This window comes from Nicotiana tabacum, chromosome 21 (genome assembly GCF_000715075.1).
Source record: "Nicotiana tabacum cultivar K326 chromosome 21, ASM71507v2, whole genome shotgun sequence".
Classification (NCBI taxonomy): Eukaryota; Viridiplantae; Streptophyta; class Magnoliopsida; order Solanales; family Solanaceae; genus Nicotiana; species Nicotiana tabacum.
In genome coordinates, this window is record NC_134100.1 from 79,359,186 (window position 1) to 79,431,274 (window position 72,089).

Genomic DNA, 72,089 nt, shown 5'->3' on the forward strand with positions numbered 1-72,089 from the left:
GAAAACACAAATTTTCTGCAAGAATCTTACAGTTAAAAATTTAATCCAAATCAAGGAAAACAGGTAATTCAACTAAGCATGTTGCACAAATTGCAAGTAAGAGTTAAGGCACGTAGACATGCGATACTAGGCAAAACATGATCACCACATATGCTAAGACAACTCAGTAAATGAATTTTAAAAGGAGACAACTCAGTTAAGGAATTCAAATGATGGCAAATCAACAAGAACAGAATTTTTCATAATCAACCCGTGTACGCACTCGTCACCTCGCATACATGGCGCTTGCATATGACAAATTATTACAAAAGTACCAATCCTAAGGGGATTCCCCCTCCCCCCCCCCCCATAAAGTTAGACAAGTCACTTACCTCAAATCTCGCTCAATCAGTCAAGTAGTATGCCTTTCCCTCGACTTTCCAACTCCGATAGGCTCGAATCTAGCCAAAACAATTTCATACTATAAATATAACTACAAGAAACTAATTTAAATAATGAAACTACGACTTTAGCAAGGAATCGAAAATTCTGCCCAAAAAGTCGACCCGGACCCACATCTCGGAATCGGGTAAAAGTCATAAAATACGAACACCCACTCGACCACGAGTTCACCTATACCAAAATTATCAAAATCCGACACCAAATCGCCACTCAATTCCTCAAATCAACTCACCAAATCCCTAACCTCCAACTCTCAATTTCCACCTTAAATACACACTAAGTAGGTGGAAAAATAAATGGGGAAACAAGATTATTGATCAAAAATAAGCACAAGGGACTTACCTCAAGAAAATCCCTCGAAAATGCTCTCAAAAATTGCCCTCGACCGAGTTTGCAAAGTCCAAAATGACAAAGCTACGAAGCCCTTCGGTTTTAAACATTACCCAGGCTTTTCGCACCTGCGGAACCGCTTCTGCGACCCATGATCCACTTTTGCAGAATCAGCTCTTGGCATCCATTCCACTTCTGCGATCCAAATCCCGCTTCTGCGAGTACGCATTTGAACAAACACGTCTGCTTTCGCGGACATGCTTTCCCACACTCGCCGCTTCTGCGGCCTTCACACCGCATCTGCGACCACTGGCCAATTCACCTAACCCCGCACCTGCGTCCCATTGCTCGCTTTTGTGGGCTCACACCTGCGGTCAGCCTTGCACATGTGCGATTACACTAGAACCAGCCCAGCACCAAAAAATCTTCTAGGTTCAAAAATGATCCGTTAACCATCTATAACTCACCCGAGGCCCCCGGGACCTCAACCAAATATACCAACCAGTCCTAAAATATCACACGAACTTAGTCGGTCCTTTAAATTATATCAAACAACGCTAAAATCATGAATTACATATCGATTCAAGCCTAATGAACTTCAAAGTTTCAAACTTCTACATCTGACTCCGAAACCTATCAAATCAAGTCTGATTGACCTCAAATTTTGCACATAAGTCATAATTGACATTACGGATCTATTCCAACTTCTAAAATCAGAATCCAACCCCGATATCAAAAAGTCCACTCCCGGTCAAACATCCCAAAATTCATCAAATTTTCAACTTTAACCAATTCACGCTAAAATGACCTACAGACCTTCAATTCAACATCCGAACACGCTCCTAAGACCAAAATCACCCTACGGAGCTATAGGAACCGTCAAAATTCCATTCTAGAGTCATGTTCACATAGTTCAAACTACGGTCAATTCCTATGACTTAAACCTCCATTTTAGGGACTATGTGTCCCATTTCACTCCGAAACCAAAGACAAATCCTTCCGTCAAGTCACAAAACCCAAAAATAAAATAGAGGAAGCAATAAATAGGGGTTTGGGACTAATACTCTTAAAACGAATGGCTAGGTCGTTATAAGGTTAGACTGGAAACTTACTAGATACATGTTGTTTATGTACTCATGCTACACTTCTGTACTAATCGTGCAGGATCTGAGGTAGGTGCATCTGACAGTCATTCCGGCGCGCACCCCCATTACCCCGAGGCCTAGTGGTGAGTTACTTTCTGGGTCCATTTTGTAGCACCTGGAGTCACTCTCTTGCATTTATTTTTTGTCTACTCTAATTCAGACAATAGTTTAGAGTTTGTATATTCTACTAGTTGCTCATACACTTGTGACACCAGGTCTTGGAACACATACTAGTAGACTTTATGGTTTTGGAACATTTATTTCACTGCATTTGCTCACTTATTAGCTTTTGCTTTACTTTATTAAATTTTATACTCCTTATTTTCATAATAAATGAAATTCAACTACTTGGAAATTTATTAAAAAGAACAATTACACGGTTAGTGCACCGTTGGCTTTCCTAACGGCGACGTTAGGCGCCACCATGACTTATAGGAGAAATTGGGTCGTGATAACATAGTATTAGAGCGTTAGGTTCACGTAGGTCTCACAAGTTATGAGCAGGCCTAATAGTATCTTGCGGATCAGTGCGGAGACGTCCGTACTTATCTTCAAGAGGCTATAGGGTGTTAGGAAACTACTCTTTCTTTATCTCATATCGTGCAGTTGATGTTATGCTAAGTATCTTTCTCTTATTCTCTCACAGATGGTGAGAACGCGCGCGGAAGATGTACTCGACCGTGGAGGAGATGATCCCCATGTTGTTAGAGGATGAAGGAGGGCTCCAGCTCGTGATAGAGGGCGCGAGCGTCCTAGCGTTGCTCCAGTTATGCCACCAGTAGATCTAGTGGAGGATCCTATTATTGAGAAGCAGGGTGAAGTGCTTGCAACGAATCCAATCGTAGTGGATTTCATGTCCGCACCAGGATTCCAGGAGGTCATGGGCCGTATGCTGTGGTTCATGGATTCTATGACTCAGGATGGTTTATTTCTAGCGGGCCCATCTATATATCAGGTAGGAGGGGGAGCACAGACCCCTACCGCTTAGGCTCCAGAGTATGCAACTGCCGTATATCAGACCCCAGGTGCACTACTCGTGGGCGGAGCTCAGCCAGTTGCAGCAGCTATACCTGAGCCCATACCAGCTGCGGTCGGCGAGTCGCAGAAGCTATTGGACAAATGGACCAGGCTTCATCCTCATGTCTTTGGAGATGAGCGACATGAGGACCCCCGATACTTTATTGAGCGGTGTAGGGACACACTGCATAACATGAGGATATTGAAGTCCTACGGGGTGGACTTTACCACCTTTCAGCTGGAGGGCATGGCCCGTAGATGATGGCAGTCCTATTGTAACGACCTAACTTGTTGTTTTAAGAATTTATACCTCATTCAGCGATTTAATATCCCGAGCAACTTCGTAATACGTATTATGACTTGTATATGCAATCGAGTTTGGTTTTTGGAAGGTTCAGAATTAAATTGGAAGAACAATGCTTATTTCTGAGGCTTAAATGAAAAGAGTTGATCGGAGTTGGACTTTTGAGTACATGACCCCAAAATAGAGTTTTGATGATTCCAATAGCTTCGTATGGTGATTTTGAACTTAGGAGTGTGTCCGAAAAATTATTTGGAAGCCCGTAGTTAAATTAGGCTTGAAATGGCGAAAATAGGAAGTTTAAGTTGGAAGTTTGACCGAGGAGTTGAATTTTTGATATCGGGGTCGGAATTCAGTTCTGAAAATTTTCATAGGTTCGTTATTTCATTTATGACTTGTGTGCAAAATTTGAGGTCAATCGGACTTGATTTGATAGGTTTCGGCATCGAATGTAGAAGTTAAAATTTTCTAGTTTCATTAAGCTTAAATTGGGGTATGATTTGTGGTTTTAGCATTATTTGATGTGATTTGAGGTTTCGACTAAGTCCGTAATATGTTTTGAGACTTGTTGGTATGTTCGGACGGGGTTCCGAGTGTGGCTCGGGTGAGTTTCGGGGTAGTTTCGGACCATTTATAGGCCATCTATAGCTGCAGGTTTTTGGCTACAGCAGTGTACTATGCGATCGCGTGGAATTGGCCGCGATCGCGAAGCACAAAATGGGAAAAAAATGGCCAGTGAATCGCGATCGCGGAAGGCCTTTCGCGATCGCGTAAAGGAAATTTTCTGTTGCATTGACCCGAATTTAGAAGCTTATATCTCTCAATCTATAAGGAATTTGGAGATGATCCAAAAATAAAAGTTGTATTCTTTTGTGTCTAGTTTTTATAAAATCTAACCAATTGTTATTTGGAGTTGTGTACCAAAAGTTATAGTTGATACACTACTAGCTGTCCGGGAAGAGTTTGGAAATCGGGAAGAAGAAATTTGTGCTGCATACGGCTAACTTTGGAAGCTTATATCTCGAAATCTATAAGGAATTGGGAGATGACCAAAACATAAAAGTTGTAGCCCTTGGTGTCTAGTTTTCAAAAATTTAAACCATTCATTATTTGGAGTTCTGTACAAAATGTTATGACCATTATACTAGAGACTGTCCAGAAGAAGTTGGACAAGGTTGTTGGGGAATTTGTTCTTCGCGATTGCGGGAGAATGGCCGCGATCGCATAGAGTAAAAAAGGGCTGAAAAATTTTTGTGTTTCGCAATCACGGATGTTTGGCCACGATCGCATAGAGGAAATGACTGGGCAACAGATTTAAGTTCTGAAAATGGGACTTCGTCCCATTTTCCATCTTTGACTATTTGGAGCTCGGGGAGAGGCGATGCTCAGGAGATTTTTAAGGAAAACATCAGGGTAAGTATTCTTAACTCAATTTTGGTTAAATTAACCGAATATATTGTTGTTTTTATCATTAAATTAGTATTTTGGGTTGAAAATTGTAGAAATTTTATAGACTTTAAATTGAGGATTTGGAGGTCGATTCATTATCGGAATTTTATAAAATTGGTATGGTTGAACTCGTATCGGAATGGGTGTTCGGATTTTGTAAAAGTTCCATCGAATTTCGAAAGGCGGGCCCCGCATTGACTTTTAAATGACTTTTAATGTAAAAATTTTAAGTTGACGTTATATTATCCTAAATTGTTTCCGATGAATTTTAATGAAGTTATACAATTAATTTGAATAGATTTGAGATGTCCGGAGGATTTATTCAAGCAAGACGACTATTTTGGAATATCGGCATAACTTCAAAAAGATAAGTATCTTGCCTAACCTTGAGTGGGGGAATTACCCCTTAGGCATTGAGTCTTATGTGGAAATTGTGTAGTTGAAAACCATGTACGCAAGGTGACGAGTACGTACTTAGTTTATATTTGCAAATTATATCGGTTAAAATTGTATACGTACTTATGTATTAAATTAGAAATTGTTGGCACTTATTAAATCCTTTATGTGTCATGCCTCGTTCCTTGTTTGTCGAAATTGTATCTTATTTGATAATTTGAAGTTATTGTCACTTGGATTTTTATGTGAATTCCGTGTGATTGTTGATTTGATATTTTCTTGGAATTAAATTCATTATGGAAATCTTTATCTGCAAATAATTATTAAATAAGTTTAAAATGAGGCATTAATTTATATTTATTAAAATCTGGATTAAATAAGGTGTTGTCCTATGCTGAGTTACTTTTCCATCTCTGTTGATTGTTTTGAGATTTTATATACGTTGTGTGGAGCCTTGGCCTATTTTTGAGAAATTTATTGATTTTACTATATCATTAGAATTGGTTGTGGTCATTGGGCAAATTGTAATAGAAATTGATTGTGTTGTGTTGTCGTGATAATATTCCGTGCAAATTGTTATGTAATTTGAGTTATTATTATAAGGATATAAGGGTGACATCTCACTGTTGATATTATGTAGGCATAAGTGCGGCATTTCAATGTGGTTATGTGTGTTGGGATATTGTCTGGGCGGAGTGATAAGGGTGACTATTATACAGAGCGATAAGGGTGGCTATTAATATTGTCAGGGTAGAGGGATATGGAGGCTATTATAGGAATGATAAGGGTGGCTATAAGAGAGATAAGGGTGGCTATTATCAGGGATGATACGTGATAATGTGGAGTTATTGTGTTGATAATTTTTATGTGATGATGTGGGGTTATTGCGTTGGTAATTTTCATGTGATATTGTGATTTTTCTTGTGTTTATTTTTATATCTTGTGCAATTTGTCTTGTTGTTGGTAAATTGATAATAGTCTGATTTATGTTGAAATTGGAAGCCCGTGGCTATTGCCCGGCGGATTATGAAATGAAATGTGGGCACGAGGTGCCATGAATAAATAATGATGATATTGGCACGTGAATTGTCCGAGCGGTTGTAATATGAAATGTGGGCACAAGGTGTCGTGAGTAAATGATGATGATATTGGCACGTGAGTTGTCCGTGCAGTTGTGATAGAGAAATTGGCACGAGGTGCCGTAGAAATATGAAAGTGGGCTGATACCCGTATTTTATGATTTTAAAATGAGGTGTCACAAGGTGACTTTTATTTGAAAGAATTATATTTGAAAGAGGTTTATTTGAAAGAATTATATTTGAAAGATATTTATTTGAAAGAATTATATTTGAAATAGATTTATTTGAAAGAATTATATTTGAAACATATTTATTTGAAACATATTTATTTGAAGGGAGTATATTCGAAATATATTTATTGGAAAGTATTATATCCTGAAGATTATTATTTGAAAAAAATAGGCGAAAGATGTATATTTGAAGGACTTGATTAATTGGTTGTCCTTGTATTCATTATTTGTTGAGCAATATTTATGGTGTTCTTGTTTCCCTCATGTGTATATCATTGGTTGATTATTATTGACATCATTGTTATTTGTTTCCTATTATTTTTGTATACTATATTGCACAGGTTATTAGACTAGTGAGTGTCTTGACTATACCTCGTCACTACTCCACTGAGGTTAGTCTTGATACTTACTGGGTACCTACTGTAGTATACTCATACTACACTTCTGCACATTTTTGTGCAGAGTCAGGTGTTGGAGATATCGGACTCGAATAGAGTTAGAGTGTGATCGCAAGGATTCAAGGTAGAGCTTCTTGGTCGTCGCAGTCCCTTAGAGTCTTTCCATTTTATTGTACTGTTAATTATTAATCAAACAATATTGTGTATTCGATCCTTGAGATCATTTCATGTATTTAGTTAGAGTTCGTGACTCAGTATTACCAGTCTTGGGAGGTTGTTTGTAATTTTTTTCGTTGTTGGTTTCGATTATCTATTTTAAAAAATATTTTGGCTTGAATTGTAATTATAATCGGCTTACTTAGTCTTAGAGACTAAGTGCCATCACGACGCCTGTGGTGGGATTTTGGGTCATGACAAGTTGGTATCAGAGCTCTAGGTTCATAGGTTCTACGATTCATGAACAAGTCTAGTAGAGTCTTGAGGATCGGTACGGAGACGTCTGTACTTATCTTCGAGAGGCTACAGAACTGTTAGGAAATTTCCACTTCTTTCATTCCTGTCGTGCGGATTTATTGATTGTGGAATTTGAGCCTTTGTATCTCTATTCTCTCACAGATTGTGAGGACATGTGCTACTGGGTTATCTGAGCAGGCATCCGCACATACTGCTAGGGCTGCAAGGGTCCGGGGCCGAGGTAGAGGCCGAGGTAGAGGTTGAGGTAGAAGCCGAGGTAGAGACCAAGAAAGGGCACGTGACGCGACTAGAGCACCTGTCAGAGCAGCAGTTGAGGAGCCGCCAGTAGCACCAGTTGGAGGACAGGTACAAGAAGCACTTGTTGTTACCCCTAGACTTCAGGAGACTTTAGCACAGTTCTTGAATATGTTTGGTAGATTAACTGAGGCGGGATTGATCTCTGTTGCACCAAATATTTCACAGATTGGGGAGTAACTCAGACTCCTACTGCCCGTTCTCTGGAGCAATGAGTTCACATTGGTCAGGTTCCAAGTGTAGTACCGGTACAACCTGTTATTCCGGTTCAGCCTGAGGTCAGGCCAGAGGCATCAGAAAAAGAACAAAAGAGACTTGAGAGGTTTAAGAGGTATAGTCCACCTACTTTCAGTGGCACAACTATAGAGGATGCCCAAGGATTTCTAGAAAAGTGTCACCGTATTCTCCGCACCATGGGTATTGTGGAAGTGAGCGGAGTTGCCTTTACTACATTTCAGTTGTCAGGTGCAGCGTATCAGTGGTGGCAAATCTATGAAAAAGGTAGACCAGCCGATGCAACACCACCTACTTGGGTCAATTTTAGGAAATGTTTTTGAAAGAGTTTGTTCCCCAGACTCTATAAGATGCGTGGCGTATAGAGTTTGAATGGTTGCATCAAGGCACTATGACAGTGTCAGAATATGCTATCAGGTTCAGTGAGTTAGCCCGTCATCCACCTATCTTGGTTCCTACAGTTAGAGAGCGGGTCCGCAGATTCATTGAGGGGATCGATTATGAACTTAAAATATGCATGGCTTGAGAGTTGCAAACTGATACTCCATTTCAGCAAGTAGTGGAGATTGCGAGGAGGATTAAGGGTGTTCTAGGTGAGGAAAGGGGGTCTAAGTAGGCCAAAAAGTCTCGAAGCTCTAGAGGGTTCAGTGAATTTTACTCTTCAGCTATGACCCACTATGACGGAGGCTCGAGCAGTCGGCCAGCTCAGTCCGCACATCAGATTACTCGGGGTGCTCCAGTAAGTTCTTATAGTATACCACCAACACGAAATTCTTACAATTGTTATTCCAGTTACCTGACACAGACTTAGTACGAGCAACCGCGACCTTAGAGGGGCTGTTATGAGTGTGGTGATACTAGGCACATCATGAGAGATTGTCCCAGACTTGGGAGGGGTAGATTTTATCAGAACACTCAGGCTATGGGCCCCAGTGCAGCTACTACTCCACGTGCAAAGCCAGTTAGGGGTGGAGGACAGGCGGGTAGAGGGCGCCCTAGAGGGGGAGGCCCAGCCCGTTGATATATTTGCTATGGTGTGGATGGGGCCACTACACCAGATGGTGTCGTTACAGCTACGATCCCGATTTGTTATAAAAGGATATTTTTTCCTTAATTTGATTCGGTCCTGAATATTGAGGCGAGTCCTCCTATTATGCTCCGCTTATGGGTGAGCTTCATAATTTTGTGACCCACTTATATGTTTATCCCTGTTGGGAGATTTGATGATGTTAACCCGTGTCTATCATTTTTATTTTGTACACTATTGAGGACTATAAGTCCAAAAGTGACTTTTTATTACTCTCTGCAGTGGGTTTTGATGTGATTTCAGAATAATTGATTTCAATTTTATGAATTATATGCCCTATTGGTATGGGGGTTTATTATGTGTTGTGAAAATTATTTACAAAATTTATTGAAAAGAAGAAAGAAAGGAAATTTAAAATTTCAGTTGACACAATGTGCAAAATACTTGTGATTCGGAGTTGAGAACGAGATCCTTACATTTTTATATGATGTGAAATATTTAAACTAGGCTGCAAGCCGCGATGGAAGTTATATAAGGACGAGGTCCTTGTGGTAAAAAATTTATGAGTTTAAATTCTCCCTCTGTGAAATTAAATTTGTACTATAGTATTAATAGGGAGTCATGCCTGTTAGACTTATTTGATAATTCTTTTATATGTTTCTGTGCATATTTAAGCATATTCGTGCTGTAAATATTAAGTTTTAGCCTATAAGGTGAGTGGTCATGTGGCGTTAAATATGACTCGTTAATTCGGATAAATAATTATGAGGTCTTCATGCCTCACGTGTTGCTGTCAGTGTTGCGAAAAAACATTTGATGTGAGATTTTGGTTAATATGAGATTAATTGAGGATGTTGAAATTAATTATAAATAACTATTATGACCAGAGAAATGGTTATGGACATACGCATGATGCGTCTGTAGGCACGAGTTGCTACAACCGTTTGAGACTAATACCGTGTGTTGATGTGAAAAATCAAGCATTTGAAATTGATTGGAGTGTAAAGAATTGGCTTTAAAGCTAATAAGTGAGGATAAAAGAAATAACCTCCACTGAGATGGTATTGTCGGACCCCTGTTAAATTTACGGTGACTAGAATCACCCGCGAGTATGTGTGTAAGAATACACTCAGTAATTTAATATCCTCAGAATAATTCTTGGCACGTTCGAGGACGAACGTATGTTTAAGAGGGGAAGAATGTAATGATCCGACTTGCCATTTTAAGAATTTACGCCCCGTTCAACGACTTAATATCCCAAGCAAATTCGTAATACGTATTATGAATTACATGTGCGATCGAGTTTGGTTTTTGGAAGGTTAGGAATTAAATTGGAAGAATAATCCTTATTTCTGAAGCTTAAATGAAAAGAGTTGATCAGAGTTGAACTTTTGAGTAAACGACCCCGGAATAGAGTTTTGATGATTTCAATAGCTTCGTATGATAATTTTGGACTTAGAAGTATTCCAGAAAGGTATTTGTAAGCCCGTAGTTAAATTAGGCTTGAAATGGCAAAAATAGGAAGTTTAAGTTGGAAGTTTGACCGGGGAGTTGACTTTTTGATATCGGGGTCGGAATCCAGTTATAAAAATTTTCATAGGTCTGTTATATCATTTATGACTTGTGTGCAAACTTTGAGGTCAATCGAACTTGATTTGATAGGTTTCGGTGTCGAATGTAGAAGTTAAAATTTCTTAGTTTCATTAGTCTTGAATTGGGGTATGATTCGTGGTTTTAGGGTTGTTTGATGTGGTTTGAGGTTTCGACTAAGTTTGTAATATGTTTTGAGACTTGTTGGTATGTTCGGACGGGTCCCGAGTGGCTCGGGTGAGTTTCGGGGTGGTTTCGGACCATTTCTAGGCTATTAATAGCTGCTGGTTTTTGGCTACAACAGTGTGCTATGCGATCGCGTGCAATTGGCCGTGATCACGAAGAACAAAATGGGGGGAAAAATTGCCAGTGAATCGCGATCGCGTAGAGGAACGTTTCTGCTGCATTAACCCGACTTTGGAAGCTTATATCTCGCAATCTATAAGGAATTTGGAGATGATCCAAAAATAAAAGTTGTAGCTCTTTATGTCTAGTTTGCGGAAAATTAAACCAATTGTTATTTGGAGTTGTGTACCAAAAGTTATGATTGATATACTACAGGTTTTTCGGGAAGAGTTTGGAAATCGCGAAGAAAATATTTGTGCTGCACAGGGCTGACTTTGGAAGCTCATATCTCGAAATCTACAAGGAATTGGGAGATGACCAAAACATGAAAGTTATAGCTCTTGGTGTCTAGTTTTCATAAAGTTAAACTATTTATTATTTGGAGTTCTGTACAAAACGTTATGACCATTAAACTAGAGGTTGTTCGGAAGAATTTGGACAAGGTTGTTGGGGAATTTGTTCTTCGCGATTGCGGGAGAATGGCCACGATCGCATAGAGTAAAAAAGGGATGGAAAAATTTTGTGCTTCGCGATAACGGGTGTTTGGCCGCGATCGCATAGAGGAAATGACTGGGCAGCATATTCAAGTTCTGAAATTCCATATTTGATGATTTGGAGCTCGGAGAGAGGCGATTTTCGGGAGGCTTTCAAGGGAAATATCGGGGTAAGAGTTCTTAACTCAATTTTGGTTAAATTACCCAAATCTATTATTTTTTTATCATTACATTAGTATTTTGGGTTTAAAAATAGAAATTTTAGACTTTAAATTGAGGATTTGAAAGTCGATTCGTTATCGGAATTTGATAAAATGGGTATGGTTGAACTCGTATCGGAATGGGTGTTCGGATTTCGTAAAAATTTCGTCGGGTTCCGAGAGGCCGGCGCCGCATTGACTTTTAGTTGACTTTTAATGTAAAAATTTTAAGTCAACGTTATATTATCAGGAATTATTTTCGATGAATTTTAATGAAGTTATACAATTAATTTGAAAAGATTTGAGATGTCCGGAGGATTTATTCAAGCAAGACGACTATTTTGGAATATCGGCATAACTTCAAAAAGGTAAGTATCTTGCCTAATCTTGAGTGGGGGAATTACCCCTTAGGCATTGAGTTTTATGTGGAAATTGTGTAGTTGAAAACCATGTACGCAAGGTGATGAGTACGTACTTGGTTTATATGTGCAAATTATATCGGTTAAAATTGTAGACGTACTTATGTATTAAATTAGAAATTGTTGGCACTTATTAAATCCTTTATGTGTCATGCCTCGTTCCTTGTTTGTCGAAATTGTATCTTATTTGATAATTTGATGTTATTGTCACTTGGATTTTTATGTGAATTCCGTGTGATTGTTGATTTGATATTTTCTTGGAATTAAATTCATTATGGAAATCTTTATCTGCAAATAATTATTAAATAAGTTTAAAATGAGGCATTAATTTATATTTATTAAAATCTGGATTAAAGAAGGCGTTGTCCTATGCGAAGTTACTTTTCCATCTCTGTTGATTGTTTTGAGATTTTATATACGTTGTGTGGAGCCTTGGCCTATTTTTGAGAAATTTATTGATTTTACTATATCATTAGAATTGGTTGTGGTCATTGGGCAAATTGTAATAGAAATTGATTGTGTTGTGTTGTCGTGATAATATTCCGTGCAAATTGTTATGTAATTTGAGTTATTATTATAAGGATATAAGGGTGGCATCTCACTGTTGATATTATGTAGGCATAAGGGCGGCATTTCAATGTGGTTATGTGTGTTGGGATATTGTCTGGGCGGAGTGATAAGGGTGACTATTATACAGAGTAATAAGGGTGGCTATTAATATTGTCAGGGTAGAGGGATATGGAGGCTATTATAGGAGTGATAAGGGTGGCTATAGGAGAGATAAGGGTGGCTATTATCAGGGATGATACGTGATGATGTGGAGTTATTATGTTGGTAATTTTTATGTGATGATGTGAGGTTGTTGCGTTGGTAATTTTCATGCGATATTGTGATTTTTCATGTGATATTGTGATTTTTCATGTGTTTATTTTTATATTTGTCTTGTTGTTGGTAAATTGATAATAGTCTGATCTATGTTGAAATTGGGAGCCTGTGGCTATTTTTTGACGGATTATGAAATGAAATATGGGCACGAGGTACCGTGAGTAAATAATGATGATATTGGCACGTGAATTGTCCGTGCAGTTGTGATATGAAATGTGGGCACAAGATGCCGTGAGTAAATGATGATGATATTGGCACGTGAGTTGTTTGTGCGGTTGTGATAGAGAAATTGGCACGAGGTGCCGTGGAAATATGAAAGTGGGTTGAGACCCGTATTTTATGATTTTAAAATGAGGTGTCACATGGTGACTTTTATTCGAAAGATATTTATTTGAAAGATATTTATTTGAAAGAATTATATTTGAAAGATATTTATTTGAAGGGAGTATATTCGAAATATATTTATTGAAAAGTATTATATCCTGAAGATTATTATTTGAAAAACATATAGGCGAAAGATTTATATCTGAAGGGCTTGATTAATTGGTTGTACTTGTATTTATTATTTGTTGAGCAATATTTATGGTGTTCTTGTTGCCCTACTGTGTATATCACTGGTTGATTATTGTTGACATCATTATTATTTGTTCCTTATTAGTTTTGTATACTATATTGCACAGGTTATTAGACTAGTGAGTGTCTTCACTGTACCTCGTCACTAATCCACTGAGGTTAGTCTTAATACTTACTGGGTACCGACTCTGGTGTACTCATACTACACTTCTACACATTTTTGTGCAGAGCTAGGTATTGGAGATATCAGATTCGGACAGAGATAGAGTGTGATCGCAAGGATTCAAGGTAGATCTGTTTGGTCGTCGCAGTCCCTTAGAGTCTTTCCATTTTATTATACTGTTAATTATTAATCAAATAGTATTGAGTATTCGATCCTTGAGATCATTTCATGTATTCAGTTAGAATTCGTGACTCAGTATTACCAGTCTTGGGAGGTTGTTTATAATTATTTTCGCTGTTGGTTTCGATTATCTATTTTTTTTAAAAAAAATTGGCTTGAATTGTAATTATAATCGGCTTACTTAGTCGTAGAGACTAAGTGCCATCACGACACCTGTGGTGGGATTTTGGGTCGTGACACATATCTTCTCGGCAGAACAGCAGGTTCTCCTCCCATGACTTGGGACCCGTTCACACGCCTCTTCCTGGACAGATATATTCCACCCTCTCAGAGGGAAGAGTTGCAGTTTCAGTTCGAGCAGCTCCAAATGTCGGTGACCGACTATGAGGCGAGATTCTCTGAGTTGTCTCACCATGCACTTATGATACTTCCTACCGATGCAGAGACGGTACAGAGGTTCGTTGCAAGTTTGTACTCTGGTATCCAGGCCACTATGGCCCGAGAGGTTGAGATGGGGACTTCGTACGAGCTGGTTTTGGAGATAGCTCGACGGATCGAAGGTGTTCATCAGCGGAGCTGAGGGCAGGTGACGAGGGATAAGGGGTTTCAATTTTCTGGATAGTTCAGTGGTGCTCCTGCTGGGGGCAGAGGTCAGTTTGTGAGGGGTCAGTCTAGCAGGCCCACATATCCAGCACCGCCGCCTCCTCGAGGTGCTCCAATGCGGCTTTACTTCAGCGCCATCCCAGAGAGCTCCTACCATCCACTAGCTATTCAGGGTTACTCCAGTGGGCCTTCTGGCCACCTGGGTCAGACTTCAGGTCAGTAGTGTACCGTACCGAGAGGTTGTTTCGAGTGCGGGGATCTTGGTCATGTGAGGAGGTTCTGCCCCAAGCTTCTGGGCAAGGCAGTGCAGCAGGGTTATCAACCTATGATTACAACACCAGCTGCCATACCAGTCATCCGGCCGCCCAGAGGCGGAGGGCAGGTGGGTAGGGATTGTCCTAGAGGTGAAGGCCAGTTAGGTGGCACTCCAGCCAGGTTCTATGCCTTTCCAGCCATACGAGATGTAGTAGCCTCAGATACTGTGATCACAGATATTATTTTTGTCTGAGGTAGGGATGTTTCGGTACTATTTGATCAAGGGTCTACATATTCATATGTTTCATCTCTGTTTGCTCATTTCCTAGATGTTCCTCGTGAGTCCTTGGGTACTCCTATCTATGTGTCCACACCAGTGGGTGATTCTGTTGTTGTGGATCGGATCTACCGGTCCTGTATTATGACTTTATCTGGTTAAGAGGCTTAGAGCAGATCTTCTATTGCTCGATAAGACCGATTTGGGATCATCCTAGGCATGGAATAGTTGTCTCCATATCACACCATCCTTGATTGCCATGCCAAGACTATTACCTTGGCGATGCCAGAGTTACCTAGGTTGGAGTGGAAGGGTTCGTCTGTCAATGCATCTAGTCGGGTTATCTCTTTTCTGAAGGATCGACACATGATCGAGAAATGTTGTTTGGTTTATCTAGCTTATGTTCCAGATACTACTACAGAGACTCCAGTGATTGATTCAGTGCCCGTGGTCCGGGAGTTCTCCGATGTGTTTCCTTCTAATTTTCCAGGCATACCGCCAAATTGTGATATCGATTTATATATTGATTTTGCTCTAGGAACCCAGCCTATCTCTATTCCACCATATTGCATGGCTCCGAAAGAGTTAAAGGAGTTGAAAGAATAGTTTGAGGAGTTGCTAGCAAAGGGGTTCGTCAGACCGAGTGTGTCGCCTTGGGGTGCACCAGTGTTATTCGTGAAGAAGAAGGATGGGACTATGCGGATGTGCATTGATTACCGCCAGTTGAACAAAGTTACCATTAAGAAAAAGTACCCGTTGCCGTGTATTGATGATTTTTTGACCAATTGCAGGGTGCCAGGGTGTTCTCTAAGATCAACTTGAGATCGGGGTACCATCAGTTGAAGATCCGTGATTCGGATGTTCAGAAGATGGCTTTTTGTACTAGATATGGCCACTATGAGTTTCTAGTGATGTCCTTCAGTTTGACTAATGCCCCGGCAGTGTTTATGGATTTGATGGACCAGGTATTCATGCCATATATTGATTCGTTTGTCATTGTCTTCATTAATGACATTTTGATCTACTCACGTAGCATGGAGGAGCACGAGCAGCATTTGAGAGTGGTGCTTCCGACCTTGCAGGAATAGAAGTTATATGCTAAGTTCTCCAACTATGAGTTTTGGTTAGATTCTGTGGCATTCTTGGGGCATGTTGTATCATGCGAGGGTATTAAAGTAGATCCCAAGAAGATCGAGGCAGTCCAGAGTTGGCCTCGTCCTACCACAGCGACCGAGATCAGGAATTTCTTGGGGTTAACAGGTTATTATTGTCGGTTCGTGGAGGGCTTCTCATCTATTGCATCACCTTTGACTAGATTGACCCATAAGGATGCTCCGTTCCGATGGTCCGATGATTGTGAGGTGAGCTTTCAGAAGCTCAAGACCGCATTGACTTCAGCACCGGATATATACTGTGTATTGTGACACTTCACGCGTTGGCCTGGGTTATGTATTGAGGCAGGAGGGGCGAGTTATTGCATATGCTTCACGTCAGCTAAATCCCCACGAGAAGAATTACCACGTGCACGATTTGGAGTTTACCGCAATAGTTCATGCTCTTACGATCTAGAAGCATTATCTCTATGGGGTGTCCTGTGAGGTTTACACCGATCATCGCAGCTTGCAGCACTTGTTCAAGCAGAGGGATCTCTATTTGAGGCAGCGCAGGTGGCTTGAGTTACTAAAAGATTATGATATTACCATCTTTTATCATCCGGGCAAGGAGAATGTGGTTGCGGATGCCTTGAGCAGAAAGGCGGAGAGTATGGGTAGTTTGGCATTCATTTCAGCATTGGAGAGGCCATTAGCTTTGGACATTTAGTCCTTGGCTAACAGACTTGTGAGGTTGGATATTTTCGAGCCCGGCCGAGTTCTTGCATGCGTCATCGCCTAATATTCACTATTTGAGCAGATCAAAGCTCGTCAGTACGACGACCCGCCCTTATTGGTTCTTAGAGAGATGGTACTACATGGTGGTGCCAAGGAGGTTACTATCGGTAAGGATGGTGTTCTGCGACTCCATGGTCGTCTATGTGTTCCTAATATGGATAGATTGAGGGAAAATATTCTAGAGAAAGCACACAGTTCTCGGTATTCTATTCATCCAGGTGCTATAAAGATGTATCGCGACCTGAGGCAGCATTATTGGTGGTGGTAGATGAAGAAGGACATAGTTGAGTATGTAGCGAGGTGCCTAAATTGCCAGCAGGTTAAGTATGAGCATCAGAGGTCGGGTGGCCTACTCCAGCAGATGGTTATACCTGAGTAGAAATGGGAGCGCATCACTATGGACTTCGAAGTTGGGTTGTCGTGGACCTTGAGGAAGTTTGATGTAGTTTGGGTTATTGTTGAAAGGTTGACCAAGTCGGCACACTTCATTCTGGTTGTGACAACATATTCTTCAGAGAGATTGGCCCAGATTTACATTCAGGAGATTGTTCGGTTGCATGGAGGCCCTCAGTTTACTTCGCATTTATGGAGGGCAGTACAGAGTGAGTTGGGGACCCGGGTAGAGCTCAGCACAACCTTTCATCCGCAGATCGCCAGGCAGTCGGAGTGGACGATTCAGATCTTGAAGGATATGCTCAGAGCATGTGTGATTGACTTGGAGGGCAGTGGGACCGATTCTTGCCTTTGGCCGAGTTTGCTTACAATAACAGTTATCAGTCCAGCATTGAAATGGCTCAATTTGAAGCTTTATATGGCCGTCGATGTCGTTCGCCCATCGGATGGTTTGAGCTCGACTAGGCTAAGTTATATGGTACCGATTTGGTTAAGGATGCCTTGGAAAAGGTAAAGTTGATTCAGGAGCGACTTCGCACAGTACAGTCTAGACAGAAGAGTTACGCGGATCAGAAGGTGCATGATTTATCATTTATGGTGGGCGAGAAGGTTCTTTTGAAAGTCTCGTCGATGAAGGGAATCATGAGGTTCGGCAAGAAAGGCAAGTTGAACCCAAGGTTTATAGGTCCTTTTGAGGTATTAAGACGAGTTGGGGAGGTTGCTTATGAGTTTGCCTTACCTCCCAATCTATCGGGAGTTCATCCGATTTTTCACGTGTCCATGCTCTGGAAGTATCATGCCAACAGGTCGCATGTGTTAGACTACAACACTGTTCAGCTAGATGAGAGCCTAGGTTATGAGGAGGAGCCAGTTGCCATTGTTGACAGGCAGGTTTGCCAGTTGAGGTCCAAGAAGATTTATGTGGTAAAAGTTAAGTGGAGGGGTCAACCACTCGAGGAGGAGACTTGGGAGACTGAGGAGGACATGCGAACCAGATATCCACACTTATTCAGCACTCCAGGTTCGATTCTAGACCCGGTCGAGGACGAACGTTTGTTTAAGAGGTAGAGAATATAACGACCCGATCGGTCACTTTGCTTTCTAGATATCCTTTTCCCTAAATAAGACTCCCCGTATGTGCTTTACTGTTTTATGACTTGCGGGGATGGTTAGTTCGGGTTGAAATCGGAACACTTAGTTCCTTAATATTGGCTTAAAAAGGGTTAAGTTTGTCTTGGGTCAACATTTTTAGTAAACGACCTCGGAACCGGGATTTGATGGTCCCAATAGGTTCGTATGATGATTTTGGACATGGGTGTATGTTCGGATCGGTTTATGGATGACCCGGGAGCGTTTCAGCGCATAAAGTTGAAAGTTGGCACATTGAAGGTTTTAAAGTTCTTTAAATTTGGTTTGAAGTTGGTTTTGGTGTTATCGAGATCCGTTTGGGATTTCGAGCCTGGAAATAGTTCCGTATAGTGATTTAAGATTTGCACGCAAAAATTTGGTGTCTTTTCGAGTAGTTTAAGTATGATTTGGTGCGTTCAGAGTAAGTTGGAAGAACTTGAAGTTCATAAGTTGATTCTATTTGGTTTTGGGTTGTGATTCTTAGTTTTGGTGTTGTTTTCCTTGTTTTAAGAGGTCGAGAAGGTCTATCTTATGTTTACGGACTTGTTGGTATGTTTGGGCGAGGCCCCGGGGCCTCGGGTGCCATTCGGACGATGCGCGAATCAAGTTTGGACTTGATGGAACTGCTGGTGCACCAGTTCCGGTGCGTCCGCACCTGCGAGATTTTTGGCCGAAGGTGCGAGATTTTGACCGCAAAAGCGGCCTGGCATGGACTGCCCAGTGATCGCAGAAGCGAGGCAGGGACCGCACCTGCGAAGTCACATGTGCTAGGCAGGCAATCGCAGGAGCGGAGAAGGTCACAGGTGCGATGCGTACGCTGTAGAAGCAAGCCGTTGTCCGCAAAAGCGAAGGAGGCAGACCTGGGCTTGGTACGCAGCTACGAGATTTTGTCCGCAGAAGCGGAGTTGCAGGTGCGACAGTGGTATCGCATGTGCGAAAACCGCTGGGCAGTGAGGTTCATTTAAGTCGGGACTTAGGCCATTTTTGACTCATTTCTTTCATCTCTTGGGCGATTTTTGAGCTTCTTGGAGAGGGGTTTTTCACCTAGCTATTGAAGGTAAGTAATTTCTATCCAATGTAAGTTAAATACATAGATTATGGGTAGAGTTTAACATGTAAAATTGTGAAAATTATGAGTTTAGTTGAAAAACTTAGGTTTTTGATAAAAATAGGATTTGACCACGAAAATGATTATGGAATTGAGTGAAAATTATATATTTGAGTTCGTGAGGTTATGGGTAACAATAATCTTCGAAAAATTTTGGAATCCGGGCACGTGGGCCCGGGGTGAATCTTAGGAATCTTCTAATTTGGGTTGGGTAATTACTCTAATAGTTGAATTATTAACTTTCGAGCACATATTGATTAATTTATATAACATTTGGCTAGCTTCGGATTGTTCAGCACCAAGTTGAGGCCTTAGAATGAATTTGTGGCCCGAAAAGTGAGCTTTGAGATGAGGTAAGTCTCTTGCCTAATCTTGCAAGAGGAAATTTACTCCATAGGTGATTTAAATTACTATTTGTTTCTAATTGTGGGGGATACGTACGCACAAGGTAATGAGAGTCCGTGCGTAGCTACTAATCATGCCTAAGTCCGGATAGTTTAGGTCCCAAATCATGAAATACTTGTAATGTTTGCACCCTATTTGTTAGTTAAAGTACATAAATTATATTGAAACTTGATAAAGGATTTGTAAAGACCGAATTTCACTTACTTGAGTTTTGGCGGGTTACTTGACCGTTAATAGAAATTGTGCTTCTTTTTGTATTAGCCTTATAATAGCTTTTAAAACGGATGTTCATAAAGTATCCTCTCTTTTTGTGGAGCGAGCCGAACGCCTCGGCAATATAATAGATGGATCTATAGTTCGTGCCGCTCGACACTCGGCAGTGTACATATTATTCTGGATCGGGCCATACAATCTCGACATAAATCATGCGTGTTAATGCTTGAAACCCGAATACACTTGATATTATTTTCATGAATTGAGAGGTCATAATTTATTTATTCGTTCGGAATTTATTTGAAATTAGTATGTGTTAGTGGAAGACTTTTAGAATTTACTATTAGTTAAATAATCGTTTAATCATTATTGTTATTGTGTTAATATTATTATTCACATATTCTATGCCTGTTTAGCATTCCTGTATTTTATTATTAGCCTATAGTAAGTGTCAATGTCGACCCCTCGTCACTACTTATTCGAGGTTAGAATGGATACTTACTGGGTACATGTTGTTTATGTACTCACGCTATACTTTTGTACTAATCGTGCAGGATCTGAGGCAGGTGCATCTGGCAGTCATTCTGGCGCGCACCCCCGTTACCCTCGAGGCCTAGTGGTGAGTTGCTTTCTGGGTCCGTTCTGCAGCACCCGGAGTCTCTCGTTTGCATTTATTTTCTATCAACTCTAATTCAGACAGTAGTTTAGAGTTTTGTATATTCTACTAGTTTATCATACACTTGTGACACTGGGTCTTGGAACACATGCTAGTAGACTTTATGGTTTTGGGGCATTTATTTCACTGCATTTGCTCACTCATTAGCTTTCGCTTTACTTTATTAAATTTTCAACTCCTTATTTTCTTAATAAATGAAATTCAACTACAGTCAAACCTCTCTATAACAGCCTCGTTTGTTCCGAATATTTTTGGATGTTATAGCGAAGTGTTATTATATAGAACATATATTATAACATAACATGAAAATTAGTTTCGAAAAGGCTTGGCTTTTATAGTGAAGTGTTGTTATATAGGGATGTTGTTATAGAGAGGTCTGACTGTACTTGAAAATTTATTAAAAAGAATAATTACACGGTTAGTTCACCGTTGGCTTGCCTAGCGGCGACGTTGGGCGCCATCACGACCTATATGAGAAATTGGGTCGTGACAGTGATATATAGGATTGTTCAACACTGTATCTAGAGCTTGTGACTTATATCTCACCAGGTTTTGGGGAGTTGTACGCATTGAGTTTATAGTTTCTATTTATGAAATTGTTGGAGTTTTGAAAATTTAAGCTTTATTTAATGTTTTCGTATGTTGTTAGGCTTACCTAGTCTTAGAGACTAAGTGCCGTCACCACATTCTACGGAGAAAATTTGGGATCGTTACAGCTTGAATTATAACTTTATCCAGGTATATTGTAATTTTATGATTTCATTTTTCATCTTAATATTTTCCTATATTCGCCTCTCTTTCTTCCTGTCAAAATATAATGTTACTACCTTGTAGGTCATATTTAATGAACTGAAAGGTCGAAGAATAAGGCAAATGGTATAAATGTTGTAATTATATGCCTCGGCGCTATTCCTTAAAAGGTTTTAGAATCTTCGAATTAACTACAAAACAAGGCGCTCATCAAATCATAAGCTTGGAGTGCCGATGGTAATTGTCTCATGACACACATCTGTTCTTTTTTTTAAAATTATTTAGCAATAATGCTGTTGAAATTAAAATTTACAATATACATGCAACAACATAGTGTAATCCCACAAGTGGGGTCTGGGAAGGTAGAGTGTACGCAGTCCTTAATCTTACCTTTAAAAAATCAGAGAGGCTGTTTCCGTTAGACCCTCGACAATTTATATTTTTAAAATGCCTGAAATGGTTGGGTGAGTTGGTTGGATGCTGATTTCCCACATGGGAGACCTGGGATCGATTCCCTCAACAACAACTTCCTTAATCAGAACTCCTCGCACCTTGAACTGTCAATACGGCTAGGCCCAGCCCATGCGGGCTTTGGCATTTGACAGGCCGGGCTGGCTGGGTCGTCCCATTATTTCGATGGGCCTTAAAATGGTCATTCCAACCCAGCCCTTCGTGGGTCACGGGCCCCATGGGCCAGGCCCACCATTTTAAAAATTATTTTTCATATTTTTTAAAATTTAAGTTTTAACCTAATATATATATATATATATATATATATATATATATATATATATATCTGCAAAACTTAACAATTTTGATATTGTTCCAATAGATTACAATAGAATACAAAAAAGGACAATATTTCATTCATTAAAAGTCTATACTCAAAATAAGCTACTCAAAACTATTTTCAAGCTGCTCATGGCATATCCAACACCAATAAATCATCTTCATCAAGCACATTTGAATCCTCTCGTGAAACAAAGGTGTCTTAAGATCTTTATTTTAATCTAAATATATAATTATATGCAATGTTAATTAGTAAGCATTAAGAAATAACTAAAATTTTAAGCACAAAAAATATTTATATTTGCATAAATAATATTACCAGTTTGAGATTAGACTATTGTTCTTATTATTTTTAGTTCCCTATATTTTTTTTATAATTTTAATTAAATGTGTTATTAAGCACACGTACCGACCCAGCCCAGCCTCATGGGCCACATGCTTACTTGGGCGGGGCTTAAAAGCCTCATTTTTAAATGGGCTCCAAAAATCTTAGCCAAACCCTATTAAATCACGAGTTGGATTGGGCCAGCCCAGCGGGGCAAGCCCATATTGATGGCTCTAGTCGCACCGGACTTGTCTAGGATGGGCTTTTCTGGGAATTTTCCAAAAAAAAATAAATTCAGAATAAAAGTTGTAAGTTAGGTCGTATTTTCTTAGTAACTTAAATGATCAAATAAATTGTAATTGTAATATAATGCAGGCCTGGATGAACGGGAATCGCAACTACATAGGCAGGAGTACTTTTATCTATCTACTCAAATACATATGGTAAAATCTGAAAATTAAAGTGATGCATTTTACTTTGGCTTTGAGCTAAAGAGAGCAGTGGATTCTTTCCTTTGGATGGTATTATATTGAAGATGTTTGGTGTTATTTATACTTGGTAATGCAAAGCCAAAGATTTCTTTGTGGTCTTTTTTACTATTCCTGTGTGATTCCTTTTCTTTTCTACTTCTAAATTTTTTGTGAAAGACAAATATCCCTCGTCGGTTGTGAAAAATTTCTTTCTTCTCCGTATACGTATTGAATTACTTTTTTTGGGTTTATGAAGAGCTAGTAAAAAGGAGTGACTTCGGGCGCATGAGAAATTGATCTTGATGCCACAAGTGCACGTGTGTGAAACCTTAGAAATGTTAGTTTCCCTTTTCTTTACTATTTATCAACTCAATTTTCTAAAATCTAGCTAATTAAACTGGCAAACATACCCCAATGGTTTTTTCCCCTTTACTTTGCTGCATTGACCTCAAAAAATGTATTTTATGGGGCCTTTCCTTTAGTTAAAGTGTATTCATTACCTACCTCCCTTTCTTAGAGATTTGCAAAGCAGGCTATTGAGGAGTTTAAATAGTTTATTAGTTGTCAAATTTGTTTGAGAGTACTTGCACTGGTTGGAATAGGATTATCAACTAATAAGAAATTAATTTGCTATTGTCAATAAGCTTGCTCTGGTTGTTGATGCAGCCAATAATTCACTTTTTTATACCCCTAGTTAATGTCTTTATATAGTAATTTGTTGCTTATGTCGTCACCAGATCTCCTTTTTTAGTGGTATTCCTTGTAAGTGGCTCGTTTATCACTTTTGTACATTTTTTAGCTTTGGGTTTGGTTTGATATTGCTAATTTTTTTTTATTTAGTGCTTGTTGACTAATTATCTATAAAAGTTTCCATAGCTGATTTGGCTGGAGGTGAGGGTAGGATTGGATTCTTTTCCTTGAATATTTTGATGTCGATTCGCAAAGAGAGCTGGTAGTGTTGGAAGTAATCATCAATCTGCATTTTGTATTCAAACAAAGTATGCTTTGTATATAGGGTGTCCACTACTAAATATATTACTGTTTTCTAACGACATATACATGTATACATGGAGTTTTTGTCGAACTTTTCGAGTGTCGATGACCCCTCTCGGTATAGCATAGGTCCGTCTCTGGAGGTAGTACATGATTTTTATCATCTCCATATTTATAGTTGGAGAATATGCTGGGTATGTTATTGTCGTTGTATTTACGGTTGCAACAAGCCCAATTAGGTCCACAAAATGTGAAGAAAATTAGAAACTAAAAAAATGGCACTAAATTCCTACTATGAGAAGGTGCAATGAAGAGTCTGCAGTTTTATCTTACATTTTCCTAACCACACGGCAGTAAGAAGAAAGAAGTGGAAAAGGAACAAATAGAGGAGAGAAAGTACAAATATTCTGTTTTATCTGAAAGTTGATGCAACAGTTTGAGCCCAAACTCTGAGATTGTCTTTCATATTGATCTCATTATGCAAAGCTGGAAATCTCCACTTCAACAGTTTCTTACTCATCTTTCCTTTTTCAAGAATCTCCCATGCTTCAGAAAGATAAGGCCTTGAATTCACATCCCTCTTTTTACTATTTTCTACAATTTCCTCTGCCCTCTTTCCCCATTTCTCTAATCCAGGAATAATTGTAACTAATCTTGAATTTTTATCCTCTTCACTAAACTCAAATCCCAAATCCATAAACCCTTTTAATTCCTCAAGTTCAAGATCCGATGAGCTTCTCCGAATTCGAATTCCCTTAACAACTCCTCTTTTAATCCTTCTCCTCTTCTGCTTGTCACTACCTTTTATTGGTTCTTGAATTCTATTATGTGTGATAATCACAGAAGTTGGAGAATTCCCAAGTGGACTAAAACTTGTATTATCCAAGCTTAAACAGTAATCACTTTGTGATCTTCCCATTAAGAGATTTGCTGATTCTTGAATTTCATGAGTATTTTCTTGAACTTCCTTGGTTGTTACATTAGCTGAAAATCTGAATATTTTTTGTTCAAACCAACAAGTATCAAAGAGCCTTAGGATTTCTTCTTCAGCCGCCATATAATTATATTGAGCACTAGAAAACAGACTTATATTTTTTCCAAGCAAATCTTGGAAGTTATGGTATGGTATATATACAAGTAAATTATTGAGCATGTTATTGGAATCTGATGAGTGATTATTCGAATCTTATAAGTTGTTTATTATAAAAATAGGCCCACGTTTCTCCTCTAGAAAAGTCGAAATAATTTTTATTTGCTAAGCACCATTAGTTCTTCCAATTATTGTTGTGTTAGTTGGAAAATCAAGTCAAACTCTCAATGACCTAACATTTATGAGTGCTTAAAAATATATGGGGTTAAATGATAGATCATGCAGTCTGATTGGTGCTTAATGTAGGATTTGCACGTTAACTTTTGTAAAAACGTTCGCCGAATGAAATATTAGATGAATAGTTCAAAGGGTAACAAGGCGTAAAATGTGTACATGACAGAAGATGAATAGAACAATTCAAAACATAAAGTGTGCACAGAACATAAGATAATAATATAATTTAAGGCTTAAAGTGTACAGAAGACCATCGTATCCCCTAATTTTCTAATCTAAGGAGTAGTACGTAATTCTAAGGTCATAAATATGAGTAAGAAATTGACAGTTTGTGAAATTTAGTTTCATTTACATATGTCGCTGTTAAGTTGTCAAAAGTAGCAAACAAAATGTTTAGGAATTGATAAGTACAATTTTTTGTTAGTTTGGTTGATGGTGATAAGAAAGTAATCAATTTTAAAGATGGTGGTGTACGTACAATGGATTTGACATGTTAGTTGAGACAGATATTTGGATATTTATGTGATAGTATCATCAGTTGATATGGATGAGATTAGGAAATTAACGCGTATTTTCTCAGCAAATTCATGTACTTTGCCAACATATTACATCCTATTGTCTATGTCCCACAACTATTTTTGTGAAAGCATTATACATATGCATTGACGGAGCTATAATTCTTCTTACAGATTCGGCTGTTTTGACGCAAATATTGTATTATTTGTATTCAAAAATTCACTTAATATATATAAATAATTTATTCAAAACCTTATAAGCTATGTTTTCTAAAATGCATTACCCAAAATCCTAGCTTCACATCTATTATGTGAATCAGTCTTCTCAAATCTCTCAAAAAAGAGAAAACAACGAAGAAGAAGATCTTTTCCAATATGGTTTAGGGCTTTAGGCCATATATACTCTAATAAAACCAACAAAAACTGAAAGCTCCCTTTTGTGCATGTTTCAAACTACTCCATTATTAAACGCATATCAAAACACTCTTAATTAGGGCGATGTATTATTTGGATCAACCCGAAAATCCGATCCGATCCGTGTTATTCGGATTGATTTGGATTAGATTTTAGTTCTTTGGATCAAATTTCGGATCTTTAATTTAATTATTTTGGATATCAGATCTGATACGATTTGACTCAATTTACATCCAAACCGATATGAAACCCGAAATTTATATTTTACATATAAAAATGAGGGGTGCTCTTTTAAAAACTCTAAGGTTTCTTTGTTATTTCTCTCACTGTTTTTGCCTTTTCTTTCCTTTTAATATTAAGTAACAAATATGAAATAAATGAGTTTTGCTACTGAAAATGGTAGGAGATAGTATATTCAAATTATTTATTTTAGCATCTTAATAAGGCGTAAAATTTGAATCGAAATCTGAAATATTTATCCGATCCAAATATCAAAATCCGATCCGGTCCGAGTTTAATTTGTTCGGATTCGGATTGTAATTTATAAAATTTGAAATCCGAAATTATAATCGAAATGTGCTAAATCGGATCTGATCCGATCCATGAACGAACCTAGCCTTAATTCGACAAATTTCTTTGTTTGTGCACAAAATATATGAATTCGGCTCCTTTTCATTTTCTATTCTTTCCATTTTCCAAAGTTCGTATAAAAATGTGTGAGATTTATCTCATTTAGATATTAATAGATTACTTTAGGCAAAATACATAAGTTAATCCTGAATTATGGACTAAATTTTCGTTACATATTTTTTGCGGACGAAAATTATCTTACACACTCAAATGACACACTGCTTTTTTATTGACTAGTTTTTCAAAATATGTGTGATATCACACACTAACAAGATTGTGACATGTGTCATAACTCAAGAAAAAGAAAAAACAATTAATTAAAAATGCAACGTGCTGCTAACATGGCAAAAACAATGAATTAAAAGGTGACATGTGGCTATTCTCATTTACTTTTTATTTTTAAATTGTTTTTCCCACCCATCTTTTCTCTTTCTTCTCCACGGCAGACCAAACTAAAATTTCTACCAAGTTAAAGTGTTAAACCCACATAGCTAACATTAAAATCCCATGATGTTCTTCCATAAATAAATATAAATTATGATAGATCGGCCAAAAACCCGATCACCTGAAAATGGAGAAGACAATCACCTGAAAATGTTTCGCCTAAACTAGAGAGAACACCGAAAAATTTTAATTGGAGATTTGCCGAACCTTCATTTCGCCTTATCATGGACCATTTTTCAGATTTTAATTGAGTTTTTATAATTACTCCAGCTTGAGATCTTGTGAATGTGTATTGTAGAGACAAAAGGTTTGTTCAGATTTGCTGAGCAAATATTGAGAATTGGCGATAGACTTTGGCCAAAAAATATTAAAATCGGAGTTTCAGAGCCCCAAATGAAAACCCTACCTCTACTAGACTCTCATTTTAGCATGTCACGACTGGGATTCGATTTGGGGATTGGGGGTAAAGGATTCTAGGGTGGGAGATGGCGTGATAGTGGTTTAGAGGTGAGAGAAAAATAGAGTTTGGACAATAAAAGAGCTAGAGTGCAGAGCTCTGTAGTGGTGCTTGTATGGTGGCGTTAACGAAGATCGGAAATTGTTTGTAGATGATTTATTTCCTATTTCCTCTTTTCGACGAAGAGAATAATATTTGGAAGGGGTGGGTAAAAAAGTGAGAAGAAAATAATGGAAAATAAAAAAATAAAAAAGGTTGGACATGTGGTAGTTAAGAGCTAAAAATTTATATTCACTTGCTTCTTTTAGGTTTAAAACATGCGCGCGCCAGCTGTAATAAATGGTGTGTCTTAGACACATTCTGAAAAGGTTGAGTGTGTAAGATGATTTTCGTCCAAAAAAAAGTGTGTAACAGAGATTTGATCCATAATTCAGGGTAACTTATGTATTTTACCATTACTTTTTCATGTTATTTTAATTTTTAGATTAGTGTCACGTGTTCACGTGTGTCTTCAATGGTTGAGATTTGTTCTTTAATTTCTCTTGATTAACGATAAAGAAGTTAAAGAACTATTAAAAATGGGCAATTTTTTGTTCTTGTATTTTTCTTTATATGTACTTAATTGATTGTGTAATTTGCTTATAAAGATGATGAAAGGGCCACATACATTGGGCATATGATTCACATGGCATGTTTTACGCAAATGATCTAATATCAGGATAAAGATAAGTGTTGTGAGATAATAATTGATTAAGTCAGTCTTAAGAAAAAAAAACAAAAAAAAAACGCAGTCACAGATAGCATATGCCAAGAATAATTGTCGGTAGAAACGTTTCTTTTTAATATTTATATTTGTTTTGTAGCTTCGCTTTCAGCCGCCGCCGAACAGAGAGGGATTTGAAGTTGGAGGAGAGAATACCAGGATAGTGGCCATTCACTAGTCAATATTAAATGCTGGGCGGGGCCGGCATATTAATAGCTTGTTTGGCCAAGCTTCTCAGGAGGTCAGAAGTATTTTTTTTAAAAAAAATATTTTTTTATCTTAACTTGAGATGTTTGACCAAGTTATTTTTGAAAAAAAAAGTAATTTTGAGAAGAAGCAGAAGCAGTTTCTGAGAAGCAGAAAAAATAGTTTATTCCCAAAAGGAGAAGTAGAAACAGTTTTGACTTTTCTTCTTAACAAGAATACCCTTAACAAAATATAGTATAGACCAAAATAATCGTTAAACCTAATACTTAGGATATTAATGTATACATAATTCTTATTATTTTTATGATAGCTTTCTAATATATAGTGACTTTAGGGGTGAATGTTTTTATATTTGTTGAATGATTTTTAATATATTTAACTTATATTAAAAGAATTAAGTACTTTTAAATTTTATTTTCATATTTTACTTAAATAAAATGAAAAGATTTAATTATTGCTTGTAATAACAAATTTTTGAGATTATTTATTTACTTATAATATTAACTATTAAGTAAATATATTCATGTCCGTATTCGTAATTTGATACTTAAAAACACTTTTTGAAAAGCTTGGCCAAATATAAATTATTGATCAAAAGTGTTTTTCACAGTGATTAGCCAAACACAAACTGCTTCTGTCCAAAAGTACTTTTGAAAAAAGCACTTCTCAAAATAACCTGATTTCTCCATCTTGGCCAAACAAGCTATAAGTCATTGCGGGTTTAAGGCCTAATAGGGTGGCAAGTGGGCCGGTCCGGAATTGGTCCGGGATCGGGATTGGTCCGGGACCGCGGGCCAAACGGGCCAGGATCGGTAGGACTGGTATTTGTAGACCTGGTCCGGGCTTTTGGGCCGGTTCTACAATTGGGACCGCTGGGACCGGGACCGTTTGGGACCGGGGACCGTTTGGGACCGGGACAGGACCGATCCCTGGCGGGCCAAACGGTCCCAACAGTCAAATTTCAAAAAAAAAAATCTGTAATTTAAAATCTAGCCGTTGGGGACTGTCACAAAATAGCCGTTGGCTATTTATAAAATAGTCATTTAACCCCCTCCAACTTTGTTTTAACCCCAAACTTTTTATAATTAAACTTTTCCCCTATTTTCAACTATAAATACCCCCTCATTCTTTCATTTTTCTTATAAAATTATCAATCTATCACAATCGCTCTATAATTTTCTTCTATAATTGCTACTACTGCTTACTTTATTGTTATAATTTGTGAAAAAATTATGAAGTTGGTGAATTGAAATCTTCAAGTCTTCAACGATTCCGGTCAAGCAAGACTTCAACTTGGTGATTATAGAGCGTCTATGAGGGAGAGCATGAAAAAATCAGTACTTTCCAGAGATTGGATCCGTTCGGAAAAAAGAAATTTTGGACTTGCTGAATCACAACCAGAGGAAGACGAAACTTACGAAGAAATGCTAGCTGAACTTGCGGAGGATGCTGCTTCGCCCGGAAGCGGCGATGACCAAGCTACTTTTTCGCCACCTCCAACGAAAATTCCTCCGGACCTTGATGAATTTATGAAGTTTGTAAGAGATACCATGTAACTTGTATGAACAAAAATTAGTATGTATTATGTAACTTGTATTTTGGCACATCTTGATAAGTTTCTTTTTCTTCTCAATGGTGGTATTAGCACCTTGTTGTGCTCATTCCATAGGGGGAAGGAAGACTAAGAAAGATATTTTCATATTTTTTTTAATGCTATAATAAAATTACAAGGCATTGCTTTGAATATCTCTTTACAATATTTTTGTCTTTAGACTTTAAATTTGAATTAAAAAATTTAGGTCACAATTCTATAATAAAATTTATAAGGCATTGCCTTAGATATTTTTTTAACATCTTTTTGTCTCTAGTTTCTATTTAATTTAAAAAAAAAAAAAAAATCTGCTAGGCCTACTTAGCCCACTTAGCTCGCGGGTCGGGACCGTTTAGCCCGGGACCATGAGTTCGTGGGCCCGGTCCCGGACCGATTCCTACAAAAAGGCCATTTGACCCGAGACCGGTTGGCCCGTTTAATTTGGGACCGATCCGGGACTATTTGGACCGGCCCACTTGGTCCGTTTAGGGCCCGGCCCAGTGCCGGAGCAAGTTTAGGCTGAATCCGTCCCACTCTGGCTCGCTGCATTTCTAGCATTCATGATATGATAAAAAGTTACATGGATACTATATTCAGTGGCTGCTGAGTTTATAAGTGACAATTCAACCATACAAAATATTTTCTATACGTAAAATAGTTATATATTTTTAAAAAAAATCACTAAAGTTTTAAAGAAATATATATTTAATTAAGAACTCATTGTAGACATATAAAATTTATTGGGTCTAATCCATACAAAATTTGAATTAAATTCAATAGGGTTAAATAATTAATTTGGACTTTACAAATTAAATTAGTCCATTTTATTATTTTTAAGCCCAAGGTCCATTTCATCTTAAGGCCCAGACTCATGCCATGTGTCAAGTGACATGGCATATCTAGTCAAACTACAAGCCAAAAAGATGACGCCACGTGTTAAATGATGTGGCAATACAAGTCAAAAGCCAAGAATCAACCACAGGTCGCCAAGTGGCTAAAATGATATGTCTTAACCAATCAGAATCAAGCAAGAGAGTTCTTATGTAACTGGACTGTCCATCCTCTATAACTATAAATAGAGGGGTTACATAACTCTCAAGAGATGCAGAGTTAGAGAAGAACATTCCGCAATTGGTGAAGGCATCCACAAACAGAGAGATCAATCATCAAGTGCATAGTTCTTCAATAAAGGAGTGATCAATGGAGTTCTTCCCGGAGATCAACCCGTAACAACAAAGTGCTGCTCGACGTTCTTGGCGATTAAATACATCACAAGTAGGTCTGCATCGTCCTACATTCGAGAAAGACGCTTCTCAAGCGCTCGAATCACGGAGAATTTTAGAGAGAAGAATCAAGGGATACATATAATTGTACTCACAAATATTTATCAATAAAATCTCTTTTTCTTTATATTATTTTTTGTTGCAGTTTATTTTTCGGATTACGAAAATTTATTGCGAACAAATTTTGGCACGCCCAGTGGGACTCATTCTGCCCTTCATCGCTCCTTCTTGCAAGTTGAAACCTACGAACTTCAGATCTAGTGCTACAATGGCCTTCCGCAAGTGTGATGTTTCATGCAAAGATACTATTGCTGCCGCATCCGCTGAGCTCAGTCATGTTGGACCAATCACTTGAAGCAAGTTCATAGCTAGTGGCTTGGATGGATCTGAATACTTCACCTCCTTGGAGATGGCAAAGAAGAGCATATCTTACATGACATCTGCAACCACAATCTTTGGGAGCAACACCCCATTCTCTCTATTTGATAAACTTTCTCAAACAACCTCTAACCTTTGTGAACTTGAGGATCTGATGGATTCTCCTGTTTCAACGAAAGTCAACGCCTTAATAACCGATACAACTAACGTGGATAAAAAGTTTTCCATGATGGAACATACTATAGAAGTCTTGAAAAAATCTGTTGAAGACAAAGACTTTCAAATCGCTCAACTCATGAACAAACTTGAGGCCTATGCACCTTCATAGCCAAACCCAGCTACCAAGCAGACCGGAACCCAGTCCACCTCGAGAAATTGCCCACCGAACGGAGCCAGCCGTAGTAAGGTCGAACGAGCAAGAATCGGGGACTACTCTCGAAATTGCTAAAATACTTAAGGAGCTCACAAAGCGAATCGAAGCCAACGATAAGAAAGTAGAAACATATAATTCCAGGGTCGATCAAATTCTAGGGGCTCCGTCCATTATAAAAGGGTTGGATTCCAAGAAATTCGTACAAAAGCATTTTCCCTCGAGTGCAGCCCCAAAACCAATCCCCAAAAAATTCTGTATGCTTGAATTCCCCAAATATAACGGTACGATTGATCCCAACGAACACGTCACCTCAAAGTTCAAGGAAGATAAGACCCCGAGTCAATATCCCAAAGAGGAGAAATATTGTCCAACCTTGAAGGAACTGGAGGCGAAGGTTTATCCGTTTCCAGATTCAGACGTACCCATGATCCTCGATGAATTGCTGACCAAGAAAGTCATCGATCTCCCTAAATCAAAAAGACCTGAGGAAATTGGTAAATTTGGCGATCCGAAATACTGAAAGTTTCATCGCGTCATTAGCCACCCTACAGAGAAATGCTTCGTACTAAAGGAGAAAATCACGGCTCTTATAAGTGAAGGAAAAATCATCATAGACATGGATGAAACAGCAGAAGCAAATCATGCAAGTTTCGCGCTCAAGGAAAAGAAGTGTTCAAGGTTGCAGAACGCGTCAAGCGTCGCCTTCTTACAATTTGGAAGTTTCAAGCCCGTTGAAGTTGATCTTCCAGGGAAAACTATTGAAGGTTCACTAGAGCTGGATACTCAGTCCAAAGACAAAGACGATGAGGGTTGGACTCTAGTCACTCATAAGAAATGAAGACATCAAGAAATTTTGAGGCTACCACTTCCTAAGCCAAGAGCAAAAATAAGCGATGTGGATAATCTACAACCACCAAGAATTATCAAATCTTCTATTAGCAAGAAGATTAACAGTGCATTATCGCCGAAGTTCCGAAAGCCCATCACATTGCATGAATTCTTTCCTGAAAAATTCCTTCATGGAGGTCATGCTGGTGCAACTCATGTAGTTTCTAGTACTGACGAAACAAATGAAAGCAATGATGAGCTCGCTCCAATAAAAACACAAGAACATCATGATAACGGAAAAATTGTCACATGTTGTGCAACAATTTCCTTCACAGATGATGACTTGCTGCTGGGGTCTAGGCCACATAACAGACCTTTGTTCGTTGTAGGGGCTATTCGGGAATAACATCTCAATCGCATACTTGTTGATGATGGTTTGACGGTCAACATAATGCCAAAGATAGTGCTAAAAAAGCTTGTGATCTCTATTGATGAGCTATCCAAAAGTAACCTAACAATTCAAGGTTTCAACCAAGACAACGAGCCATAGGTATGATCCGCGTGGGATTATCCATTGGTGAGATGAAGTCAAACACCCTGATTCATGTCATAGATGCTAAAACATCATACAACCTACTGCTTGGACATCCTTGGATTCATGAGAATGGAGTGGTATCATCTACTTTGAATCAATGTCTGATGTACATAAGGAATGGAGAGATAGTCAAAATTGATGCAGACATCAATCCTTTCACTAAGACGGAGTCATACTTTACAGATGCAAAATTCTACCTAGATTCTTGTGAACCAAGTGTGGAGAAACCATCATCAGTCGACGAAGATGATGTCAAGTCAGAAGAAGAAAATGAGGCTCAATGGACTACCACCAAGCTACCTAAGAAGAGAACTGAAGAAGTCTCCATTACGTTGTCATCATCTGAAGGTGACATACAGACAAAGACTGATAAGGAGCATCTAGTTTTTCGCTATGTTCCACGTGAACGTCGAAAGAAAGGACAACCTTTGCTACAGGAATGTACTCCAAAGAAGAAAATGAGTCACAAATATATCCAACATTTGAAGGAGCATATGACTGTTCCAGTTGCACAAATCCCATACGTGACTTGTGAGTCTACTAAAGGCAATATCCAAGCTAATAAAATAAAAGGGCACTATAATACTAAGGCCTTCATACTGCTTGAAAAGTCTGGTTATGACTTCTCCAATCCATCAAGACTAAGAGAACTCAAAGACGAAGTCACTGGTGAAAAGATACATGGGTTCAATAATCCCCAAATGAAGTTGAGAAAGCAAGGGCACTACGTCGCCACTCCAAAGTTTGGGTTGGGATTCAGTTTGACAGAGCCTATTCGAATTTCGTCTAAGATAAGCAAAGAGATAGCTTCATCACGACACACCTCAGTATATGAGATGAAGAAATATAAGGGCAAGAAAATAAAACAACGGCCTTCAGTGTTTGATCGCATTGGAGGCTCAACCCCTCCAGTCTCGGTGTTTGAAAGGCTAAGTCACAAAGGTGAACGTGTATCTTCCAAACATCTAAAAGGCTCAAATACCTCTATCTTTTGTCGCATGGGAACCACAAGGAAGTCACTATCTAGAAAAATACTGTCAAAACATAAGGAGCAAGTCGATGAGAAGCGGGATCATTTTGAAGTTGTTGCCGACAAAGAAATCCGTAGTTCTTTGATCGAGGCCAAACCTACACTACTATAGAGTAGCGAGGATGGTCGATGCAGTTTTACCCAACGAGGTCGGGATCGATTTCCACAGGGAGTTAATTTGGCTTGGAGTTAGGTATCTAACTAATCTAGATGTGCGTGTTGTTCCTAATTGCACTTTCAAACATTGTTGCGATTGATTCTATTCTAATTTTATACCATTGTATGCTAAGTGTAATCTAAGTACAATATGTTTTTGGTGAAAGCTTTCAAGTATTAAAAGGCACTAGTGAAGTGACTTCTGCCTAGGTGAGTATCTAATGGGTATCAAGAATCTAGGACAAGCTTAGCTTGTTATGGTTGGGGTCATGATATAACCAACACACATAAGTTCTCACTCTATACCTCTCGCTAGTTTGAGTGACTTTGCCCGATTTGGCTTTCTCAAGCCCAAATGGGTGTTCATATAATACAAGTAAAATTGGCTCAGGTCGGGTATTACTATCTCTAGGTTTAACCCTTTAATTGGGGCTATCAATCTCTTGAGTTCACCCCAATTCTTTGTTAGCCTAATTTTTCTAGACTTAGTCCCTCTTTCTCAAGAAGAGCCAAAGTCATAAAGGCATGAGTTAGTGTTTGCAACCACTAATTCTACAATTTTAGAATGAATTAGGCTAAATATCACTAACCCATAAACAATTAAGCCCTAAAATTCAAGATCCATTAAATACCCACACTAGGGTTGGGTCACAACCCTAGCTATGGGGTCTAGCTACTTATAATAATCGCAGAAATCAAAGATAAAGATGAAATATAAGCCATAATATTAAAGTACAAGATGAAAATCTAAAGTTTGAAGGTAAATCTACTCTAAAATTGCCCAAAAAGGGAAAAACAAGCCGTTCACATGCTCTGCTAAGCAAACAATTAACCAAAAATTGATAAAAGGATCTATTTATACTAGGCTAAAATTTTCGGACAAAAATGCCCCTGCAGAGGATTCGCGGACGCGTAATTCTGACCGCGTCCGCTCTTGAGCTTTCGCGACCACGTAATAATGTGCGCGGTCCGTGTTTCTTCAATACTGGGCTTGGATTGGGCTTAGTTTCGCAGACCGCGTAATTTCAACCGCGTCCGCGTGTGGTTCCATCGCAGCCGCGTAATTTGGATGCGGACCGCGTTCTTCAGTTAAGCCCGACTTGTAGGGTCTCTAAACCTCAAGATGCACTCTTAGTGGAATTCCCTTCGCGTCCGCGTAAGATAAATTCGCGATCGCGTAATTTGGACGCGGGTCGCATTCTCCATTTGAGCCCAAACTGTAGAGTCTCCGAACCTCGAACCACACTCTCAGCGAAAATCCCCTCGCGGCCGCGCCAAATATTTCGCTGCCGATCCTTTCCAACGCGGTCAACGGTGATTTTAGTACTCAAAGCAGCTTCTCTGAATCTACTTTCGCGAACTACGTAATAGTGGCCGCCTCAGCAGTGGTCCTTATGCGGCCGTGCTTTTCTGCCGCTCTTAGCGCTCCAGTCTCAGCCTTGGATTCGTGCAGGTTTGACTCGTTCATGAGTTGATTATGGCTTCTTTGCCTCATTTTGACCCAACCCTGCAAGCAAGCACATTAAGTTAATTTTTGGGAATACCTTTACGCATTTTTGACCCAAAACATAAGCAAAAGAGATCAAATAATAGGCTAAAACCCCTAGTTATCAACTCCCCCAAACTTAAGCTTTTGCTTGTCCTTAAAAAACAAGGTAATTTCCACCTCCACAAGAAAAAGAAAGGAAAATTTTAGCTTTCCTAAGGTGACTTCATCAAGCATCAATTGGGACTAACAATTACCCTCAACACAAATGCATTATCAACAACATCATGCTATGAATTCTTGAGTTCCATAGTTCTAATGTGACACAAAAGCATCAAGAGTTGACTCAATTCATCAAGGAAATTCGCTCTCTCATGTAGGTCATTGTGGATCCCTGACTCCTTCTCCTCTACTCTCCATGAGCTAATCTCACCTTATAGAATGTGACACTCAAAACAGGGATTGTAAAGAAGTGCGCTCATCACTCTCAAAAGAATGTCACAAGTCCGGCTCTAAGTACCATAAGCTTGCCCCTCATGTAAATCACCACTAATATAAGCTCACTCAACTTGAAATCCTATAGGGCTTTAGCGGGATGTAATAAAGGCTTTTTGGATCAAGGTGTCACACCTCCTTTTTCCCGAACGGGGATATTAGGGGAGTTTTTCCAATTTAAGTGACATTAATCGAAATGGGATTATTTATTTATTTCAGAGTCGCCACTTGGGATAATTTATGGTGTCCCAAGTCACAGGTTTATTTTAAATCCCAAATCGAGGAAATTTGACTCTATTTATGGTCCGCGAACACAGAAAATCGGATAAGGAATTGTGTTAACCCGGGAGAAGGTGTGAGGCGCTCCCGAGTTCCGTGGTTTTAACACGGTCGCTCAGCTATTAATAATTGGCCTAATTATCTGATTTAAAATCTATTGTGCTTTTTAGCTTTCTGACCGCTTTTAATATTTATGGAATTTATTTAAAACAAGTCACGATGTCGTACACTTGTCGTTTTGACACATATCGCAAATCGCGCCGCATGAAATGCACCCGCGATTTACAACATGCTTATTTTATTATTGTTTGAAGTTATGGTCGAGTCACGTGAAACGCACACTCGAATTGGGGTTGCGTATCATAACTATGCCACGGGAACCGTACCCATAGTCACGGCAATTTATTTAATCATGCCTAAAGCAAACTACGATGTTCTTCAATTGCTATTTCTTAGAATCTGGGATTATAAGGAATTTTTACTTTTGGTAGGCAAGAGCATGTAAAGTTCAAGTTAAAATTGCTGGCTCATACAGGCGAGTCCATAAAAGCCACAGACAGCGTCTCTTCATTTGTTTCACAATTTAGCATTAGCTACAATTTCCATTCGGAAAAGGATCAAATGCCTTTTTTACTAATTAAAGATGACTATTGCACATTTGTCGGAGTAATTTCTCAATCAACATCAGCTAACACAAGAGAAAACCTTTAAAAATAGAATATAAACATACACCATCTTAATTAATAACCAAAGTTTAACAACACGAAATCAAGCTACCGGAATCAAACTCATAAAAACACTTGAGTTACCGGTTCATAATATAAGAAATCAAGCCAATTGGTGTCCAGATCAATTCTCCACATGTTTTCACCCAATTCTCATCTTCTAAAACCACATTACTCAATGGAAAAACACACAGATTTTAAAATCATTTTTTCTGACATAACAAGTGCAGTAAACTTGAATTGCAATTCAACTACGTTTCAATACAGTAACCAAACAAGAGGTAGCATGGTGAATATCAACCAATTTGGCAGATTTGAAACAACACAAAGTATGAACAGATTTGCATTATTCTCATTCAAATAAATCAAAGGTTTATATCATTCGGTTAAAAATGATACCTGGCCACAACAAACTAATGGGAGAAATGAATCTCTAACTTTGAAGGAGAAGCAGTAACTAGAATTAGGAGTTCAGCTCTTAGCCAGACAAAGCAAAAGGAATAATTTCCAGTACAGAACCGCAACAAACAACCATAAATTCGAGGTTCAACAGCCTTTTATAGATTCAGGGAAGAGTTCAAAAATTCAGCAATCAATTACTCCCCAAACCCTCTTCGAAATCCCAGTTTTCTTTTGGTTTTTGAGCTTTTGTGATTTTCAGATCTTCATTTGGATTTAAGTAAAATCAGAACAAAAGTGACGCAAACTTTGGTAAGGAAACATAACAGGAAGAGGGATGAACCTTCATATGAAGAATGAAGTCATTTCTGGGCATTACAGTGATGGCCATTTTGCAGTAATAACCCATTGTAATATGCTAGTTCAGAAATGAACAGCATAAACACGTCGATAAGAGAAATCAAAATCTACGACATGACTATTGAAAATAAACTCATCCATTCAAAGTTCAAAAAACATTCAAGACATCATCATATACGCCAAGATACAGAAATAAGAGAAATTAAGCAAATAACGCCAACATTCATGACACAGAATCTACAGAAAGGAAGAAAAAATAGAGTTCAGAATGTGACCTCTTAAATGATAAGCAGAATTACAATGAAGAAAACGACGTCCAAACAAGAACTTTAGCAAAACCTTCTCGAGCAGCGGCGAACTCAACAACTTCTCAATCGAACTCCAGTTTTCAACTCAAAATCCAGATTGAAAAGCAGAGACGGAATATTTTTTTTCGAAAATTTTTTAGACAATAATTGAAATAAAATGGAACAGAAGAACACTGAACATGTTTCTCTCTTTTTTTTTTTATATATTTTTTCTTGTTCTGAAACTAAACCAGAAAATCAAAAAATGGAGATCAACCACTGAGAAGAAAAGAATGTTTTTTTTTTTACCCTAGCTTTCCTTTTCGATTTTTTTCTCTGAAATTTTGTTCCCAAAAGAAGACTTTTCTCAGAAATCTCTTAGCCTCCCTATATATGCCCAAAACAGAAATTTTCATACCTTTTTCTCCAAGTCATGCCCTAAGATTCCTTTTTTTTTCCATCCAAAAAATCCGCAAAAATCCGATTCCCTTTCTTGTTAACCAAATCGGACAAATGGAGGTCTAGGATCTTGAATCCCTCAGATCCTACGACCACCATTCATCCGAAATCGTTCTCAATACCAAGAGTGCGTGAAGCCTAAGGGAGAAAAGAATCTTTTCTGTCAGAGGTCGTTACAAGACGGGTGACGTGGAGGAGGGAGGGTGAAGGAATCACGTGCGTGAGTTGGAGGGGGGTGAACTCGCTTGAGTTCAAGCGAGTTCAAGCGAGTTTGGCGGAGGAAGAGAAAAGGGGGGCGCCGCTTGGGTTCTGGAATTAGGTTTAGGGTTCTGGGGGAGGGAACGTATAATGGGCTTTTTATATGGGGCGTGAGAGTGGACTGCGTCCGTTGGATGGAGATGGATTGCAGGGTCGAGATCGATTCAGCAAAAACGACGTCGTTCGCATTAGTCGCTAGACTGGACCGGGTGAGGGGCTTGGGCTTGGCGGATTTGGGGGTGATTGTTTGGGCCAGAAATTATTTTGGCCCAAATTCGAGACCAAAACGGAATTTCTTTCTTTTCTTTTCTTTTTCTTGATTTTAAATCCTAATTAATTAAAACCTAAATTAAGTCTTAAATCAATCTAATTTGTAGAAATAAACCTAGTTATCTATTTTACCATAATTAATTAATTTAGACTAATGAAGGAAGAATTATTAATTTGCAATTTAAAGCTAAGAATATAAAAATGACTCATATATATATTTTTTTGATTTTCGTTTAATAATGCAATTAACTCATGCAATTAAATACTAAATGCAAATAGACCTAAAATGTTATGCACGAAATACTTTAGACATTTTGGTATTTTTCTTATGATTTTAGAATGTTAAATATGCAACTAGATGCAAGCAACAATTAACCAAATTTCCTACAAATTCTATAAAACTAAAAACAATTAAGAAAAATCTATTTGTGAATTTCTATAGGAATATTTTAGTTGGGCAAAAATCACGTGCTCACAGCCGCCCCTTTTTCCCCGTTTAGATATTCCATGGGAAGCATCTTAAAAAAAAAACGTTTGACCGAACCTTGCTTCCGAGGTTGCCTACATATCCTCGGCTATGGAGGAATTAGGTCAGTGTAGTTCTGAAAGTTTTGGTAGCTGGGACTACCGAGAAGCTGTGATTTCACTGTTGATGCTGCTGTTTACTGTTTGCTGAGCTCCTTATTACACCAAAGTCAAAATAAAAAAGACTAACTAAGCCTATTAGCTACGAGTTACAAGATTCCTATCTATGAGTCTTTTGAAGTTTGATCTTGAGTTTTGACTGGTTCTTCATGCAGACTCTGATCTAAACCTCGATGTTTGCTAGCTGCAGGTGGTAGTTCTTTCTTCTTCAGCTTTTCGGATCAAGATGGGACATGCAAAGCTTGTGACTTCAATCATGTCTTGAGCAGCCCATATCTTTTCATCTACTTCTGCATTTTGGATTCAATTCTTTTTTTTCTTTTTATTCTGGATTGAGACTTCTTTCTTTGGTCATCTCGGACTGTCAGCTCGCATTCTTGAGGCGAGCTTCTGCTACTTCTAACTTGAATTGAATCCTCAAATGGCTTCCCTCGTTCTCCAGGTGGGCGCCTGATGATTTAAAACTCGAAATAAATTCCCTCATTCTCCAGGTGGGCGCCTGACAACTTACACTTGAAATGAATTCCCTCATTCTCCAGGTGGGCGCCTGATGACTTAAAACTGAAATGAATTCCCTCGTTCTCTAGGTGGGCGCCTGATGACTGACTTGAACTTAAAATGAATTCCCTCGTTCTCCAGGTGGGCGCCTAACGACTTACACTTGAAATGACTTCCCTCATTCTCCAGGTGGGCGCCTGATTACTTAAAACTGAAATGAATTCCCTCGTTCTCCAGGTGGGCGCCTGATGACTTAAAAACTTAAAATAAATTTCCTCGTTTTCCAGGTGGGCGTCTGCTGACTTAAAACTTGAAATTAATTCCATCGTTCTCCAGGTGGGCACCTTGTGACTTAAAAACTTGAAATAAATTCCCTCATTTTCCAGGTGGGCGCTTGCTGACTTAAAACTGAAATGAATTCCCTCATTCTCCAGGTGGGTGCCTGCTGACTTACTTGAACTTAAAATAAATTCTCTCGTTCTCCAGGTGGGCGCCTGATGACTTAAAACTTTAAATAAATTCCCTCGTTCTCCAGGTGGGCGCCTGATGTTGACTTAAAACTTGAAATGAATTCCCTCGTTTTCCAGGTGGGCGCCTGCAATATGACAACATAGACAAAACAGAGAAAATTTTCTGCCCCAGTTTGTACCAGGAACATTCATTGATTGTTAGTTGCATCCCATTATCCAGGAGGGTCCTGAAAACTTAAAACTAGATCCCATTATCCAGGAGGGTCCTGAAAACTTAAGACTGAACTTATCTGGAACATATTTTCCTCATGGGGAATTCCTAGCACAGCAAACAAGATTTCTTTCCCCTGCTTAAAACAAAGAAAATTTTGTCAGTTTGAAATTGTGGCGGTTAGTTTGTGGCATCCTTGCTGAAGGTGTCTGCTTCTGCCACTATCCTGCTTCATTCTGATTAGCTGCTTCGGGCTACGAAGAATTGTTTGACCTTTCAATCGGACCTCGAACACAAAACCTCTGAATGACTTGAATCCCTTACACTCAACTCGTCGTATAACACTTTCATTCTGACAACTGTGGAACCTTTGCATTTCCTACAAATTCACGAATCACTTGACCAACTGAACTTCAGTTACCATCGCATTGCTCATTCTAAACCATGTCACTTGGAATGTGCCTGGCCAAATCGCTTGGTGCAAATAAAAAGCCGGTAATGAGCTTTGAAGTCCTTTCTTGCTTGCTTAACAAAAGACTAATTTGACAGAGACTTAGAAAAATAGACCCAAAAGAAACGAAGTGAAGTGACTTCGAGAATTAGGAATAATAAAAAAAAACTGAGATGACTATTTGAAGAAAAATTGAAAAGAGACTTATCTGAATGAATCAGCTGGCTCTAATGATCATGACATGCATTTCGGATTGATCAGCCTAATCCATTCAACTAATCACATTTCTGTTCATGTCATGTCTTCATACTTCAAAACCCAGGCTTTCAACGATCCAACTTTTCTGTAAAGTCACCAACCTCTTTCGACTTGTAGTGCCCCGAAGGGTTTTCACCAACAAGCCTCTCTCATTTGTAATTTTTCCTCAGCTCATCATTGCATTATGGTGCCCATGAGGGTTTTCACCAATAAGACTCTCTCATTTTAAATTTTTCCTCAGCTCACTATCGCCTTATGGTGCCCGTGAGGGTTTTCACCAATAAGACTCTCTCATTTATTCACTTTTCCTCGTGCCCGTGAACAAAGGTGCTACCCATGATGCAAATAATACCTCCATCTCACTTGACTTGGCATCCTCAAAGTTGATCAGAAGGTCTTTCTTTGGAATGTAGTGTAGGTTTTGGACAGGGTTAGAAAGAAAGGGTGGCATGCAGGCTCAAAATAATTTAAGATGAAGGGTTTCAAAATTACAACTTTTGGAATCAAATCTTTTTACAAAACTAAAACTTCTGCCCCAATTTCTTTGAATCTGGGGAATTTTTGGATTTTTATTTTGATGGGACCGAACCGTGTAAGGCTGCCTACGTATCCTTAAAAGGAATCAGGTCGAACGTAGTTCAAACTAGTAAAAGTTTTTATTTTTTTGCTTCTATTTTTCTTTTTCTCCTATCTTTTCTCTTTTCTTTCTTTTGCTTTTCTCTTTTCCTTCTCTTTTTCTTTTGCTTCTATCTTTTCCTTCTTTTTTTTTCTTTTCTTTGATATTTCTAATTCTGCTTCTGACTCCAAAAGAGGGGTATGAAAGAAAATAAATAAGGCTCAAAAAAGGGGTAACAAATGATAAAAGTGTTTGGGATAGCAGAATAAAAATGTCTTCGTCATTCCAACTTTGAACATGCCCAGTACAAAATGCGATTGAAGATAAGCAAAGAAATCATACATAATATCTCTTGACTGCATCGGAATTGATGGCCATATCCACACATTTACCTTCTATGTCTGTTAAATACAAAGCACCATTGGGCAACACCTTCGTCACAATGAAAGACCCCTTCCAGTTTGGGGCGAACTTGCCTTTAGCTTCAGCCTGATGTGGAAGGATGCGTTTCAATACCAACTGACCCAACTCAAATTTTTGGGGACGCACCTTCTTGTTGTATGCTCTTGCCATTCTTCTCTGATACAATTGACCATGGCATACTGCCGCCAATCTTTTTTCATCAATCAAACTCAATTGCTCTAGCCGGATTTTGACCTACTTATCATCATCAATTTCAGCTTCAACAACGATTCGTAGGGATGGAATCTCAACTTCCGCAGGTATAACTGCCTCGGTTCCATATACCAGCAAATAGGGAGTTGCGCCTATTGAAGTGCGAACAGTAGTGCGATAACCCAGTAAAGCAAAAGGTAACTTTTCATGCCATTGCCTAGAACCTTGCACTATCTTACGAAGTATCTTCTTTATGTTCTTGTTAGCAGCCTCAACAGCTCCGTTTGCCTTAGGACGAGATGGAGTGGAGTTTCGATGCATGATCTTGAACTGTTGGCATACCTCTTTCATCAAATGACTGTTGAGGTTAGCAGCATTATCTGTGATGATTACTTTGGGAATTCCGAACCGGCAAATGATGTTTGAATGAACAAAATCTACCACTGCCTTCTTGGTCACGGACTTGAAAGTTACAGCTTCGACCCACTTGGTAAAATAATCAATGGCCACAAGAATAAACCTATGCCCGTTTGACACTGCCGGCTCAATCGGTCCAATGACATCCATGCCCCAAGCAACAAAGGGCCAAGGTGCAGACATTGTGTGCAACTCAGATGGCGGGGAATGAATCAAATCACCATGCACCTGGCATTGATGACATTTGCGAACGAAGCTGATGCAATCTCGTTCCATGGTGAGCCAATAATAACCTGCTCGAAGAATCTTCTTCGCCAAGACATACCTACTCATATGTGGCCCGCAAACCCCGGAATGCACTGCGGCCATGATAGTCGAGGCTTGTTTAACATCTATACACCTTAATAATCCTAGATCTGGAGTTCTCTTATACAATATTCTCCCATTTAAGAAAAATCCGCTAGCCAGACGTCGAATGGTTCTCTTTTGATCGCCTGTGGCATGTGCCGGATATACCCCTGATTTGATGTATTCCTTGACATCATGGAACCAAGACTCGCCATCAAGTTCCTCCTTAACCACATTGCAATAGGCATGCTGATCACGGATTTGGATTTGCAGAGGGTTGACATAAGTCTTATCTGGATGGTGTAACATTGATGCCAGAGTAGCCAAGGCGTCGGCAATCTCATTATGGATCCTGGGAAAATGCCTGAATTCTACCGACCTGAATCGTTGACAAAGATCATGCAGACATTGTCGATATGGTATGAGCTTCAAATCCCGAGTCTCCCATTCTCCCTGAATCTGGTGAACCAATAAATCTGAATCTCCTAAAACCAATATTTCTTGAACTCCCATGTCTATAGCTAGCCTCAAACCCAGAATGCTTGCCTCGTATTTAGCTATGTTGTTAGTGCAATAAAATCGAAGTTGAGCTGTTATGGGGTAGTGATGCCTTGTTTCAGAAATGAGTGCAGCCCCTATTCCGACACCTCTCATATTAGCAGCCCCATCAAAGAAAAGTTTCCAACCTGGCTTTTCATCATGATCAGCCTCGTCAACATACATCACTTCTTCATCAGGAAAATAAGTCTTCAGTGGCTCATATACTTCATCCACCGAATTCTCGGCCAAGTGATCGGCTAGGGCTTGGGCTTTCATCGCGGTCCGAGTCACATAGATGATGTCAAATTCTGTGAGTAAAATCTGCCACTTTGCTAACCTCCCTGTGGGCATAGGCTTCTGAAAGATATACCTTAGAGGATCCATACGAGAAATGAGGTAAGTAGTGTAGGATGACAGATAATGCTTCAACTTTTGCGCCACCCAAGTCAGGGCGCAACATATCCTTTCAAGAAGAGTATACTTAACCTCATAAGGAATGAACTTCTTGCTGAGGTAATAAATGGCTTGCTCTTTCTTGCCCGTGATGTCGTGTTGACCCAACACACAACCAAAAGAATTATCCATGACCGTCAAATAGAGGATTAAAAGTCTCCCAGGTTCTGGCGGGACCAACACATGGGGGTTCAGCAGGTAATTCTTGATCTTATCAAATGCTTCCTGACACTCATCGGTCCACTTAACCGCATCATTCTTCTTTAGCAACTTAAAGATAGGCTCACAAGTTGTCGTGAGTTGAGCAATAAACCTGTTGATGTAGTTTAACCTCCCGAGCAGGCTCATCACCTCAGTTTTATTCTTTGGTGGTGGTAATTCTTGGATGGCCTTAATCTTTGACGGGTCCAACTCGATACCGCGTCGACTGACTATGAATCCCAACAGTTTCCCTGATGGGACACCAAATGCACATTTCGCCGGATTGAGCTTGAGGTTGTACCTGCGGAGCCTTTGGAAAAACTTTCTCAAATCCCCAACATGGTCGGACTATTTCTTTGACTTTATGATCACATCATCTACATAAACCTCAATTTCCTTGTGTATCATGTCATGGAATATGGTAGTCATTGCCCTCATGTAAGTTGCCCCAGCATTCTTTAAACCGAATGGCATTACCCGGTAGCAATACGTCCCCCATGGCGTAATGAATGCTGTCTTTTCTGCATCTTCCTCGTCCATCAGGATCTGATGATATCCCGCATAACAATCCACGAAAGACCCGATCTCATGCTTGGCACAATTATCAATCAGAATGTGGATGTTCGGCAATGGAAAGTTATCCTTTGGACTTGCCTTGTTGAGATCACGATAATCAACACACACCCTCGTCTTACCATCCTTCTTTGGTACTGGTACCACATTAGCTAACCAAGTGGGATATTGAGTGACCAGAATGACTTTTGCCTCCAGTTGCTTTGTGATTTCTTCTTTAATCTTCACACTCATGTCAGTCTTGAACTTCCTTAACTTTTGCTTGACAGGAGGGAATGTAGGGTCAGTTGGCAATTTATGAGCTACCAAATCAGTGCTCAAACCCGGCATGTCATCATACGACCATGCAAAGACATCTTTGTATGCAAACAGTGTTTTGATTATTTCTTCCTTGATTTGCGGTTCCAGATGCACACTTATCTTGGTTTCCCTGACATTATTTTGATCCCCTAAATTGATTGCTTCGGTTTCATTCAAATTAGGCTTGGGTTTTTCTTCGAAGTGTTTTAGTTCTCTACTGACTTCTTTAAATGCCGCTTCTTCATCGTATTCTGTTTCATCATCACCCTCTACTTCTTGGATCGTTATTTCAGAATTAGATTGGCTTTTAAGATTTGGCTAAAAATTCCTCATGCATGTCATGTCATTGAAACCAGCATAAAAAGAACTGTACAGAGAGAAAAAGCAAAAAACCCAAAATGAAACGCTATCAGGATTAATGGAAAATTGGAAATTGTATTTTATTGAAAATAAGAGGATAGAAGGGTTTGTACATTGAAACAAGCAAAAACTAAGAAAAATCTGGATTACAACCCTGGAATAACCTAGATGACAGAAAGGAAAACAAAGCAAACTACCAAAACTCCTTCCGGATGGGGAGAGGAGTAGCTTTCCAATTGCTAAGCTTCACATTTGGCCCAACAAGCTGCACATCGGCATTACTGGAACCTTCCCCGATTTCAACCATATTAACCTCATCAAACAGACTCTGGAACCTCTTGATCAGCTCTTCATCAAAGTCGACCACAGGTTTTGGGACCACTGATATTGGGCGTTTGGCGACCCCTGACTTGACGAAAGACTTGGAGATATGTGGAATAGGTTTAGGGAGTGACCATGCCTTTCCTTTCAAACTTTTAGCCTTTTTCACGTCCTTCCCTATGAGTGTGAATCCCAAACCAAATGTACCGAAACTTTCACGTGGACACACCGGATGCACAATACCCTGTAGAGATGAACCCAGACCTTTGCCCAGCAGAAAACCATTCTTCAACATTTCATTTGCTACCATGACAGACGCGGATGGTATCTTCGGGCCTAGGATGCATTCTCCTTCGGGAATTTTCCCGACAGACACTGTTTCGAATATTTGGTAAACCCAAGGCCCTTTATCATCTTCAACTTCAATAAATAGAACGATTGTGTCATTGTAAGCAGATGAGTTCTCATCACCGTGCACAACTATTTCCTGCCTGTCCCATTCGAACTTTACCATTTGATGCAGAGAAGACGGGATTGCCTTGGCAGCATGGATCCAGGGCCTGCCCAACAACAGGTTATAGGAGACAACCACATCTAGCACTTGGAACTCCATAGTGAACTCTACTGGCCCTATTGACAAATTGAGCATTATATCACCGACAGAATCTTTCCCTCCTCCATCGAAGCCTCGAACGCATACATTATTAGTGCGGATCCTTTCAGTGCCAATCTTTAACTTTTGCAAAGTGGATAGAGGGCAAATATTTGCACTAGAACCGTTATCCACCAGTACCCTTGAGACAGCAGAATCCTCGCACTTCACTATGAGATAAAGAGCTCGATTATGTTCTGTACCCTCTATAGGGAGTTCATCATCTGAGAAAGTGATCCTGTTTGCTTCGAAAATCTTGTTAGCAATCTTTTCCAAGTGGTTCACCGTGATCTTAGCAGGAACATGAGCCTCGTTCAAAATCTTCATCAGGGCTTTGCGGTGTTCATCTAAATGTATCAGCAAAGACAAAAGAGAGATCTGAGCTGGTGTTTTCCTCAACTGTTCTATATTGAAATAGTCTTGCATTTTCATCTTTTTTAGGAATTCCTCAGCCTCTTCTTCGGTGATCGGCTTTTTTACTGGGATGTGGCCGTCCTTGAATGGCTTGGTTTTCCTCAGTTCTTCTGGGGTAAAACATCTCCCAGAACGAGTCAGTCCTCCGGTTTCATTGACTTCTTCCTCTATTTCTTTCCCTTTGTATGTTACTATCACCTGTTTGTAATTCCACGGGATGGCCTTTGTGTCAACCATTGGTAACTGGGTCACTGGCTTAATAATAATGGGGGTAACACGAGTCCCTTCCATGATTATGACAGGCTTGCCCAGGACCCCTGGCACGACCACTTTTCGCTTTTCCTGGTTCGGTTCAACATCAACCGGAGGCCCTTTCACAACCCAAACAGATGGCTTCACGTTGAGCGTGCTTGGCTTCTCCGACTTCCCTTCAACTATCAAAGGCGTTGCCTTTGCAGAATCTAGAGCTTTAATTAGACCACTTTCGCTAGCCCGGATCATCATGACAGACTTGGAAGAATTCTTGGGCTACCTATCCTTATGAACTATCTCGATCATATGTGTCTCTGCATGGGCCGACAAAGGATTTTGGTTGATGTTTGGCGCTTTTGGGCTCTGGACCACAATTTAATTTGTATCAATAAGTTCTTGGATCGCCCTCTTCAAATGCCAGCACTTCTCCGTGTCGTGCCCCGGGGCATCAGAACAATACGCACATCTAAGGGAGTAATCAAGGTTCCTTGGAGGCGGATTTGGTATCTTTGGCTCAATCGGCCTCAAAACGTCCAATTGCCTCAACCTCTGAAACAAACTGGTATAGGACTCTCCAAGAGGGGTGAAGGTTTCTTTCCGCTGCTGCCTCTCTTTTCTGTAATCTGGCCTTGGTCAAAAACTTGGACCAGTAGGGTTTTGGTATGGTTGTGGGGGTGTATAAGGATTTTGTGGGGTTGGAGCACGCCATTGCGGGTAAGGAGGGGGTTGAGCATATGACTGTGCGTGGTGAACATGGTATTGGGGTAGCCCGACAGAATATCAAGGGTCTTGTGGTGGGAAATAATGCTGAGATGGATTATATGGAGCTTGGGTGTAGGTTTGAGGCCGGGGTTGAGTTTGGATGTACTGGTGAGGCAGACCCCTTGGGCCATGCCACGATCCAGAGACAAACATAGCGACATCTTCTTTCTTCTTTTTTCCTAACAGGCTTCTGGTGCCACTTTGAATTGCCTGTGTGGTTGCTTTTATGGCAGAGTAGCTCATGATCTTGCTTGACTTGAGTCCCTCTTCCACCATTCCTCCCATCTTTACCACATCGTTGAAGGACTTACCTATGGCTGAGATCAAATGGCCAAAGTAAGTGGGCTCTAGGGCTTGAAGAAAGTACTCGACCATCTCATCTTCCTCCATTGGAGGGTAGACTCGTGCAGCTTGTTCTCTCCATCTGAAACCATATTCCCTAAAGCTTTCATTGGGCCTCTTCTCGACCTTGGTCAAAGATAGGCGATCTGGGACAATGTCTATATTGTACTGAAAGTGCCGAGCAAAAGCCTGAGCCAAGTCATCCCATGTGTACCACCTGCTAGTGTCTTGGCGGGTGTACCATTCTAAAGCTGCCCCACTCAGACTCTGACTGAAATACGCCATTAATAATTCATCTTTCCCACCGGCGCCTCTCATATTGCTGTAAAAGCCTCTCAAATGGGCCACGGGATCTCCATGTCCATCGTACGGGTCAAACTTGGGCATCTTGAACCCAGCGGGCAGTTGGACATCCGAAAATAAGCATAAATCCTTGTAAGCCACACTTACTTGGCTTCCTATCCCTTGCATGTTCTTCAAAGATTGCTCTAGACTCTTCATTTTCCTGAATATCTCGTCCTGCTCCACGTTCCGGGATGGTTTCTCAGTTTCGACATGAGGTTCAAAGTGAGGGGTGTGGGAATGAGGATTCGCGACTTTGAAAGTTGGTTCCGGGACATGATATTGGGTATCTGGAGCTTGAAACGCAGGTTCACTAGAAGATCTATGAAGAGTGGTTCGCGGAGGGGCTACGAAAACAGGAGCGGATGTCGGAGCATGGTATGCGGTTGTTTTGGCTGGTGGGGCATTAAAGGTTTGGGACGAGGTGCCAGGATAATGATGATAAGGGGTAAAGCCTGGTGCGTGCTGAGGGGAAAGGTCAATAGTAATGGGATCTTGGGCTTGTGACAGTGGTGGGATGGAAGCGGGATTTTCTAGGTAGTTAGCGGGGAATGAAGATGGAGGATGCCCCCTGATCCAGGCTTGATACATTTCTGCCATTTGATGCTTCAACCTGTAGACCTCCTCTTTCAATTTAGACTCCGATTCTACAATCTCCCTTGGCGGGTCGACAACACCCGTGTCCGATTCTTTGCTAGTCATGACTGCCTTGCACTTTGATCTGGTGTTATAGGGGTGACTTGCGAGGATGCCAACAAACTAACCACCTAAAACAGAACCTGTCTTTATGCACACACAACAACTTGGTCAGTTTTAAAGCAATTTACAGATAGGTAATCGCATATTGGGGATGCAATGCACCTGAGCAGTTAAACGTTTCTAAATGCTTTGCGACGGCTCATATGTTTCATCCCGGCTTTTCCAAATTCTCCAATCCTGATTTTCCCTCTCTCCTTTGCTATGTTTCGCTCTTTTAATACTTATTCTTTCCTCTTTTCTTTAGTTTGGCCCCTCTTTTCTTTCTTCCCTCATTTTCTCTCTTTTTCTCTCTCTTCTTTTCTATTTGCTTTTAAGAATATGATCGAATCCTATGGGGATTGCCTATGTATCATGACGCCGCATGAATCAGATCATTACGTAGTTCAGAGATATAAATGCGAAAGGAAAGAAAAGATTTTTTTTTACGGGTTTTTTAATATTTCATTAATAAAAGACATCTTTTTGGATTTTCTATAACAAAGACTTAAAAGTAGTGATGACTACAAAAGAAAATCTACAGACTCGAAATAAAGCAATACGCAACCTTGACAAAGACGAATAAAACTGGATAAAAAGTAAAATACAGACTCAAAAAAATGGACAATCAAAAATACATAAGAGCCTCCACTAGTACTCCGGGGGCCTGCGGGACATCGGTCGGTCTCCGCACGGGCCTACGGGCAATATCTTCTTGAAGGTGGTCTAGGTCAACCATCACCTGGCGAACAAATGTCATCACAGAAGCAAAAAACATAGACCTGGTCATGTCTTCACATTCATGGCATTTCATTACAACATAATCAGCTATCTCTTTAATCCTCATTCTGATGACACCCTTTTCTTGAAGTAAACGTCCAATCTGTTGGGCCCGAGCCTCCAACACTTGTGCATCTGTGTTGTTTTGGTCTTGTAACTGCTGCATGCTTTCTTGTAATTGATAAATCAATGCATAGCAATGCTCTCTTTCTGCCTTGAAATCCTTTGTTTGCTTGACCATTTCATTCTCAAGGGCAACCATCCTTTTCTGTAAAATTGTTGTTTCTTTGTCATATTTCTGCTTCAACTGGTGGACTAATCTAGCTTGTTCTTTCGCACCTTTGGCCAACTTTGCTTGAGCATTTAACAAGTCTCTTTCGGCCTTTGTCAAGTCAGCCACATAGTCATGCACCTTCATCCTTAGGTTGCCGATGAGTTTTTCATCTCTCTCGCTCCTCACAGGCATTTCAGCGGCCATCCTCATGTCCCGGAGTTGGGCTCGGAGCGCCTCATTTTCCCGAACCAATCTCTTCTTTTCTCCTTCATCCTCGGCAGCTTGCAAACTACTATCAAATTTGATTTTTCCAATTTGTTGTTCTAATTTGCTTATGGTGGTCCGGTATTCCTTTTCTTTGGCTAACCAAGCCCACTGCTCCTGCGATGCGTCAATAAATTCTTGGATATGAGGTCTTTTGGTTGGCCGTTCAGATTCACCATTCGTCGCGACTCTCTTTCCATACCAGGCAACATAACTAGGTAAGACCTCACCCCTAGACAAATCACGTACCCGGGTGTTTGCCCCCAAATACTGGCATTCGCTTCAAATTTGGCGAACCGCTTCTTCGGGAAATTGGGCATCAGAGCGGATTTCGACCACAAAAGTGCTAAGATCTTCATCTCTAGGAACTGTCTGGCATCTTCCAAGTTGTCTCAAAACCCGATACGGAGCATAGGGTTGGATGCTTCGGAGACCCATTAGCAAGAAGTAGGGACCAGTGGCTGGCATATAAACAATCTCATCAACGGGAAGCCAACCTAATGTCCACTCTATCTGATCTGCGGTCGTAGATCGAAGGCGGGTAATCCAATCTTTGACCCCTTTCGGCATTTCGAATCCTGTTACTCGTATACCAAACTCTTCAATGCAGTTTTCCCCGTAGATCCATAGTTCATGTATCGAGGACGATGACAAAGGTGTTCGATCATCCACATTTGCAACAGCAGGTTGCATCCCTCGAAAAAACTGACTCCGACCTTACAGAATGTGAGGGCTCGGAATATATCTGATACGTTCATGGGTGCAAGAGTACTCTTGGCCTGAGTAGTCAGAACGTGGACAACCCCGACTACCCGTAAATCAATATACCCATCTTCCCTTGGAAACACCAAAAGGCCTAAAAACGCCACCATGAAGGCAAAACATCTATGGGTCTCCCATTTTGATCGGTTTCCTTTACTGCAGAGTCCATTTTTCGGGTCTTCAAATCCCCTTAAATGCCCGTATCGCTGATATAGAAAATGAAAAGTGGAAGTTCCCCCTGCTAGACTTCCAGTCTTGATTTGTCTGCTTATCGTTAGTAAGTCCAGAAACTTGTGGGGAGTAACAGTCCTTGGAGATACCGGGTACTTGTGTCTCAATCCCTCTGTGCTCCCAATATAACCCGCCATTTCTTCCAAAGTAGGCGTAAGCTCAAAATCTGAGAAGTGCAAAACATTATGAGCGGGGTCCCAGAATGCCACTAATGCCTCTATCAGGTCCCTTCTAGGTTGAATTTTCAATAGTCCAGTGAGCGCCCCCAGGTATTGGTTGACCATGTCTCGTCCTTGTTTTCCCAAATCCTCCCACCACATGTGGAGTGCTAGTGGAATCTGATCCATAACCTTCACAGGTAAGTTCTGAACGGTGCTCATTTTGCACATTTATAAATTAGGGTGACCAGATTAAAATTTTGTACAAAACTGACCATGAAAAGATTATTTTTTGCAAAACACAACCGAAAACAAATCACGGCTACTTTTTGCAAATACGACCTTTCGACACTTCGGAGGAGAAGATTTTAGGGCTGTGTTTGCTAAGTGGCCAATTTTTCTTTTTTCTTTTTCTTGTTTTTTTCTTCTTTTTTAAAAAAAAAAAACATGAGTGGTTATTCTTTGCAAAACAGCCTTCCGGCGTCCCGTCGGGACATATTTGGCTATTTGGGCAAAAATGGCATCGCCGAACTTTATTTATGACAATATTTCCCTATTTTGATTATTTTTTGCAAAAGTGGGACTGGACCCGATGAGGGTTGCCTACGTATCCCACACCTGGTGGGAATCAAACCCGCGTAGTTCGGTGAGTTTTGACTCGTGGAAAAATAGGAATTATTTTTTTCAAAGACTATCCTTTTCTTTTCTCTTTTTTTTTTTAAAAAAAATTCGGCACAGTTTCAGGATATTTTGAACACTAGTATTTTCCAGATGTTTCTCTATCCTACCTCACTTCTTGATTTTGCTTGATTTTCTTTCCTTATTCTAAAAGTCGGTCAACATACAAGCCGAAACCGATAAATGCACAAGTAGCATGTAAAAAATGCATCAGAATGGTCTTTTAAATTGGGGACATCTGTCCTAGACAGACCCAACCCCTGTGTTGAGTCTCCAAAGTCAAATGCACGTGATGCAAACAAACGTACCTACTAGGGATCCGGCATGAGGCTATGTTATTCTAGGCTTAAAACCCTGGGTGTATGGTTCTAGACCTGGCTTACCCGAGCGGACAACTCGAGCCGGGGGGGAGGGCAACGTACCGGTAACCAAAAGGCCATCCGACTTTGTAACTGATCCGATCCTCGTTCTAAATTAGGATATGACATTAACAGAAAAAAAAGTCACGCCAGCATGCACTTCCCAGAAGATTTAGAAGACTCAGAGAGAAGAAGGGTTTCGTGACAGTTTATATACAGTCCAAACAATATCAAAGCGGTAAAAAGAGGTATTTAGCACATTAGGCTCAAACACGAAAAAATCAGATAATAAGTAAAAGCCAAGTATAACAGTCATCTAAGCTCGAATTCTGAACCCTGAACCAGAGATTCTGGGTTCGATCCCCAGCAGAGTCGCCAGAGCTGTCACACCTCCTTTTTCCCGAACGGGGATATTAGGGGAGTTTTTCCAATTTAAGTGACATTAATCGAAATGGGATTATTTATTTATTTCAGAGTCGCCACTTGGGATAATTTATGGTGTCCCAAGTCACCGATTTATTTTAAATCCCAAATCGAGGAAATTTGACTCTATTTATGGTCCGCGAACACAGAAAATCGGGTAAGAAATTCTGTTAACCCGGGAGAAGGTGTGAGGCGCTCCTGAGTTCCGTGGTTTTAAAACGGTCGCTCAACTATTAATAATTGGCCTAATTATCTGATTTAAAATCTATTGTGCTTTTTAGCTTTCTGACCGCTTTTAATATTCATGGAATTTATTTGAAACAAGTCACGATGTCGTACACTTGTCGTTTTGACACATATCGCAAATCGCGCCGCATGAAATGCACCCGCAATTTACAACATGCTTATTTTATTATTGTTTGAAGTTGTGGTCGAGTCACGTGAAACGCACACTCGAATTGGGGTTGCGTATCATAACTATGTCACGGGAACCGTACCCATAGTCACGATAATTTATTTAATCTCGCCTAATGCAAACTACGATGTTCATCAATTGCTATTTCTTAGAGTCTGGGATTATAAGGAATTTTTACTTTTGGTAGGCAAGAGCATGTAAAGTTCAAGTTAAAATTGCTTGCTCATACAGGCGAGTCCATAAAAGCCACAGACAGCATCTCTTCATTTGTTTCACAATTTAGCATTAGCTACAGTTTCCATCCGGAAAAGGATCAAATGCCTTTTTTACTAATTAAAGATGACTATTGCACATTTGTCGGAGTAATTTCTCAATCAACATCAGCTAACACAAAAGAAAACCTTTAAAAATGGAATATAAACATACACCATCTTAATTAATAACCAAAGTTTAACAATACGAAATCAGGCTACCGGAATCAAACTCATAAAAACACTTGAGTTACCGGTTCATACTATAAGAAATCAAGCCAATTGGTGTCCAGATCAATTCTCCACATGTTTTCACCCAATTCTCATCTTCTAAAACCACATTACTCAATGGAAAAACACACAGATTTTAAAATCATTTTTTCTGACATAACAAGTGCAGTAAACTTGAATTGCAATTCAACTACGTTTCAATACAGCAACCAAACAAGAGGTAGCATGGTGAATATCAACCAATTTGGCAGATTTGAAACAACACAAAGTATGAACAGATTTGCATTATTCTCATTCAAATAAATTAAAGGTTTATATCATTCGGTTAAAAATGATACCTGGCCACAACAAACAAATGGGAGAAATGAATCTCTAACTTTGAAGGAGAAGCAGTAACTAGAATTAGGAGCTCAGCTCTTAGTCAGACAAAGCAAAAGGAATAATTTCCAGTACAGAACCGCAACAAACAGCCATAAATTCGAGGTTCAACAGCCTTTTATAGATTCAGGGAAGAGTTCAAAAATTCAGCAATCAATTACTCCCCAAACCCTCTTCGAAATCCGAGTTTTCTTTTGGTTTTCGAGCTTTTGTGATTTTCATATCTTCATTTGGATTTAAGTAAAATCAGAACAAAAGTGACGCAAACTTTGGTAAGGAAACATAACAGGAAGAGGGATGAACCTTCATATGAAGAATGAAGTCATTTCTGGGCATTACAATGATGGCCATTTTGCAGTAATAACCCATTATAATATGCTAGTTCAGAAATGAACAGCATAAACATGTCGATAAGAGAAATCAAAATCTACGGCATGAATGTTGAAAATAAACTCATCCATTCAAAGTTCAAAAAACATTCAAGACATCATCATATACGCCAAGATACAGAAATAAGAGAAATTAAGCAAATAACGCCAACATTCATGACACAGAATCTACAGAAAGGAAGAAAAAATAGAGTTCAGAATGTGACCTCTTAAATGATAAGCAGAATTACAATAAAGAAAACGACGTCCAAACAAGAACTTTAGCAAAACCTTCTCGAGCAGCGGCGAACTCAACAACTTCTCAATCGAACTCCAGTTTTCAACTCAAAATCCAGATTGAAAAGCAGAGACGGAATATTTTTTTTCGAAAATTTTTTAGACAATAATTGAAATAAAATGGAACAGAAGAACACTGAACATGTTTCTCTTTTTTTTTTAATATATTTTTTCTTGTTCTGAAACTAAACCAGAAAATCAAAAAATGGAGATCAACCACTGAGAAGAAAAGAACATTTTTTTTTACCCTAGCTTTCCTTTTCAATTTGTTTCTCTGAAATTTTGTTCCCAAAAGAAGACTTTTCTCAGAAATCTCTTAGCCTCCCTATATATACCCAAAACAGAAATTTTCATACCTTTTTCTCCAAGTCATGCCCTAAGATTCCTTTTTTTCCATCCGAAAAATCTGTAAAAATCCGATTCCCTTTCTTGTGAACCAAATCGGACAAATGGAGGTCTAGGATCTTGAATCCCTCAGATCCTACGACCACCATTCATTCGAAATCGTTCTCAATACCAAGAGCGCGTGAAGCCTAAGGGAGAAAAGAATCTTTTCTGTCAGAGGTCGTTACAAGACGGGTGACGTGGAGGAGGGAGGGTGAAGGAATCACGTGCGTGAGTTGGAGGGGGGGTGAACTCGCTTGAGTTCAAGCGAGTTTGTTTGGCGGAGGAAGAGAAGGGGGGGTTCTGGAATTAGGTTTAGGGTTCTGGGGAGGGAACGTATAATGGGCTTTTTACATGGGGCGTGAGAGTGGACTGCGTCCGTTGGATGGAGATGGATTGAAGGGTCGAGATCGATTCAGCAAAAACGACGTCGTTCGCATTAGTCGCTAGACTGGACCGGGTGAGGGGGTTGGGCTTGGCGGATTTGGGGGTGATTGTTTGGGCCAGAAATTATTTTGGCCCAAATTCGAGACCAAAACGGAATTTCTTTCTTTTCTTTTTTTTAAATCCTAATTAATTAAAACCTAAATTAAGTCTTAAATCAATCTAATTTATAGAAATAAACCTAGTTATCTATTTTACCATAATTAATTAATTTAGACTAATGAAGGAAGAATTATTAATTTGCAATTTAAAGCTAAGAATATAAAAATGACTCATATATATATTTTTTTGATTTTCGTTTAATAATGCAATTATATATATATATATATATATATATATATATATATATTTTATTTTCGTTTAATAATACAATTAACTCATGCAATTAAATCCTAAATGCAAATAGACCTAAAATGTTATGCACGAAATACTTTAGACATTTTGGTATTTTTTTTAATGATTTTAGAATGTTAAATATGCAACTAGATGCAAGCAACAATTAACCAAATTTCCTACAAATTCTATAAAACTAAAAACAATTAAGAAAAAATCTATTTGTGAATTTCTATAGGAATATTTTAGTCGGGCAAAAATCACGTGCTCACAAAGGTAGGACATAATGAACTATGATGGTATCATCTTTCCTTAAGCACTCCGTTTTCTCATTTCGGCTCATACTTTCTTGACCCTTTTGAGTCATTTTCTTCTTCCTTAGGGGAACTAGAGAGACACATTTTCACTCTTTCTTTTTCATGACAATCATTTTTTTTATTCCATGCCTTTCAACATTATTTTCTTGAATCCTTTCAACCTTTACTTTCTTTTTGACATGCTTCTTTTTGTTTTTTCATCCTTTCTTTGCCTTTCCTTTTTATCAATTCTTTTTGTTATTTGAACCTTTCATCACTTTGAAATTTTTAGTCTCTCCCCCAAACTTATGTTTTTGCCAAATGTTCATCATGAATGCTAAGGAAAGATTGGGTGCCAAGAGAGGGTCATTATAAAATGGATGAGGGCTTGTAATGTGGTTATTGAATGAAAAAGGCTTAGGCTCAAAGGGGTTGACTAAAGATATCATAATAGTAGGATGCAGAATTTTCAAAGTTCAAATGGGACCAAGGAGATCCTATAATCACTTCTCAAGTCGAGCTACACTTAGAATTTCGCCTAGAAAAATATTCAGGGTAAGTTCTAGACTTGTTGGCACGGGACTTGGACTTGCAATTCAACACCTCACCTCTCAAGATACTGAATTGTTAAAGAGAATAGAGTCGAGGGCCCACAATAACCCCAGCTAAGATTAAAGATCACAAATGGCTCACATAAACCACTTGATGATAGTTTTAGTCAACTTAAGAGTCTAAAGGTCACAACTAGAGCTAATCTCATCAACAAACATGTCTCTAACCATGAGGTCGAAGGTAAGTGTGTTAGTGCCAAGTGAAGCCTGCTTGAGACACTTTTATTCATTACTACTATATATCAAAACAGAAAGGAAAACAGACTCAATCCCTTAAGAAGGTTGTCACGCCATCCATCATTGGGAAGAGCCACCCGGTTCACACAACATCCACCTTTGGAAAGAACCATGGCATTAAGAAAATCAAAGGCTTATTGATCATGCAGAAATGTAAAAAGAGGCTACAAATTCAAAAAGAAGCTACTAAAGGAAATAAGAAGCTATGCTATTAAGGAAAATTACAAAAGAAGTTATAAAGTAAAATACGGAAAGTAAAATGAATATGTACAATAAGGGAGTGAAACGGATATACACAAAATAGGGATGAATATATACATGGAATGGTAAAGTTATATACATACCAAAAGTGAAAATTAACAAAAATGCAAATAACGAAAATGCAAATAACGATAAGTAAAAATAAAGAAAAATAGTATCAGAATTATTATATGCCAATCATCAAAGTCATCAAATCAAAATAAGACCACCCCCAAATAGAAGTTAGCATTATCATCAATACTAAAAGTAAAAATAAGATCAGGGGAGGGATAGAAAGTAAAGAAAACTCCCTATGTGGTCTTTGTCTGCATGGGATCAGGTACTCTGGTAGGGTCCTCAGACTGTGTAGGCTTATCAGCTCCATCAGGATCCTCTAACTGAATCTCCAAGTCCTCGGTCTGGGGTACCACAAATCTTCTCACCGGCTCTCTGTCAGCCTCTTGCTCTGATGCATGTGCTGTTTGTGCTGCTGGTACAGTCTCCTCCATAAGGAGGTCCAGAGGAATATCTCCGGCGGAAGTAAGCTTTTCCACCTCCTTCTTTAATAGCTCTTGATTCTTCTTCACCTTCTTGACCTATTTTCCCATCTCCTTGATTACCTTCTCATGAGTACCCAGAGTCTCCAGAATTTTCTTTTAGTTGTCAAGGATCTTCTTCAATGAATCCTCCACTGACGGAGGCATCTGAAGCTATGCTGGAGCTACCTGTGCTGCGACTACACTAGATAAGGCAGGTAGCTTTGATGTAGCTACCTGCATCCAGTTGTTGATGCTGGATAAAGTCTGATTAACCTGCAGTGTAGTCTGAGGGTAAGCTGAGGAGGAATGCACGGATAGTGGGGCAGGGACAGATGGCCCTAAGGAAAGAGGTGGCATAGAAGCAGATGAACCTTCGGCTGTGGAAGGCTCGAACCCAGTGGCCACTACCCTTGGCTCTTCAGACTGGCCAGCGGAGGTAGTGGATTTGCCTTTAGACTTGGGATTGTCCGCTCCCTGAAGGCTATACCAAGAGAAGGGCCTTTTTGGCTTCACCTTTATGTCAAAATCCCTCCCTTCTACATCTTGGTCCTCTAAATACATGGTGAGGAAGTTGGGGAACGGGTATGATGTTTCTTCCTTCCCGATAACTTTGGTGATGTTTCTGGCCATGATGTTTCCCACATTTATTGGGAACCCCTCCATGATAGAAGCCATAACAATTTCCCGGGAGACTGGGATATCACTATCATGCTGAGATGGGTCTAGCCGGCTACAAACGAAGGTGCACCATCCTTTTTCTTCAAAGTTCGTAGTATTCCTAGAAATTTGGACCCTAGGTGTAAGCCAAGCCGGTGTTGTCTAAGGGATGGCTATCACCTCTACAAGCCATGGACGGGATGCCTCATCTAATGCCACATTTTCCAAGTACAGGGATTCGTCCACATCATCGAACCTGGCATGTGTGTTCAGTGTCTTGCCATCAAATCTGATCTTCCGGTTCCGTACCTTAGTCACATAGGTGCCCTTTTTGATGTGGGCGACATTGGCGTAAAATTCTTTGACTAAGTACTCATTGGCCTCTGGTAGCTTGCTAGTAAAGAATTTTCACCCCACTCTTTCATCAAATTACTTCTTCACATTGGGGTTGTGGGGTAGAAGATCTCTTTCTATGAAATCCCTCTCGAGAGTGAGCGAACTTAGTGGCCACCATTCCCGAAACTTGTGGTAGGCTTTTTCACTGACAAATCTATCTTGCCATACTGCGGTCTTTCTTGATCTCACCAAACCTCCGACCCGGGTATCACCACCTCTCCCGTCATCCGGGACATCCTCTTCATCATCAATATTAATTGGAGCCGTTGTTGAGGCCTGTATTGCAGCAGGTGGGGCAGGTGGTGTCGAAGTCTCACTACCTCCTCCTAAGCCATCAGACGACCCAGACAAGGAGGTAGATACATTGACGAGGTGGTAGGGCTGTGATTGAGCCTCTTGTTGGGGTTGTGTAGCTTCCCCTTCAGAAATCTCCCAGGAGGGGACATATTCACTAGTCTCAGAAGAGTCGGGAGTGGGTCTTCGGAGGGTTTGCTTCTTGCCAATGACCCTTTTAGGTGCTAGGGGTGCAGTCTGTTTCCCTCTGCCCCAGCCTCGGGAGGATTCTCCCCTCCCTTGTGATTTCTCAGGACTGCCACGAGATCACACTATTATCTGTATACACAATCAGTGAAAGCTCATTAGTATTGTAGTTCAATAAATTAGCAAAGGAAAGCAGATGAAATGATCACAGTGTTTCTCAAAGCAGGGGTCCGCTGGCAGCGTAAAAAGGAGCGCGGCCGCAGAAGGGTCAGCGCGGTCCGCATAAAAAGGAGCGCGGCCGCGAAAGAGTTGGTGACCAGAATACCAACTCTCTAAACATTGGTTTCTGCTGACCGCGAAATAATGGGCGCGGCCGCGAAATAACAAACGCGGAATGCGTAAAAATGAACGCGACCGCGGAATCAATTTGTTAATTCTTTGAAGCTCACGAACGCGGTCCACAAAATTATGGACGCGGCCGCGTAAAGTCAACCGCTGACCGCGGAAAAATCACCGCGTTCGCGAACATATAAGCCTACCCAGTTCGCACAAAAGCATGAACGCGGACCGCATAATTTGGACCGCGGTCCGCGAAATTCAAATCATACTGGCATTGATGAATTATTTAAGACTTAGGATTTCACTTAGTGCAAATATTTAGGCAATTAACAGGCATAGTGAATAACCCTATCCCCCATTAGGCATTAAACATTACCCACATGCAATTTTAGCTTCAATCAAGCATCATTTTGAAATCATGATATGTGTTAAACCCTAAAAAAGAAAAAGTAAAACTAGAAGAAAAGAAAATTAAAAGATGAAATTAATGTAAAGATTTGAGTATACTAGATGTGGATTTGCAAGAACCTAAGGTGAAAGGGATAAAAATGAATTAATACATGAATCAGCTTGATATGAACTACTGTTACTCTAATGTCAATAATAAAATTTAGATTTTTTGGTCCAAAGATTTAGATGTTAACATAGTTAATGATACTGATCAAATTGTCTCTTGTAAGATCCACCATATTATCTCTAATATAGAATTTCACTTTTCCACTATGTATGCTAAATGTAGATCCAATTTGAGAAAAGAATTATGGGCTAACTTGGTTAACTTTTCTGTTTCACATAAGGGACCATGGGCTATTATAGGTGATTTTAATGTCATCTCCGATCATGAGGAAAATAATAGAGGAAATCCTTATAGAATTGACAAAAGTTTTGATTTTTTGGAATGTTTGACAGAATGTGGTTTGCAAGATGCAGGTTTTCTAGGGAATATTGTTACATGGTACAACAACAGAGGAACTCCTGATACTATTTGGAAGAGATTGGATAGGATGGTATACAACTCTGAGTGGTTTAGCCTGTTTGGTAGAACTACTGTTACACATTTGGCCAGTGCTTGCTCTGATCATGTGCCACTCTTAGCTCAATTCTGCCATATAGAGGAGACATATGTTAAATACTTCAAATTTCTCAATTTCTGGACTGAGCATGTGGATTTTCTTGATGTGGTTAAAAATATATGGGAAGAAGATTGCCAAGGCAATCCTTTATGGATCCTGCATCAGAAGTTGAAGAAGACGGCATCCAGACTTAGTTCTTGGTATAGGGAGGCTTATGGAGATATCCATGAAGAATCTAAAAGATTGGAATTGGAAATCTCCAATCTTGAACTTCTTACCATAAATGATAACAGTGATGTTAATAGAACCAACTTGAACAAAATCAGGGCAGAGTACTTCAGATATCTCAAGATTCATGATTCTATTTTAAGACAAAAGGCTAGAGTTAAATGGCTAACTGATGGTGATTCTAACACTGCCTACTTCCACAATGTCATAAAAGATAAGAGAAGGACATTGCGCATTAACAAGATCCATAATGAATTTTTTCAATGGGTGGAAGGGACTAAGGAGGTCTCAGAAGCTGCAGTGAGATATTTTCGAGGACTTTTCTCCCAAAAACATGAGCAGAATGATTTCTTTAATTTGGATATTATAAAACATGCTATTTCAGAGGATGTTAATCACAAGTTGATTGCGTTGCCTACTGCAAAAAAATTTCAAACCTGTTGGTCGATTGTAGCTTCTAATATTGTTCAATCATTTATTTCTATTTTTTATGGAGCAGAACTTCCTAGGTGGTTTACACATACATGCATAGTCATGCTTCCCAAAGTACCCTCTCCCCAATATTTTAATGACATAAGACCTATTAGCCTGTGCAATGTTATTAGTAAACTCTTTGCTAAGTTACCTAATTCTAGATTGAGCATTATTTTACCTGATTTGATTAGCTGGAATCAAAGTGGCTTTGTAAAAGGTAGAGCCATTACAGAAAATATTTTACTTGCACAAGAAATCATTCAAGATATTGGAAAACCAAATGAGAAAGGAAATATTATTTTGAAACTGGATATGGCCAAGGCATATGATAGGGTGTCATGGTCATATCTATGTGTTCTTAAGCGGCAACTTGGATTTTGTGAGACATGGATTGATATTATTTTTAGACATATCTCTAGTAATTGGTATTCTTTACTTGCTAATGGCACTAGACAAGCTTTTTTCAAATCTGAAAGAGGTCTAAGACAAGAAGATCCTATCTCTACTTCTCTCTTTGTCATATGTGCTGAACATCTTTCTAGAAAATTAAATCTTATTACTTCTCTTGATGATTATAAAGGTTTTCATATGAATAAGAATGGACCCTTAATTAATCATCTTGCCTATGCAGATGATATCATTCTTTTTTCTAGTGGATGCAGGAAATCGTTGATACTTTTGATGGAGGCTCTTACTGGATATGAGAAAATCTCAGGACAATTGGTCAATAAGAAAAAGTCATGTGTTATCCTTGCTCCCAACACACCACCAGATGAGATCTCAAGGGTGGAAGGGATCACTCAGATGGAGCATAAAGTCCTACCTATCAAATACTTGGGTTGTCCGCTATATGTTGGGAGGAAAAAGATTTCCATATTCTCTGAAATGATAACCAAAGTTATCAACAAAATCTCAGGGTGGCATTCAAAATTTTTCTCCACTGGTGGTAGGGCAGTATTAATCAGACATGTACTGATGGCATTACCAACTCATCTTCTAGCCGCAATCCATCCCCCAAAAGGTGATCTTAACCAGATAGAAAGAGTGTTGAACAGATTTTTTTGGGGAGGTTCAGCAGAAAAGAAAAGATACCACTGGGCTTCGTGGGATAATCTTTATTTTCCGTATGAAGAGGGAGGTACTAATTTCAGAAAACTTCAGGACATTTGTAATGCGTTCACAATAAAACAATGGTGGAACTTTAGAACAGGCCAATCCTTGTGGAAGAGTTTTCTTATGGCAAAATATTGTTAGAGAATCCATCCTTTAGTCAAGCGATGGTATTCTGGCCAATCTCAGTCGTGGAATTCTATGTGCAAGATCAAAAAGATTATTAACAAATAAATTCTATGGAAGATTGGAAGAGGCGATGTATCCTTTTGGTTTGATAACTGGTCAGAGTTGGGTTCCTTATGTAACTTCTTATCTCTGAACCATAAACCTAAGAATGTGAAGCTTTCTGATATATTTTTGAACAACCATATTAATTGGGAAGATCTGGATCTTCTGCTTCCTCCACATGTTGTGGATAAAATTAATAACCTACAGATTAGGTTGAATCCTGCAACTCCTGATGATCCAAAATGGATAGCTGACAATAATGGAACCTTTTCTGTGGCCTCGGCCTGGCAGTTATTTAGAAAAAAGAAACAGAAATCTTGGGTGAATATTATGAATTGGCAAAAATGTGTTCCTTTCAAGATGAATTTTATTGTTTGGAGGGCCTTGAGGGATAATATTCCTACTGATACAAGGGTGACCAGGTTGGGATACTCTATATCTCCCAGATGTTGCTGTTGTGGTTCTCCGGGTGTAGAAACTATAGATCATTTATTTTGCGATGGCTCATTTACGAAAGAGTTATGGAAAACTTTATGTGGAACTATGGGCATTGCATTCTCATACATTCTATATAGACAATTAATGGTGAATTGGTGGAGGTGCAAGGTTAGAAATCCAGTCCATACACTCATTGTTAGATGTTTGCCTGTTATTGCCTCTTGGGCAATTTGGAGTGCAAGGAAAAATATGACAATGTTAGAATAAATGTGAGGAGATCCCTTTCTTTAATACTTTTCTCTGTAACTCAACTAGGTAATACTCAATTCCAGCAATTTCCATTGACTCCTAACTGGGATGACTTTATCAAGCTTATGAGAAGCACAATTCTCTTTGAAAAATCCATTATTGTTAAATGGACCAGGCCTACTCCTCAATTTGTCAAACTAAATTCCGATGGTAGCTGTAAAGATGGTAATTATGGTGGTGGAGGTGTGATTAGAGACAAATATGGCTATCTTATTTTTGCATACTCCCTACCTCTCGGCACTGATACTAGTAACTGGGCAGAGGCATCTGCTCTGCATTATGGCATTAATTGGTGCTTGTCAAATGGGTTGCAATATATTAGTGCTAAAAGTGATTCAAAGTTGCTTGTAGAATGCATAAATGGTCGATATGCAATTCCCTGAAGGATCTCAAAAGACATATAGGAGCTTAAAGAAGTCATGGTTCATTCAAGACTCACCCTTAAACACTGCTACAGAGAGAGTAATCAAGTTGTCGATAAGCTCGCTAGTCTCAGTCATATTCTCACTCACGCTCAAGTATTTCATGATTTTGATGATCTACCACCTCAAGTGAGAGGTTTGATGAATATGGATAGGTGGAATATGCCTGTTCTTCGAAGGTCCAAATTGAAAAAATCAAACATAGCCTTTGAACAACCATGATCATCATTTTTTGTACATGTGTAGGGGTACTAACTATTGTATAGGTTGGGATCCTCATTTTCTTTCAAATACATTTACCTCATCTCAAAATGTTATAAGATAGTTGATTCTATCTTACAAGATGAACTAGGGAGGAGATATCATATTTTGACTATCTCTGCTCATTTTATTTTTTGGAAATGAATAAAATGCTCAGTTTCTAAAATAAAAAAATAAAAAAAGAAAAAGAAAAATTGAAAGTGTAAGAAGGGGAAGGTGAACAATGGTCTATTTTGGTGAGAGTGTGGGGGTTCGAAAAGTGTAAAAGTCCTAAGGACTTCCTATTTATACCAATCCCAGAGGTCCAACCGACTTACCTGAATGCGGTCCGCGAAATTCCACTGCGGTCCGCACTTTTTACCTTTCAAAAAACCTTTTCAGAAACAGGTCCGCTGAGAGCAGATTAACAGGCGCGGCTGTGGAAGATCATCGCGGAACGAAAAATTATGAACGCGGATATGAATACAACTTCAGAGAGTTGATATTATGGACTTTTCAAGTCCGCGTCTGCTGACAATTTACGCCCCCGCGAAAAGCTCTCGCTGACCACGAAATTTTGAGCGCGGTCCGCGTAATTCCCCACACTTAGGTAATTTTTTCCAGCAACAATCTTGTACTGCACAAACAATTCCTACACAAAGCTCACAACCAGTTAGTTCAAAATAAAGCATGATCTAAGAAGAACGACAAAAAAGAAAGAAAAACACATGGGTTGCCTCCCAAGAAGCGCATGATTTAACGTCGTGACACGACACATGTTACCAACATCATTGGAAATTGATCAAGGTCACCACATGGCTGTCATCAAACTTGCCGAGGTAATGCTTCACTCGGTGCCCATTAACTCTGAAGATTTTACCATTTTTGTTTTCAAGTCAAGAGCACCAAACGGAGTCACGTGCACCACCTCAAAAGGGCCACTCCATTTTGACTTGAGCTTTCCCGGAAACAGTCGTAACCGAGAGTTGAATAGACAAACCAAGCCACCCTCCTTGAATTCTTTGTTCCGGGCATATTTTTCATGTAAGTACTTCATCTTGTCCTTATACAAGGATGAGCTGGAATAGGCATGAAACCGGAATTCATCAAGTTCATTGAGTTGCTCTACCCAGAGATTGGTTGTACATCCCATTCAAGGTTTAACTTCTTGAGCGCCCACATGGCCTTGCGCTCTAACTCAACCGGAAGATGGCATGATTTTCCAAATACCAACCGATACAGAGACATACCAATTGGAGTCTTGTACACAGTTCTATAAGCCAACAAAGCATCGTCAAGTTTCCTTGACCAATCCGTCCGGTTTGCATTGACAGTTTTTGATAATATGCTCTTTATCTCCCTGTTGGATATCTCAACTTGTCCACTAGCCTGGGGATGATAAGGTGTTGACACCTTATGATTGACACCATACTTGGAAAGTAAAGTGTCGATGGACTTGTTGCAGAAATGAGAACCCTCATCACTGATGATCGCCCTAGGAGTGCCAAACCTTGTGAAGATATTTTTCTTTAAGAATGCCACCACACTCCGTGCCTCATTTTTGGGCAAAGCTATAGTTTCAACCCACTTGGAAACATAATCAACAATAACCAGAATATAAGTGCTACCACACGAACTCACAAAAGTCCCCATGAAGTCTATGCCTCACACGTCAAAAATATCGATCTCAAGAATATTGGTGAGAGGCATTTCATCCTTCTTGGAAATTCCACCAGCTCTTTAGCATTCATCACACCTCTTAACAAGCTCACTTGTATCTTTATACAGGGTAGGCCAATAAAATCCACAGTTAAGAACCTTTGAGGCAGTTCTCGCCCCACCATGATGACCACCGTAGGGCGAGGAATGGCAAGCATCAAGAATATTCATTTTCTCCTCTCCCGGGATACATCTCCGGATCACACCATCATTGCAAATCTTGAAAAGATAGGGCTCGTCCCAATAATAATACAAGATGCCCCGTTTGAGTTTCTTCCTTTAGTTAGAAGAGAGCTCACTCGGGACAATGCCAGTCACAAAAAAGTTAGCCACATCGGCGAACCAAGGCATACCATTCAAAGACACGGAGAGGAGTTGTTCATCTAAGAACGAATCATTAATTTCGAGGCCATCATGGGGACTCCCCTCATCTTCTAAGCGGGATATGTGGTTTGCCACTTGATTATCACTTCCTTTTCAATCAATGATTTCAAGGTCAAACTCTTGAAGCAGAAGAACCCATCTCATCAACCTAGTCTTCGAGTCTTTTTTGGTCATCAAGTAACGGAGTGTCACGTGATCGGTGTGCACAATCACTTTGGCACCCATGAGATATGGCCTGAACTTTTCCATGGTGAAGACAATGGCTAATAACTCTTTCTTGGTCACCGTATAATTGACTTTGGCGTCATTCATCATTTTTCTTACATAATAGACCGGATGAATTATCTTGTTGACCCTTTTCCCCAAAATCGCTCCTACCACAACATCACTAGCATCGTACATGAGCTCAAATGGTAAGCTCCAATTGGGTGCGGTAATGATGGGAGTGGTTGTCAATTTATACTTGAGAAGCTCAAAAGCTTTCATGCAATCTTCATTGAACATAAACTTTGCATCCTTTTCTAGCAGCTTGCACAAGGGGTTCACCACTTTTGAGAAATCCTTGATGAACCTTCGGTAGAACCCCGCGTGCCCAAGAAAGCTCCTAACTTTCTTGACGGAAGTAGGAGGAGGGAGTTTTGAAATTGCTTCAATCTTTGCTTTGTCCACTTCAATACCGTTCTTTGAGATCTTATGGCCGAGGATAATGCCCCCTCGACCATAAAGTGGCATTTTTCCCAATTAAGCACTAGGTTGGTCTCTTCACTCGGGCCAACACTTTGTCAAGATTATACAAGCATTCTTCAAATGAGTCCCCCACAACACTAAAATTATCCATGAACACTTCGAGGAAGTCCTCCACTATATCCGTAAATATTGCCATCATACACCGCTGAAAGGTAGCCAGTGTATTACACAAATCAAACGGCATCCGTGAGAATGCAAATGTGCCATACGGACATGTGAAGGTGGTTTTCTCTTGGTCTTCCAGTGCAATGAGAATCTGGTTGTACCCTGAGTACCCATCCAAAAAGCAATAGTAGGCACACCCGGCAAGTCTGTCCAATATTTGATCAAGAAAGGGCAATGGAAAGTGGTCTTTGCGGGTCACTTTGTTCAGCTTTCTATAGTCCATACATACCCTCCATCCGGTGACAGTACGAGTGGGGATCAACTCATTTTTCTCATTTGTGACCACAGTCATACCCCCCTTCTTCGGCACATATTGTACCGGTGAAGACCATGAACTATTCGAAATAGGGTACACAACCCCTGTATCAAGCCACTTGATAATTTCCTTCTTGACGACCTCTTGCATAGCCTCATTCAACCTCGTTTGATGTTCCACGGCGGGTTTGGCATCATACTCTAGTATAATTTTGTGCATGCAAAAGGAAGGGTTTATACCCCGAATGTCAGCCAAAGTCCATCCAATTGCCTTTTTCCTTCTTTGAAGCACCTCAAGGGTGGAGTCTACCTTCACGTTAGTTAGGCAAGCAGAAAGAATAACAGGCAATGTAGAAGAAGGGCCTAAGAATTCATACCTGAGGTATGAAGGCAAAGGCTTCAACTCCAATGTTGGTGGCTCCTCGATTGAGGGCTTTGTTGGTGGAGTCTTCCGGTTTTCCAAATCCAAGGAAAGTTTACTGGGCCCATATGAGTAGGATCCCATTCCTTGCAACGCATTTGAACATTCAACCAATCCTTCTTTTTCATCATCCTCATGGTTTAACAACACAGCTTCTAAAGGGTCTTCCACATTGATCATGGCACTCGTGTCATCAACTATCACCTCCGTCACAAGATCCACAAAAGAGAAAACTTCATTGCTATTTGGTTGCCTCATTGATTTGCACACGTGGAATATAACCTTTTCATTGCTCACTCGGAAGGTGAGCTCCCCTGCTTCCACATCAACCAATGCCTTCACTGTTGCTAAGGAAAGGTCTCCCTAATATTATAGGCACCTTATAGTCGACTTCGCAGTCGAGAATCACAAAATCAGCAGGCAAAATAAACTTGTCGACCCGGACTAGAACATCATCAATAATACCAAGCGGCATTTTCATTGTCCGATCCGCCATTTGTAATATCATGGAAGTAGCTCTTGGTTGCCCAATACCTAGTGTCTTGAACACGGAATATGGCATCAAATTAATACTTGCTCCCAAATCACACAAGGCTTTAGCAAAAATCGCGCTACCAATAGTGCATGGAATTGTAGAGGCACCGGGGATCTTCAAGCTTTGGAGCCATCGAGTGCACAATGGCACTCACTTGATGAGTCATTTTGATGGTCTCACAATTCATAGATCTCTTCTTAGTTACCAAGTCCTTCATGAACTTGGCATATCCCGGCATTTGTTCGAGAGCTTCCACCAAGGGCACATTGATTGACAAACTTTTCATCATCTCAATAAACTTCTTGAATTGGTTTTCATTATTTTGCTTTGCAAGCCTTTGAGGATACGGTGGAGGAGGCATTGGCAAAGGGGCCTTGGCTTTAGGCACTACCGTTTCCAGTATGTCTATCACATGTTCCCTAGACGAGTTCACATTATTTTGAGTCTCCTCCATGTTGTCATCAATATTGATCCTCACTTCATTATTCACATCCTCATCATTAGCTTCAATCTCATCATCTTCTTGCAACACAACATCATCACTCACAATCTTCTTTGGATTAGAGGTACTTGCATTTCCACCTCTACCGCTTCTTGTGGTCACCGCCATAGCATGGCCTGTATTGTTCCCACCCTTCGGGTTTACTACCGTATCACTTGGTAGTGCCCCCTTACGGCGAGTATTCAATGCTTGAGAAATTTGACCCATTTGTACTTCCAAGTTGCAAATAGAGGTAGTATGGGAGGCTATTTGGGCATCAGAGTCAACATTCTTTTCCATCATTTGTTTGAACATACTCTCTATCCGCCCCATCTCATTGTTTGAAGAACTTTGCCCTTGAGATGAATATGGAGGCAGATTTTTGGGTTGTTGATATATAGGGGGCCTTTGAAATCCCGACCTCCGGTTGCCTTGATTATTATTATTCCAACCCCCTTGGTTTCCATTGCCGCCCTAATTATTATTGTTGTTCCCCCAATTCTGATTGTTGTTCCCCCAATTGTTCGAGTTGTTGTTATTGCCATTGTTCCAATTCTCTTGGACTTGGTTGCCCCAATTTTGATTGTTCCCTTGAGATCTCCATTGTTGATTTGGAGCATTGCTCCGTTGACCATGGTAGTTATTGGCATATAACACTTCCTCACTTTGATCATCATAAGAATTGTCTTGATTGTATCCACTACCACTTTGCTCATATTGATCTTGATTGTTTTGCATTTGTTGACCACACTGTCTCCTCTTGTTGACCATGACATTTACCCTTTCCATGGCATATACTTGCTTTGTTCCTTGAACTTGCTAAGGCTGGGCCTTTGCTAACTGATTCATAGTAGTTGTTAACTCGGCTATGGCTTGTCCGTGATCATGAAGTTCCTTGTGAAGATGGATGACATTAGGGTCACCCTGAGGAACTTTTGCCCGACTCTGCCAAACTGAGGATGTGTCAGCCATCTCATCAAGTATGTCACAAGCATCGGCATAAGGCATTTTCATAAAATTTCCCCCAGCTAGTTGATTCACCATACACTGGTTGGTCGTGTTGATGTCCCTATAGAATGCCTGCTGAATCATCGCTTCAGTCATATCATTGTTTGGGCATTCCTTGACCATTGTTCGATATCGCTCCCAGATTTCATGTAGGGGTTCATTAGGTTCTTGTTTAAAGGCTAAGATCTCATCCCTCAATGCTTCCATATGACCCGATGAGAAAAACTTGGCTATAAACTTTTCTGCCAACTCATCCCACGTGTGTATGGAGTGGTTGGGTAGCCTATCGAGCCAGTCCAAAGCT

At 39.7% G+C, this 72,089-nt stretch overlaps 1 protein-coding gene across 1 annotated transcript; it reads right to left on the reverse strand.

Moving 5' to 3' along the window:
- Window positions 1-23,965: 23,965 nt before the first annotated feature.
- Window positions 23,966-25,050, reverse strand: LOC107767689 (uncharacterized). The gene has a single exon (XM_016586770.2). It carries the CDS (start codon window positions 24,993-24,995, stop codon window positions 24,351-24,353), a length of 645 nt encoding a protein of 214 aa, XP_016442256.1. The 5' UTR covers window positions 24,996-25,050; the 3' UTR covers window positions 23,966-24,350.
- Window positions 25,051-72,089: the final 47,039 nt, after the last annotated feature.

Excerpts from the sequence above, each read along its gene's own strand:
- LOC107767689 (XM_016586770.2), bottom strand. The coding sequence starts at position 24,995 with ATGGCGGCTGAAGAAGAAATCCTAAGGCTCTTTGATACTTGTTGGTTT.